Here is a 72,089-nt window from a genome sequence, read left to right as displayed (position 1 = left end):
GGCGAATCCATTCGCATCCTCGTTCGCTCTGCTAAACTGGACAGGGCCTAGGACTTCGTGGGAGTAGTTTGCTTTTCTTAACCGGCGGCAGAGTATGGTAAGCAGACTGAAAGCCCGACACATTCCATTTGAACAATTGTTGTTTCAATGACTGATCCGCCAACAAGAAATCTCCAAAATACTCCCACAATACCTGTAAAGTCCGATGAAATCCCGATTTTCTTCAGCACAAAGTAGGTACCAATTGTATAGGTGTGACCGAAGAAATGAGCTTATGACATCTTTGCGCTAGTAAGTATCTCCCGAGGGCAGGGACCATTCCTTCAGTCTTCAAATGTGGCAAGGTGAAGGCAATAATAACATACTAAGTGATTCCCAAGGTCACGGTAACACTACCTAAGTGTGCAAACAAGACAGCGGTTCAATGTGCCAGTGCAAATGGGACCTCTCAACATCACAATGCATGTTTTACAAAACCTTTTCTTTTCTCTTTTTTTAGAACATATTCGTTGACAGCCTAGTTGTGCAATCTTTTATTTGTGTATCAAATGTATTTCTTTCCTTTATAAACATTGTAGGAAAACTATTATACTTGTATTCTTAACGCGCGTGTCAATAAAAGATTCGTATTTTTGGAAAGAAGAAAATAATAAAAACGTCCAGAACACTGACGTCTTTATCAGTGCTTTGTCCTTTATACTATTCAATATTTCGTTTAACCCCTTAACTGCATTCGACAATCCTAGCTCGTCAACGTGGAGCCGTACCCAAGCCATTCAGGACGAGTTTAGCAAGTCTGCTTTTCTCGGTTCACGCACTCTACCGTTCTGGACGAACCACGCCCGCTCATGGCTTAGTTTGCGGTTCTACCAACAGATGGCAGCGCTGATTTTTTCTTCTGATTTTGTTGTTGGCTAGAAACTTGACTTTGAATGAAACAAATGTAATTTCGTAGACAACAGTTAAACAGTTGAGGGTCAAAAACTCTCCAACACTAGAAATGTTTAAGGGTTTAAACCATGAACTCATTCCGTTTTTTTTTCTGCCAACCTCTAGACCTTAGAGCAGTCATGCGTTGGTTAAAGCAGTAACAGTGCACGTTTCGAAAAAGGAAAGGAAGTTATACCTTTACGTTGAAGACACCCATGCAAACAAACAAAATTGTGTTCTTTGTTATTTTTTTTAAACACAGTTCATTAATTTCTTGTTTTAGACAAAATACACAGGTCTGAAATATAATAAAATAATAATAATAATTACAATCATACTGTTTATATTTCCATCAAACAAATGATGAAGGGAGACCGAGGAAAAAAGCTGCATCGAGCAGCTTGAAATCTCTTACACAATCAGCAGTGGAACAACAAAACATAAACAAGACATAATAGTATACGAAAAAAATAAAAACAAAGAAGGTATCAGAACTAAAACTAAAAAAGCCGAAACATTCGTTGATACGTCATTGTAATTTTTTTTTTTATATTCGGGGTAGCAAGAACAGTAAATAGACCGTCCCATAAATTAGAGACTTGACACAGTATCGCTAAGTATAATACTACACGAACACGTGTAATGGCGGCTAGATTGTTTGAGAAAAACACGAAAATTTGACTTCAAGAAACAAAATAAAATTTAGGCGAAATGGGCCGAGCATTTATATGAAGCCGGAGGTTAAAAAGAGCGTTCTTTCTAAAATTATACAAACGGTATACTGACTCATTTGTTTAGCAGATGGAACCACCATGTCACTTAACATGATTTTTTTCTTAGTTTGACAATCCACTTAACTAAAATCTCTGAACCCCACCTTTACAAAGACCACCTTTACAATCGATGTTTTCTTTTACTGCTTATTCACATCATAATATAGATTATTTTCACGCTTTTGTCGTCGTAAGTTACGCCTCGTAACTTTGCTTCACGATAAGAGCGTAGTCAAAGGTTTGAAGGCGTACAAAGCAAAGACATACGACAAGCCCAAGGTAACGGAGCGTTCGCTACGCATGATTAGCTCAGCCAACTATAGCGGACACACAGCAAGATGACAAACACTGTGACGTTGCACTTTTGGCGTTTTTCGATGAGCGATTGACCTCACTAGATCGGAGCTTCGGCTGAGCTCTGAGTTAAGGTGACAAGTACAGTCAACATCATGTGATCCGTACAAATTGCTACACGCTACTGCATCAAGGTGGTGCACTATAAAATGATTTTCTGCGTACTTCCCTCTCAAAATAGCGCGACTAATATCAGAAACTGATTAAATCTGGTTATAATACCAGAATTAAAACTTAAGTAACAATTTCTTCTCTTTTTTTTTTCTTTTTACAGGTGTAGTGTGATTGTTTGTGCCCGATTTCTCATTGCTTTTGCAACTGTCGCTTAGAATTTCTGCAACGGGTGGTAGCATTCATTGAACGTTAAAGTATTCTCACGAACAATGCAACCTATTTATGGTTTTGATTACCTAATATCCGACTCTTAGGTACCAAGACTGCCCTGTGCTCTACTGTTTCTTTGCTGTCGGAAGGAAGGACGGCCCGATCGTTTGAAGTAAGCAGTGCACAATATTCCTCTTGCTCGCTTTATAGAGATCTACAAGTAGCTATGTTTTTGTGCGCACTATATTAAGTACATAAAGACTTTATATTATCCCCAAATGAGAGGTGACAACACAACAATAGACTGAGGAAAGAAATTGTCTAATCTGGTGCTTCTGTACAAAAATATTATACAATATTTGGCGCTTGTAGAAGGGGATGTCTTAGTATGGCAATTTGGGCTAGTTGGTTCATTATCACGTTTAAAGCCCCGAAACTACACAAGGGCAATGAGAAAGAGGGCGAAAACAGGACGCAATTAACATTTATTGAAATACTATCTCTCATATACTCGCTATAGAATACATTGTCACTCCTGCATTTGGTGCAGTCCCTTTCGCAAAAAAGCGTACTCTATCTGAAAAAAGCGTACTTTATCTCTATCTGATAGGGAGTATACGTTCCTTCAAAATGAGCGTGTAACGTAGGAAAACGCGCTAGGCTTCGTTCTATCTTTATTTCTTACCCATGCGCACGTGTACATTGGGCATAGCTTGCGTTTCTGTGTTTTTCTAAATTAAAGTTCAGTTGAAAGTGCGGCTCGTCTTGTCTGCTTCTCTCCTTGTGTTCTCGTTGTTTTGGAGCCTCACTTCAAGCGTACTCTTTCTCCGATAATGATACAGATGTGTCGCTAATACAATCCATCCCTTTTTATTTTATTTCAAATGCCTCGTGTAGCTGCCGTTCAGAAACGTCATTTGATGACACAAACATTTTAGCTAGATATCCTGATCGGATATCTCCGTAGGGAGCTACACGAGGCATTCGAAATCAAAGAAAAAGGCATAGAGTGTATTAGCGACACATCTGTGTCATTATCAGCGAGAGTGTACGTTTCTTCTTTTTATTTTTGTGATAGGGACTGCACCAGATGTAGGAGTGACTGTGTGTATTACTGCGAGTATACAAGAGATGGGTCTTCAACAATTGTTAGGAGTGCGCCGTATTTTCGTCCCTTTCTTATTGTCCTTGTGTAGTTGCGGCGTTTAGAACATGATGGTAATGCCTGCATAACACCGGAATCGATTGCTACCGTAAAGGTTAGTTCACACAGAATCGGCTACTTACGTTTTCTTCCGTTGCATATAAATCACCGAAACAATCGTGTCTCGAATCTCGCGTGCCAGGCTATCTCTTCGAACTTGTAGCCGAACTTAACATGAAGCAGAGATGTCCCCGTGACTTGTACGTAAGCTTTCATAACGTAACGTAAGGAGGGGGTTCTGAGATTGTCTATTTATGATTATAATTCAACCTATGGGCTCTAAGCACCCTAAGAAACCCAAAAATACACTTATAAGAGGCCGATTTCCCCAGTAAAAGTGTAATCAAAGATCGTGACATGCCCCTCTTTCTGCGCCTTGGAATGTACATTAGGTGTCGCCGTCGCACGTCGTTTTCAAACGATAATGGATGCATTACCTCTCGCGCAACCAAGGATTGGATGTTATTGTCAAAATATAACGCGCAATGCGTTTAAAAAGTACAATATTAGTAACGTTATGAACCTTCACGCAATACTATCTTCATTGGCAAAATTTTATAGATGTGCCCCCCCCCGAGTGGAAATAGTGTCCATGCCCGTGCATTTCTATGACAGCGAGTTTGCCATCTCGAACTGGTAATTTTTATTGACTAAAGGCCGACAAACAATTTGCCATCAAAAACAAGCTTCTACGAAAAGCACTTGAATGCCCCCTTTAAGACTGATCGAATGCAGTGCTCTAGTGCTGCTTCTGTTCAAGTTCTATGTTCAGGAAGGCACTCAGTCAGAACACACAATACTGCCGAGAATGAACTGTAACTTTTTCTGAGGAGCAGCGAAATATAAGATGAAATCCTAGAAGTCCGAAAACCCGCTCATCCGCTTGAGAAACGCGCGTGGCCACGCACTTGGCAAATAATAAGAATCTGACTAACGTAATTTTCAAATTATGACTATAGTCGGTAGCAGGTCAAGAACGAAGTGGAAGCCCCGCTCTGCCAAAGCGGAAGGAGGTGGGAGGAGCTTAAATGAAGTGGAAGCTTCTCCCACCTCTTTCCACTTTAGCAGAGTGTACGCTGGAAAGCGGGCAACCCCCTTTTCAGTGTTCGCTCTGCTAAAGTGGAAATAAGTGGGAGGAGCTTCAACCTCGTTGTTGAACTGTCACCGAGTGTAGCGTCCCGCGTTTTTTAGGTGTAATATTCCTAATATTAAAAGTTATTTTTTTTTCTTTTTTCTGGAAGGGGGAGGGGGGCCGGAAAACGGGGGGGGGGGGGGGGGGGGGGCTTTTCTTTATTTTCGCGGATTTGGTATTTTTTGTATTAATTTGTTTTGTATAGAAAAATGAAAGATGGGTTTATAGTGGCTTATTTTGAAGAAAAAAGGACATGGGTTTGGATGCCCCAACTGCCGTGGTACATACGTGTGAACCCAATTTTCTTTGCCAAACATTCCTGTACCGGAAATTAAAAAAAAACAAAAACGCAGTAAGTTTCGAAGGAAAGAAACAGCCTCGCGGACGTTCATCGGGGCTAAGATCGGGGACAACACAAAATAAAGCTGAAGATTACGTTTTGTTTCTTTTCATTTTACAGTGAAGCTTGGGTTTTTGGGCATTCAAAAAGAGGTCCACTTCGACTTCTTTTCTGTTTCTCTTTTTTCTTTCTCCGATTGTGATGAAATAGCTTGGGTGCTAAATTTTAAGGTTTCTCGTTTTTTTACGGAAAACGCGGAACGCTAATCTTGATGTCACCGCAAGAAGAAAAAAAGAAGAAAGTTTTGCGGATAATTTATACGCCGTGCGGAGTAGTTCTCACAAGAATTGGATGCTGAAGGAAGAAACGAGGCTATTGGAGTTTGAAACGTGTACGTCTTAACAGGATAACATGCATCTAGTCTGAAATGCGCATGCATATGTATCTTAATTTTCCACATAACAAAGGAAATTAGTTACCTTCCGCGTGGAGCTGGAGTTGTTTACTACGGTTCTCGGGGTCGAAAACGAGCGTGATTATGGCGTACCGCTTAAGAGGGAAGTGGTAGTTTATATTACAGTTTAAATTTTTACTTTTAAATGCGCTTTTTTTTTAACGTGAGTGAGCCTTTTTTTTTTTTTTTTTAGACAACAGTGCTCGTGCGATCTCGTCATAAAGCGTTAGCGCGGCTGCATGTTGCAAGAGCGCGTTTAGGGCGAGCTAGCTCATCCACAGCGTTCATGACGGCCGCCGGGCTCTTTTGTGCTCGACGTTGCCTCAATCGGCAAAAAAAAAAGAAAGTTTATGGTTCCGCCAGCTGTGTCAACTTTCCTGATGGCGTACGTTTACTGCGTAAAAACGATTATTAAAACGCTAAAAAAAAAAAAAAGTAAATCCCCGCTACACTCCGAAACGGCAGAAAATATTGTTCAAAGTTTGGAGCGGCAAGTCGTCAGCCCAGTGTGTCGGAACTCGATACTCTCAGGTAATGTTTAATACGATTATTGCCCCGTTGGATCGAGTTAGTGACAACTTAAGAAACTGAGGGCGTGGCGAATCTTGGACATCTTAATATTTCTCGGAGGCCGATGAGCTAACGGCCTCAGCCTAGGAGAAGCACCAAAGCCAAATTACGATTCAAGAAGCCACAGCCTCTGTTTCTTGAGCTGTTGGTACCAATAATGAAAATTTTGAATTGGAGGCTCATATTCGACATAATTTGCCGTCGTCTCTAAAATATGCTCGTGTAGGATATGTATTGAGCACTAGATCGGGGCGACGTCTAAGCCGCGGTAGGACAAGGACCGGAGATGGGAGAGGGAGGAGTGCGGTCACCCGTTCTAACGATAGTCTAATCCGGCTTATGCTTTCGGCACGAACACTGCGGGAGTACTCGGCTGGAGCTAAAAATAACAGTTAACGAACTCTAACAACGTCGGGACTACAGCACGTGTCATGTGTATCAGCTAACGCAGCCCGTGGCTATTACAAACATTGAAAGCATCAAACCGGCATCGGATCAGGTGTGCTCTTTTTCTGATATGTGAGTTGATGTGAAAATAGGTGAACAAATAGGTGAACACGATCCTTGTTTTCCACTTTTTTGTTCCACAACTGCTGGTGCGCGAAAGAAAACAGTAACTCGCGTTTCGTCGGTTTTAAACGTTAGAGATAAATTCTTAACGGCATTTAGCGATACTGAGAATGTGCTTTCCTTTCCTTGCAAAATGAACACGTCCGCACCCATGTACGAAAGCCCGAAGGGTCGTACAAGTCCGTTTACGACAAAACACGAATGCCGGGGGTATATGCGGCCGTGTTTTTGCGCTCAGCGACCCAATTAATACCAAAATAACTTGTAGCACCTAGCATTAGTAAAACAACATGTACAAACATCACGTGCAGAAAGTACAGGCGGCAGAAAATGGGAAACGTGACGACCAGGAGAGTGATATCAATGTTTGGGGTCCTTGTGCCGTTTCTGCGTCGAGCAGGACGACCATGCAGAATATAGCGACGGCGTTGCTGCAAACGGCGAAGAACATGATCCAGCCTAAGTGACCGAACCAGTACGTGCAGTCGGATAGTCCCAGCAACCGCTGTAGTTCCTGCGAAGGCGGAATATGTTGCTTACCTCACGCGCCTCTACATGCAGTGCTGGCAAAGGGACGGGCGGGAGCGGGTGGTTTGCGAAAGTACCTTCGAGAGTCACTAAGTGAGTTACGCTTTAGAGCAACGACACCTCCGCCATTCTTGGTCCTTAAAATTATTCTTGACAGTTATATAAAGATTTTTGATTTCAATTACAGGGAACGGTTTTCGACACATCAGAAACGCTAGAACAGTTCGCGACAGAGCAAAACCATACCGCCTCTGCTTCCTGGCGTCGTATCTAAAATTTTGGAAGTCGCATTTTCGAACTGTAAAGATCACCAACGGCGCCCGTCCTGTACAGAGTACAAAAATGCCGGCACTTACAAGATAGGTGAATGGAAAATTGGGGAATGAGTTACTTATACTCTAAGCGAAGAGTATTTAGTTAACTGTAATACTGCAAAAGGGCGGATTGCTTGGCTAGTTGTTTGTTGAGCGATAATTAAAAGCTGTGCAACAGGACGGGGCAAAAGTAGGAGCACAAAGGACAAACACAGTCTGAGAACTAAACGTTTCTTGGAAATTACACACGTGTGCAGTTTCTTGCACATGCACGTGCTCATCTAATCACATATTTGTGCGGGGTCATACCACAGAGTAATATCAGCACTAGACTAACCCAGACTTTAAGATGAACCCGAAGGCAGACGTCTCAGAGATCTTCGCGGCCAAAACGGACAGGGTCGAGTGTCCATTTAGAGCTATCGTCACGGAGAGAGACGGCCGGCAAGCCCTGGTGAGCAGGTTTCTGCAAGTACATCTGAGAACCCTTGTTTCCGATGAACCTTACAAGATGAAAACCTCTAACTGTCTGGTAGAAGTGCTGGGGAAGGACGTCCTCCGAGCGAACAACGCCTTTCTCTTGACGTTGATGAACTTTTCTGCTCAGCATGGTGTTAAATACGCCGAAACAACACATTGACAGAGAAAGAAGTACACAGGACGAGACGTAACTTGCAACTGAACTTTGCTGAAGGAAACATTAAGAAAGAATTAATAAAACCGCACATCCGCAAAGATGATGGACTTTCATTGACCACCTGGAAAGCCTGCCGTCACTGTTGAGTGAGCATAGCTTGACCGATAAAAGCCTGCTCCTTGCCGGATAGAACAACAGAAGAATGAGGACCAGGCTTTTATCGGTCAAGCTACTCTCACTCAACAGTGACGGCAGGCTTTCCAGGTGGTCAATGAAAGTCCATCATCTTTGCGCATGTGAGCTTTTATTCTTCTTTCTATATGCTTCCTTCAGTAAAGTGAAGTTACGCCTCGTCCTATGTACTTCTTCCCCTGTCCCTGTGCTTTTTTGGCATATTTACCACCACGCATAAGTACAAACTAGCCCAACTCGCAGTGTTAATACAATTTTCTACTCAGTGCCACATGGCGATCTTCTGGTGAATGTTAGAAAACTAATGGAAGCGTCGGAAAGCGTCGCTTTTCAGAGCACTTGTGGCATAACTACTGACTCCTTTCTAGAAGTGTTACCATGCTATCTAAATTCTAGCCTCTCTGTTACAAAGATAGGGTATATTTGTAGAGGCGCAGTATCTGTACTGGGTCTGGTGTTGCCCCGGTGCAGTGTAAAATCTTTCCGCGAAGTTTGTCCGTACCGTTTCGCGTGCCTTAAATGACGTCCCGATTGTTAAGATTTGCAGATATGTAGAGGATTTTATCGCTTTTGTTTGCACACGCCAAAGACACGCTTGAACCTTGTTGCTCAGTCTTTATCACTAATTTTTATTCTCTGTTCAAACCATATATGATTTATGCTTAAATTGCCGGCAAAAGGTTGTTTTTGTTTCTTTTTAGTCTTTAGATTTACCGTTTGTTTTTTAACTCCACCATATATGCTGGATGTCCATGCCACGGACAAAAAAGGTCATTTTGCCCTATGACTCGGCCATATCCAACTTGGTTAAAAAGGGTGTCGCCTCACTGCGCCTCCGTTCGGCATTATTAGAGTCCTGTACACGTAATTTGCGACAGTTGTGACCGTCAGGTACTTCGCCTGAAACTGTCAGTTTTTACCCCTTTCCTTTTGGAAGGAGTGGCAGACTCCCTGCTAAAGAAGCTAAAAACACCTCGACAAGGCGCATAGGAAACGGTTAGAGAAGTTCGAAGTGCTGCCCTCTGTGCACAAGTTCTCGCACAAGTTGAAACGTATATATCAGCTGAGTTCAACGTTGATGTCGTTTTCACAGCCGCCTGCAAACTGCCAAAGGTGTGCGCGATGCTGAGCGTGAACAGGACTAAACCTAAGAGACAGAATTGGGAAAATAAGTACTCCAAGCACGTTGTACCGTGTGCCTCTGAAATTGTGTACAGTATTCCTCTGTGCTGCGGTCGAGTATATATAGGATAGACCGGTCGATGCTGAAATGACATACTGGGAGAGAGTTGTTTTGTGTGTGTGTGTGTGTTTATACAGCCTAGAACTTGGTCTGCCTCAACGGGCGACGAGTCTCCCACCTGTAGATAAGCAAATTCGCCAGTGCAGTACAACCGCTAGCCTGGGGTCTTTAACGTGCATCACGCAGTAGTAAAACAGGAACGTCTACTGGTACGATGCTCATCCAGATCGAAACGGGCAGGAGTGGGGATTGAGCACAGGATCTCTGGGTTCTGCAGCGCGAGCTTTCGCTCCAGGTGCTCCGAGCTGGTGTGGGCTAGCCCACTCGGCCACCGATCCCCCCTACTGCGAGAGGACGCGGCTTCGCTCAACACCGGCTACCTTCACTTTTACTGGACAATACGCAGGTGGCCGGACGCAGCAGAGTAAAGTTGGAGAGGGAGATGTTGGAGAGGGAGATGTAAAGTTGGAGAGGGAGGTGTTATACTCGCCAGCGAACAAGATCGCTGTATCAGTGAAGCATCTGTTCATTTGACGGGCAGGGAACTGCAATTCATCAAAAGTGATTAATCGTCTCTTTGTTATGCGTTTCCTCTCCCACCTGATTACATGTTTACGTGTGGCGCCGTAGGTTTACACGAGCTAACGTCCGGGTTAATCTAGCGCTGATGCTGGTATGACCCTGCAGAAATGTGTTATTAGATAAGCACGTGCATGAGCGAGATACTGTACGCGTGTACCCCTATAAACTTTTATTTGTCAGGCAGCGTCTGTCCGCTCCTACTTTGTCCCGTTCTTTTGCTCTGCTTTTAATCGTGTCGTGTTTAGTGACTCCAGTGTGTTCAATGCGCGAGTTCTCGTATGAAAGTGACTCTGTCTGCACTGTAGACATTTGTGAGATGGAGTATAGACCACTACACGCCTCGCCTTTTGAGTGTTGCCGTGTTTTTGTCTACCGAGCTAGCTCGGTAGACAAAAAAAAAAAAAAAAAAAACCACTGCGCCTGCTCAAAACTTGACACACAGCTATAGCTGTGTGTCAAGTTCTGGGCAAGCGCAGTAGTTTTCTTTTTGCGAAACCACCAACACCGTGCATGCGTCCACATCTAGCTCAATACCTCGGCATCTATCGCTTGAGTTACAATCGCTTCATTTGCAACAAGACTATTGGCAATAACTCTACACTGTAGTTAATGACAAATAAAATGCAGGCATGGCTTTTAACCCTTGGTGAAAACAGCAACAACGAACAGTTTATATATATATATATAATGTTTTTTACTTGGCGCGGGCAATTTGTTTTTAGCTAAAAAGGACTATTTTTATTTGAAGAGCTAGGTGTGGTTGAAATTGCGTCTTAACTTAATGAGATGTGCCGGGAAAATATATCAAACTATTTGTAGTCGAGCTATAAGTCGAGTGCTGATTTTTTTTCTTGATTCGTTCTCAAGGAATATGACGGTAATATTAGGGATACTTATCAAATTGTATTTTCTTAGAGCGATGATGGAATCGCGGCTCGCGCTTTCAGTTCAAAGTTTCTCTGAGGCACGCGCCCAAGTCGGGTATCGCACCTGGAAAAATGTTTCTGTTTTTTTTTTAATTAAAAGGGTTGTATGATCATTTGATTAAAAATACAATAAATACACACGCGATTTAATAACAAAAAAGGTAACAAATAGGACAAAGTGTACAAGCTGGGCCACACACCTCTCTGTGTATGGTGTACTTTTGTGTTCCTTAGTCTCCGGTTTTTGAATATACTGAAAGTTCACCAGCTCGTCTGTATGACCTTTGTCGTTTCTATCAATGGATACATTCTGGAATATTTAGAATTGACAGATTATTATGAAGCGCATTCAAAACTATATTTGTTGTGTGCGATGACTTGCCCTCAATCCTGTGACATTTTCATTGCCCATTGTGCTCAGACGCAGGCAGAAAGGAATAAAAAATCCAACCACGAGGGGAATTCCTATTTCGCCCCGGTACCTTCTCGCGGCAACGTAGGGTGAGGAAACTGCTTGAACTAGACCTTGAAGTAAAGCAAATGATGCAACCGTATAATAAAACCCAAAGCAAGGAAACAAATGCTAGATATATCGTAACATGAAGCCTGAAATCAGGCGTGTATATCGGGGCTTCCTGACGTTGGAGCCCATAATTCAGAAACTCAGTATCTTCCTGGTCACGAACAAGAAGAGCGGGCACCGACCACGCTTCTGGGGCGCAATTTGTCACGACAGACTGACAGCTCGACTTCCGTTGATAAACCGAGGGAGGAAGCAGACTAGTAGGTTTTGTAAAATTTAACGAAATTTAAAAAAAAAAAATAAACAATCCTGCTCTGGGTTACAACACTACAAATGTATAGAGGACACTACGTAGTAAAAGCTAGAAACCTATTGCATAGTACTTTTAAGGACATAGAACTGTGTTCTTCCTTGTTATTGTAGACTCCAATTCAGGCCAATGGCATCGTTATTGGAATGAAGGCCAATAACTGTGCAACTAAATTAATTTTCTGTGATGGCCGACATGTTTAATTTTGGCGTAGCTGGGTTGCGACAAAATTTAAAATCTCTGTATATAGCAATTTTAAAGCGCTATATGTCACGGGGTTTCGGCCATTAGCTCTATTTTCTGGTGTTATATATTTTTATTATATGTATGCTTTAGTGTTTTACTTTATTCTTCGTCACACAACCCAACTATATTCTACCGGGTGATTCAAGGAGACGGCAGGCTCTTTAAATCGACCGGAAAATTCGGTTTCTTAACCTATCGCGCTACGACTTTGTGCAGCGTTGCCCACAGATGGTGCTTTTTTTTGTGTGTGTGTGTAAAATTTGCAAAAAGTGAACTTACCCGACGAAAAAGTAAAGAAAGAAAAAGGCTGAGTTCCTATGGAAACTCAGCGACGCCACCGGTCTTCCAACAACACGGCGCCGTTTCGCACGGGAGACAAGAGATGGCGCAAGCGGTCGCGACGCCAACTGCCGCCAACGAACGAGCAGACGACGCCGAGAGCCGGCGTATTTAGCAGACAAGGAACTGCAGTTCCTTGTTGTTACCGCGCCTGTTTTTGTTTCTGCGACTGTCGCCACCCGCGGAATGCGCTCCGCTTTTGAGTCGAAAAGATTTTCTGCTAAAAACGCCGGCTCTCGGCGCTGTATGCTCGTTCGTTGGCGGCGTTCGTTGCGCCATCTCTTGTGTTCCGTGCGAAACGGCGCCGTGTTGTTTGAAGACCGGTGGCGTCGCTGCGTTTCCATAGGAGCTAAGCCTTTTTCTTTCTTTATTTTTTCCTCAGGTAAGTTCGCTCTTCGCAAATTTTACAAAAAAAATGCTCCATCTGTGGGCGACGCTGCACAAAGTCGTAGCGCGATAGGTTAGGAAACCGAATTTTCCGGTCGATTTCAAGAGCCTGCCGTCTCCTTGAATCACCCGGTAGTTGAACCAGCTATACCAACTACAAACGTCACACCAAAATGGCATATAGTATACACATTTTGGACTTAATCTCCATGGTACATCCATGCATCGTATCACCCTGAGACTGCCCCACGATAATGTTTAGCGCTTCAACGGCACCCAGATAGCGACCAGTCTTTCAACGTTTTCTTTCCACGCGTAAAAAGCCATTCATTTCACAGCAGGCCACTCGCTTCCCGATATTCAACAGTGATATGCTTAGCGTCTTGCGTAAACGTTTCCCGCTTATTTTCGCAAAAAAAAAATATATCTGCATATCTTTTTTTTTTAATATTATTATGGATTTTATTACATTATCCCCGAGGTCCTTCTCTCCATTGTTTCATTTTGAGAAGAATTATATCAGACCATTCTCTAAATAAAACAACACCTATTTCTGTCCTTCCACTTCTCGTTATTCAAATTCAGTGACTGGGCAACAGCGCTTGAGTGAACTCTGAGCAAAGAACATTCCATATTCAGTGCACACCCGTTCGAGCAACGTGCCTCGCGTGTCCCAGCAGTTACTGTCGTGTAAGCTATCTCGTCCATGTCGAAATTACCTTAATGTGATATTTGAACTAATGAGAATCGTATTCAACTAACCACTATGTTCAGGGCCTGCTATCAGCTATAGTTATTGAGCTGTGAACAAAAAATATTCTCTTACAAATTCACGTCATAAGGTGTCGAATTTTCACCCATGGTGAGTTCCTTTCTTTGTAGAGCGACATGGCCCTCGTTTACCAGGGACAGCGTTCAAAATAATTTATCTAAGTACAAAGCTTGCGTGACGCTTTAAGAATGATTAATTTCTAATGCCCATATAACTATAATAATACCAAAAGAAATTAAGAAGAAAAAATAAGAAAAAAGAGAAATAGGAAAAGAAAAAGGAAGACAACGAGAAGAAGAAAAAACAAACAAAGAAAAAAAAAAAAAGGAAATAGAAAGAAAAAGAAGAAAGAAGAAGCAGAATAAAAAGAAGAATTCATTCCTTATATTGCTCCAAAACAATCGTGAGGTTTTAGTGTGGTGGCACCACAGGATTTTATAAAAATAAAAAAATTAAATTTAGCAGTATCTCATCGAGAGACGCGTCCTAAACATGGTACTGCGGAGTCAAGATTGCACTTGAAAATAGTAAATTTCCTAAAAACATTCAAATATGGCACATCTAGATTGATGAGAGAGGCATGCATGTGTGTTAACGGCCACAATATTTTTTGAAACTGAGGGAAGAACAAGGAACGATGTCTACATGTTCGAGCAGGCGCGTGACTATTCACAGAGCCTAAAAGGTCAGCCTCGATATGGCAGTTAATCACTTTATGCAAAAATAAAATATCGCGAGAGAGTTCGCTTGAACAAATTCTGAAAACAGCCATTTCAAGATTACGTCGTAGTCATAATAGCGTCTTCTACCAAAGTACTTATCGTAGACGAGACGAATCAAACGTTTCTGCACATTTTCTGCCCGTGACGCATACAGTCAGCGAATTCTATATCACACCACCAAACTCCCGTTTTGCACGTACTAGACATAAAAACATTTGGACAACGCATAAAGGATTCCTAGAGTCACATGATAAGCGATCTCGCAGACCCATCATTCAAACAGAAGAGGCAGCAATCTGTGAAGCATGATAAGAAAAGAAAATTCTAGAGTCAAAATAGATCCCGATGTCCCGAACCTTGGTGACTCGAGAGATGGCAGCCGACTTAAAAAAATAGGGGCCAGATAAAGTACCGCGTTTGCGAGATGTTAATAGAACATTGTTTTCGCGAGTGTTAAACACTGTAAATGGACCTTTTCTGAGAAGCGTTATGCGCATGCGCGAGCGCCCGATGCCAAGTGGCGGAAGTCGGCACGAAAAATCGAGGAAATTCGGAAGGAGGCTGTGGATCAGCGAGCAGAACACGTAATTGCAGAATATATATAATTGTGCTACACAAAAAAGGAAAGTGGACGGAAGGAAAAACACGACGTATATGTGGACGCCACGGATGCCTCTCTTTAAACTCGCGTTGGGCACGCGCCGCAGCTCAGAGAGAGAAGAAAACTGGTAGTGGTAGCTCCCATTATCGATTGGTAGCGCAGGTACGTTAACTTCTCAATTTTGAGTTTGTGCAGCCACCGCCTGGTGCCGTCGGTATCTGGAAAAGGTCCAATGACGAAATGGTGATATCCTCCCCTTCAGCTTGACAGACTTAAACCGCTTTAAGAGGCATAATGGTCGTTTTGCTATTTACAGGAAAACTTTAATTATGGTTTGGCGAAGCATGTACACTACGCAATACATATAATTGAAGTAAAAAGCATGACGTTATACGTATTGCAAAGTACAGTTTTTTCCGTTCAAAAGGGCAAAAAACAAAGCCCAAACTAGTTCATTGAAGGCATTACTGGCAAATATCATAAGTTAAATATATTTCAATCTGAGAATAAACAACAGTAACTTTGAATGCTTCGCGGAAACCATTAAAGAATCATAACAAATCTCGTTTTTACCCATCGGGGAAACATTTCGTAAAACGTAAAAAGAGCTCACATAAGGCGTGCACGTGTCAAGGTCAACTGCAGCGTAGTATAGTCGCTTTACACTGTATCACCTTGAATTCCGTATGGCTCGGGAAGCGCACGGAACTCTTTGGGAGCTAGAAAAGTGACCTTTCCGATACCGTCCATCGTCTCGTCCAGGACGCATAGGGTGTAGTTCAAACTTGGGGCCTCGCTTCCCACGTCACCATGGAATCGCACGCAGGTCGCATCGGCTGACGCTGCGCTGGCGACGCGCTTGCAGAAAGCGAGCACCTTGCGTCAGTCGGTTGTGTTGTGTAATCGCGAATTTCTCGCATTTCTGTAAGCACCGTCAACGTAGCCTTGACCTGTGTCGTTAAAAAAGTTTGTGCTACAAAGATTTCAGAGAATTATACTGAACAGAAGAAAAGAAGCATGTCCCGAAGAGTAAAGTAGAGTCAAACGCTTCTATCAACGCTTCAAAATCTTGATCAACGGGAATATATTCAACATCATGGAAATAATATGAGGCTCAGGAACATAAGAGGGATGGCACAAAATTGCTCAAAGCGCCATGGAACGCTTAAGCTTGTGGTCGGTTTGCCTTTCTGCATACCTGACCCGGAGGAATAACACAGAGCCAGCGGTTTTGACAACAAGAAACTACATTTACAGGACATGAACAGGACGATTAACATTGTTACCAACGGCGGCTGAGTCCAGGCAGCGACTCTCTGTGCGCCGCCTCTGATGCGCCTTATCAAGGCGGCGCACGCGATGTGCGCGTGGCTGGCGTGACGTCGCCGCCACGCGGGAAAAGTTTGGCACCTGTGCCTCGCAGTCGGGCAACTGGGCTGTGGAGCCGCCAGGGTGCCCACAAGCTTAAGAAATGTCGTTCGTGTCCTAAGCCGTAAGTGACTATTCGAAGCGCAAGTTCCTCTGCTCCTTGCAGGGGGTTGCAGTGATGTCAGAACGCCGAGCTGTTATTAGCTGATTGAAAAACAAAATAGTGGGTAGACGTCAAGGCATCTAGCATCGAGGTCTACCCACTAACCTTTCAAATAAATATAATCAGAACTATGCGCTGTTCTGACGTCATTGCAACTCCTGCGACAGAAGCAGACGAACGTGCTCTCCTCAAAAGTGCATGTTCCCGGGCGCTTTCGGTATTCTCACGACGTGCACACTATTCCCTCTTTTCATGTTGGGGACGACACACATGCACACGTGCGCCTCAAACTTAGCCACTTTGTAGTAAACTCCTGCAATTTTGCATCCTAAGATTTAGAAAGTACTTGTTTTACTGGTTCCAGTAAATCACCATGGATCTCTGTTTGTTTCTCTTTGGAGTCATGCTTCTTAACATGCGTGCAATGGACTCTTGGAACCAATTTACAAACTATGGACTGTCCGTGCTTTGCACGTGCGTGCTTCAAGCGCAATTGTTTATGCTTTGTGATTTGATCGCGCATTTGTGCTGCGCGCAGCTGTTGCTGATCGGCAGCGGATGTAGGATTTCCGTGTTTTGTTCTTTCTCGTCTAGCTTATCTCGTCAAAGTTCGGTGACCTTGCTCCTGCACTTTACTTAAAAACATTACACCGCAGCAGCGGGGTACAGCAACTGGTAGAGGGATAAATTCGTCGTTCTTTGCTAATTGACAAACGCCAAATATTAGGACAAAATTTGTCCTTTTAATCAATTGTAGTATACCCTAATCTTGCATGGAAACACAAGTCACAAATTCATTAAAGATTAAGAGAATTTTAAGGTGGTGTAATAATTACTATTTTTGGAGCGCAGCTCTTAGGCGCCCGCTTCTAGCTTGAGTGGCGTCGCCGTTGACATAACCGCGCGCGTTGCATTATGGTACATTTCCCCGCTAAAGTTAGCAGGGAAATTTTCCCGTCAAATTTCGTGGAAATAATTTCCCGCTAAATTTAGCAGGTTAAGTTTCCCCACTAAATGTAGCGAGGATATTGACATCACGTGACATCAACACCAATTCAAATTCCCCGCTAAATTTAGCGGATTAAGTTTCCCCGCTCAATTGAGCGGAGTAGGGGAGGATGCGACAAAACGCCTGGATGTACAAGCTTCTTCACAGCACAATTCTGGTGTGGCGCAGACATAGTATCGCAAATGCGGTAGCTTGGTGTGTCTGCATTTTGGTAGAGGAGGTTGAATCTGACTTTCACCACTCGCGGACAATAGAAGCATCTACGAGAGCCTCGCCGTGGTCTGCTAGCAGAGCCGTTTTCTTTTATGCGTAGTGCGTCTGAAATGCCGAGGCCCGATCTAAAATGGCCGTAAAAATTGTCGCCTGCACGTATCGACTTAAACCTTTCGTCGAATGTGTATTTCACACGTGTGTCTTACCTTGTAAAATTACAAAACGTAGCTCCAATTTTGTAAAAAAAAGAGGGGGCCAGAAAATTCGGCAGAGACACTTAAGACTGCTTAGATGTAGGAATGCGAAAGCATTCCTACACGCAGGGCATTCCTACCAGCAGCGGGCTACGTCTTCATTTCGTACACGCCGCTCCGGCGGTAACATCACGCTCCCCCACAGCGCAGGCTCGCCGAACCCTGCCGGCTTCAACATGGTCAGGGGAGTACATCTTTGACGAAAAGTTTTGATTTGTACGTGCAGGCGCCGATTTTTAAGGCCTCTCTTAGGTCGAGTCTCGGCATTTCAGACGGCCTATGTACACGTTTGAGTGTATTAGTGTCCTCTTGCGTCTAAGATGTGGCAGACGCCCCCTGCGCAAATTGGTTGCTCCTGAGCATGCGCGCGTTGGCGCGCGGCGAGGAGGATAGCGGTCGCAGAGGCTGAGCAATACCGTGGCAACGACTGAAGATACCTGCAGACGACCGACGCGTTTGCTTCCTCCTCGCAGCTTGTCTTGCAAAGGTAGCTTCTAGATGACGGGACTCTAATCAAGTAGCTGAAAACACTCTAAAATCAAGGCACACCATCCTCTCGTGTTCCACCTTGAACCACCTGTCGGCAGCACATTCAAGTAAGCGAACACAGTCCGCCCTATCTGTGAAGTTACACCTATAGACGTTTTCTTTATACTGTCGTTCTCAGTCACGTGGCTTCCGTCTCTGGTATGCGGGACAAAAATATAATAACATATTTCAACCTGAAACGTGCGGGAAAATATAGGTGAGGCAAAACAAGAATGTGTGAAAATCACGCATTCTTCATGAACACCTTCCAGCGGCGCAGGGAGATCAAAATTATGTTCTAACGCATACCGGAAGTGACAACAATCGAGATGGCTGCGACCTTGTAGAAAAGCTGTATAGAAACTATTCACTGGACGCCGTATTTGTGGGTGCTGTTTAGCGCGCATGCTCAGAACGAGCTGACATTATTTAATAGGTTGCTAAGTCTGTCCATCTTGAGGGTGTGGAATGCACGGTGCAAAAGAACTCTGGAAGCTCGCCATCGGCACGTGCTCAGAAGTCACGCACACAGCTATGGACACCAGGGAATAGTCCCTATAACGCCTTTCATGCATAGCAAACAACGTCGGGACAATAAAATAAAGCCTGATTTGCACGCGCATTCGTGATAGTGGGACGATGGATATGGCCCCCCGCTCACGCGAGTAGCTTCGACAGCGCTGCTTGATGTACCTGCAACAAAATTTAGCTACGGGGATCTAGCTTTTGGCCACTTGCACGACTGAAAGCGTGGCTACGATCGGCCTCCCACTGAACCCCCTCCCTCCCACGATTGGCCAAGCGCCCACAGGGGTATTCACACGAGGGAGGAATCCCGGGGATTTCTCCCCGGCACGCGCGCATCCCGAGATGAAAACGCGAGGCTTTTGCACATCGCAAAGCCTGACGTTTTCGTCGTGGGATGCGCGTGCCTCCTGTGAATACCCCTTTCGTGGGTTGGATTATTTCTGCTTTCATCGACGGAAATAAGAGCAAATTCAGAGGCTCAACTATGATGATGTTGACTTAGGAACGTGATGACTATGCTTGCACCGCGCTTTTTTACGCACCATCAAACTTGTAGCTCGGTACTAATAATCTTGGTCGTGACTTGAGAGTAGGAACCACAAGAGGGCGTCACCGAAACATATCATCGCCCTATTGAGCGTCTGGGAAAATGGTGCGTGCTTCGCTCGCTTTCCTATACCCCTTCTGAGCAATGTCTGCGGTCAAGTCAAAGGCACAGGTCTAGTGCACTCCAGCACAGGCGCGTCAGCCTATAGCTCAGAAGAATGCTTTTGTTTGCATTAGAACTCGTGCATAGGAGGCCCTTTCTAACTTCACGCTCTCGTGCCCAAGCCTTTGTCTGCCATACAGATGTTTGTGAGATGTAGTATCGGCGAAGAACCTTCGCATGGAGGGATATGGAGCTCGGACGCTGGATTGTGATCTTGTAAACAATGAAACGGTGAATAGTAAACGGCAGAGAAGAAAAAAACACAAGGCGTCTCTTTCGAATATTCATCATTCATCACGCGCTCGTTACTTTCCGTCGTGATTTGGTTCCGCGTGCACGTGCAAAACTCAAGAGACGCTGAAGTGCTATCGGAGGTAGGGAGCTCGCGTTGTAGGCGGGACAACTGGAGGAGCCTTTGCTCCCCGAGCTGCGTATCACGTGGCAACAACATGACGCATTTGTGAGGAGCCGCGCTGACGTAGACAGCCCCGAGGGATCGGGGAGATATTGCTCGTCCTGCACGCTCCCAGCCTTGGCGGGGGATCTCTGAGCAGTTGGCAGCCTTTTGATCGTGTGTCTGGCAACTTTACAGCCCCTGCTGTGCGGGATACCGGCGGTATCATCGGGACTGCATAACTTGTTGTGGTTTGCGCATCTTGTCCGAGGCAACGGAAGGAGTCTTTGATATTCATCAATGCTGTCCTCAGGCAGCTACTCATACAAATGTCTGTGGATTCCAAGTGTCTTGTGTTTCATTCACCTTTTCAAAACACTTTTTTTTTTGTTAGCAGGAAGCAGTTTGTCGTCTTATGTACTTAACGTCGCTGGTGCCGTAATCGCGTACCCGCTTTTTATGTGCGCCTCCATCTTTCTAGTCTTGTCAGCACGCACCGATCCTTGTACAGAGTGGGACCGCTAATTTAGTCGGCTATAACTGACATCCCCCTCGGCTACCCCCCGTCCGTGTGAATGCTGGATACCGGGAGGGTGTCCCGCTGGTTTCGCTGATCGCTGACGTCACGCACGTCCCCACCCCAGGGCATCCCCCGTGCGAATAGTATTTAGAGTACGCGTATCTGGTAGCAACAAGTAAGCCGAACCCAAGATGCGTATCAAGTAGCGACAACGTCACGGCTTTGTGCGGAAGGGTGCTGACGTACGCATTCCTGAGGGATGGAGGAGCTTTTGCTCGGGCAGCCCAAACAGTCCCCGCCATGGCGGGGGATCTCTTCGCAATTGACGTGAGAGCGAGAAAATAACCATTTATTTGAAAAACAACGAGGTCGACCAGTTCTTCGTGGTGGCTTCCTACACTGAGAAAGAAAAAGAAAAAAAGGTGATAAGATAGAATAGTATAGACCAAGTTAACCGAAAGAACGCAGAGAGATAAAATGAGAGAGGTGGAGCAAAATATCAAAATGAAAACGCAACCTCCCGCACACACTCACATATTAATACACTCATAGAGAAGTGTTACATTGACAAGTCTCATCCCACTTTGTAGTGCACTGCAGTACCCTAAATTGTTCATTGAAGATGTATCGGCATTATGAAGTGTAAGAGAGTGTTTATGGCCTTGTAACCATCTGTGGCAGAATAAGAGGCTCCAAACAGAAGTTTCAGGTCCACCTGATCTTCCATTATCTTCAGGTGCAACTTTAGTGGGGTCATTTTAATGCTGTATTCCACGCAGCCACAGAGGACACGTTCGATGTTGTGAATTGTTCAACGTATTAAACATTCGGATGAGTCAAATTCGTCAATTTTATGTACATGATATTTAGTATATTCAATGTTGAGACGCAAACTATGTAACACCATTTCCAGTTTCCTTGATTATCATCGTGGTATCCAAATTGGGGGTTGAGCGTTAATACGCTGAATGTAGTAATAGTGATACTCTGCATTTTTTTCTCATAGGGACAGTGAAAATTCATTACCGATTGATTAGATCAAATGGTTGGCATCGGATCTTGAGAACAGAGTAAGTAAGAAAATCATTATCTCGTAAGCCTCGTTAACAGCTTACTCAGTGCAGATGTATCCAATAATCCCGGAGTGGCCAGAATTTCACTCCCAGATGAAATTATCTCCCCGACTTGATGCATACTGATAGTTTGTAAAATTTAATGTACTACTTGCTCCTTAGGGATGCTTTCTTATCGAAGGAAAAGCAGACAGCGGGGCTTATAGTTGACATTATCCAACATCGCGGGCTTCCAGCATCAACATATAGAACAGCTGTACGAATAGCTGCGAGTTATGTCGCTGTTGAGAAGGTAGCGTGACTTCGTGTAGTTTTTTTGTTTTTATATTTGGTTGTAGAATGTATATGTACCATCATAGCTGATGATACGGGCGTTGTAGTACCATAGGTCCAGATGTGAGTAAACAACGCGCAGGTTATGAAAATAGTCGAGAAAAATTGGTGTAATTTCAAGGCTGGAGTTGCTGTTTTTGTAGTGATTCCGAGTGTGCTTGTGTTTATCTGCAAATAAGGGTACTTCCATGGTGGACACTCTGTAATTTCAGCTGCCTTGAATTAACTTCGCAAATATTCTTCTTGAATAGTAATAACTTGTGCAAGACTTGATGACCTTCTATTTCTACAGTGTCAACCAGACAGTGTTTATCCGCTCTGGTTTTGTGTCGAAGATGGACTCGCAATGTTTCTTGCGTCCTTAAGATTGCGGAAGATATCGCTTGAGATTCTGCCGAAGTTGCAGGCAGAGGTACATTTTGGCAGTCCTTAGCAGGCACGAAGGTCTTGTGTTTCGGCGCTTTCAAGTTATTTAAAGCAAGACCGCGAGACATTCTGCATGAGAGGCAAACATTAGCGCATAAGACCAACTAATAGAGAGTTATACAGAGCCTCGAACGACGATGGAGATCATCCCCATCTGGGTCCACTGATCAAATTGATAGTATTTGTAAACGAGGTGGGCGTATTTTTGAGCCCGTTGATATTGGAATCCGACGTTATGTGCCGATCGATATGTTACGCTCAAAAGTGTATGTTCAAAGACGTAGGAAATTGGGGATTTTTCTAAGATGATGGGGTTCCTTCTAAGGTAATTGCGTGTCTGGCAACATTGCAGATCCTGCTTTGCGAAATACCGACGGTGGCGTCGGAATCGTCTAACTTGTGTCTCACGCATGTCGTCCGAGGCACCCGAAGGAATTTTCAATGTTCATCAATGTCGTCCTCGAGCAACTCTTCATGCAACTGGTTTAGAATTCCACGTTCCATGTGTTTGTTCTTTGGTCGTTTTTTGTATCTAACAGAGCCGCTGCCACAATCGCATACCGCCGTTTTATGTACGCGTCCATTTTTCTACCCTTGTCAGCGCGGACCGAGCCTTGTTGTCGAGAGTGCGACCAATAAATTCGTCTGCGAACACTGATATCACTCTCGTCCATCCCCCCGTCCGTTTAAATGCGGGAGCCTGGGATGGAGTCCCCCTGGTTCCGCTGACCGCTGACGTCTCCTTGCAATTTCGTGATGGCCTTCCCAGCGTTATGGAATTTTCTGCTAGTTGTGGACACAATGTATTTACGCCAGCTTGCATCGAAGCCTCTGAATTATCCGAGCATAAATTTCCCTTAAAATAACCAATATTAGCACGACCAAAATCCAATTGAAACAACGCTATAAACCCATCAAACGAATGTGTTAACCTCAGCGGGACCCTTGGTGTTTCCGATTATGTAAAATAAAGCTCTGCTGGAACCTATAGCTTTGATCAACAAATGCAGCTTTTCTAGTTTTCCTTAGGGATTTCCGTTCATTTGATAGACGTGGGGTTTTTCTTAGAAATAATATGTTACCGCAATCATACTCCAGAAACGGGCTTCTGGCCAGCGCCATTTTGAGGTTCGTGCGTATGGTCCGTGCTTTGCTCGTTTCCAAAATGATAATCAATCGTGGCCGGCGCTGTGGAGATAGTACCCTGTGTTGTGCATTCGTAAACATTGGAAGGTTATATGTTACACCAATTACACGGGCACGCTCAGCCGCAGTTAAAGTGCGACTAGGGTCAAACCTAACCTTGGTTCACGGTGTCCGACGGGCCTCCTATACAGCAGCTACGCTTAAGTTTGGTTAGCAGTCACTACCAAGTATCGGGCGCCGTTAATGGCGGTTAAGTAGGACCCCAATCACACTTAAGTGCGGTTAAGGGTGCCCGTGTAAGGTAATCATGCTCCGTTCACCCTTTTGCTGAGACTGCAGGCAAAGCTACAAGCGCGAGCTATAGCCCAGGCTCCTGGCTTTGAGACATGCACTTCTGGCTCGAGTGCTCGTTCTGCAGAAGAACGCTTCAAAGCAGCGAGCGCAGCGAAGTACAGTGATAGACACCACCAAGGCTCTGCAAGCACTCAGTCGCACGTTTAAATCACCTAACTGACGTCTCGCTTGCAACTCGTAGACGAATACATAACATTGTTTGGATGTAACGTCATCACATCATGCTGTTGATTATGCCCACTTATTATTTCCTCGAATAAAAAATGCATGCTTCATAAGGCATAGATGTTTGCATGCATGGCGTCCCAACAAGTGCCCCACGCCTGCAAGCTCGTGCCTCATTCGCGTGAAGGTAGCTTTGGCAGGCTTGCGATTGCGCGCTCGCTTACACGAGCAATAGCATGGCGGCGGCCACGTTCCTTGTTTGCACTCGTCTATGCTTCGCGTTAAGCAGTTATTCCACCAAAAGGGCAGCTGAGGTAGCGGTAATGCCAGCTACGTATCGTAAATCCTGGAGTATGCGTTACAGCCGTTTATCTACCGTTTTTTCAACATTGTGCGACGTTACTGGCAATTAGAGCACACCGGAAACGTCATGATTAGTTTTGCAGCCATACATATACCTTTCATTTAACTCGAGCCAAGTGGTAATAAACCATTTTGCACGTCTGTGGCCAGCATTTATTGTCTGTCGTAGTCAGCAAATGGGACCTGTCCAAATCGCTTTATTTGCGGATCGTAATTGTAAAAGTTCTAGGGAAAACGTCGAGTTTTCTGTGCGGTCAGCGGGCTGCCACACTTTCTAGCTGTGTGAACGATGCTTCCCCCGACCATTTTGTTTAGACTTTCTTCTACTGTTTTCACCTGCCGAGAGACCACAAGAGTCCTCCGCCGAGGCGCGTCTCTCTCAGAGGCATCTTTCTCCCCACCCATCAGGGTCCTACTTTCGCGCGCGTGTGTGTGTGTGTTTTCTTCTTGATGGCGGGCGGTTTTTGAGTCACGTAGTTTAGGGAGGCCTCTCAGGTTTCAACCTAAAAGCTTTGGTCCGGCGCCGCACTGGCGGCTACCGGTACCACTGTTTTAGCTACGCTGTCACGAAGAGTCCTTTTTAAACTTACCAAACGACCATGTGGACGCCCAGGCTACCGTTGGACGCGGACATCACGTAGCTTCGAAGGCTTTTATAGTAATTGGCTGGCTCTTCTTCGAGGGCGAGGAGGTCAGAGTACTCAAAAGCCAGCGAGAGTGTGAGAGGCACGAAATTTTTACTGCAAACTTTGACCGCGTAACGGGTCACCCAAGCTCCCGTACCTCGCGCATGATTTGTGCGCACTGTTTGTATCAAACGTTTTCGCGTATCATAGTGTAAATAAATAGTGCACAATGTAGCCTCTCAAGGCCTCCATCGCACTCCAACTCAGCACCGAAGAAGACCTCATCGACCACCGACCCGTGCAATGCCTCGGAGCTCATCAACACCATCAGCTCCAACAACCTTTACTGTTTTACTGTAATAATCGAGAAATTGTATACTCCCTCCCACAAATGTTAGTTTATGCGTAATGTTTTACTACTGCTCTTAGAATTATTATTTTATCCGCGTTTCCTCGGTCGTACAGATTTTATGTTTGAAACTGTAATTATAAATCCAATATGCGGGAGGATTACCTTAGAGAATGGTTCGTACATGTACATGGTAACATATATAGCTTTATTTCAATTACAGCCTCAACCATAAGATTATAATAACAATACTCAAAAAATATCTCTAAGTTTTCTTTCCTCTAAAACACTAAGATAGCCAATCACTTCAACCAACAGAAGGATACCAGGAACTACGGAGAACAGAATACGGTTAGATCCGAAATCTCCGGAGGCGCGGAAAGAGTGAGCAAGTTAAACATCACGATCATTTTCCATGTGCAAATTTCGAAAATTGGTTTTGTTTTTCTGATTGTATTATGAGCTTCGTAATTCTTTGGAACCTTTCTGTTGATCACCACGACCGGCTGTCTTTGTGTACAGCGTATAAGAAAAACTCACAAACTTTTTTTTTCACGCTGTGCTCTGTTTAATTATACGGGCATTATAAAATTCTAGCACTCTCAAAGATACTACTCACGCGACTTGAACGAAAAATGCTGGAGATAATATATCATCATGTGCCTTAGTTGTAGTCAACGAGGCGAACCTTTTGGTGGCCTTGCGGTGGAAATATGAAGCGGAAGAACGAGAATTCATGGCGCGCCATCGGCGTCACCGATACAGCCCAAGTGTCTAAGTCCGAAGCATTTAGATTTATGTAACACAGAAACGGGAAGCCGCTAGTGTTGAGGGTATTCCGTTCGTGAACCTCGAAAACGAATTTTATACTTAGTTTCACCTAAAGACAAAGCGCCGCTCACAGAGCAAGCCCGTGGAATCAATCAAAAACCGCCAGAAGTGCAACGTCGGGGCATTTGAAATCTCACAATGAGTCTGCCATAATCGGCTCCACCAATCAAGTCCAGCGAATACCCCGTGACCTCGAGCTTTTAGTATGTTGAAGACAAAGTAATAGGGCAGGCGAGTTGGTTAAAGTTAAACATTTCTGAAACCCAAGACGGAGGCCACAAGGAGGGGACAAACACAAGACGTCTCAAACACAGCTACTAAATTTTATTCAGGACACTTCCTTTATGCCCGTCATGGCCACACCGCCCTCCACTTGCACACTGTGTTTGTCCCCTCCCTGTAGCCTCCGTGTTGGGTTTTATAAATGTTTAACTTTCAGTGTTTTGTTTACGTGTTTACATCTTCGAGTCTCCGACCGCACTCTTACTTATGGCGAACCAAGTACAGAGACGTCTGCTTACCTTTCTCACAGTCCATGGAAATGCGGGACCAGCCGGCGGACGCGTCATTGGAAGAAGACTTACCACGCATCTTGCTGAACGCCACCGCCAAGTCCGACGAGCTTTTGTTACGGCTCTCAGGCCCCAGGGGGCTGCCACCACTCGCTGATAACGTCTCGAATCCAGCCGAGCTCCTGTGCTATGCGGAAAATCTCAACAGCAATGTTACAGGTAAGTTGATGGAGGCTTCAATATAAGTTGAGGCGGTGCGAGTAAGTTAGATACGATGAAGCGAGACCAACATGGAGGCTTCTGTAAGCCCCTAATAACTCGCTATAAGCTATAAAATGTAGGGGCGGACATCTCCATATAGTCACGGACATCTTAAGAAAGGCAGAGTGTGGCGAAGCCCGACCATTTTGTTATTTCGCAGCAGCCAATGAGGCTGCGGCGTTAGCCGATCTGAACGCGTAAGAAGGAATCACGAAGCAGAAAGTGCGGACATAGAGAAAACCGTGCCCTGCGTTTCTTTAACCTCTCTCTGACTCTAGTAACTATGGTTCCGTCTTTTCGCCTTTCGGGATTTATTTTTCTCCAAATTCGGAATTCGGGAAGGGGGGGGGGGGGGGGGGGGTATTTTTTCCCCGAGAAATCGGTGTTTATTTGTGTACATGTTTGACATCGTACAAACAGAATTGTTTTTTTTAGGGTTTTTGTTGAAGAAAACAAGGCACGGACATGGGGTTTCCCAAAGTCCAAGCAACATATGCGGGGCCAAATACGGGAAAACGCTTCGGTGCTGATAAGAGAAGAAAACTGGAAAATGGGCGTGGTTCCTAAAGAAAGTATAGCAGCCTCGCGAACAGATCTGTGTGGGCTGTGTTCTGCATGAACGCAGCAAAGAGGTGGGCATAAAGATTTCTTTTTGTGACGCTTGTGTTTTTTTGTTGTTGTTTTTTTTCATATTCTAGGAGAGTTTTAATTAGGGATTTTCGGTTTTCAGAGATTTTCCGTGGTTTACCGGTATTTATCCCGAAAAGCCGGATCCCTAACTACAAATCACTCACTGATAACGGCGAAGCCCGTCGATAGCTTTCCAATGCTTGAGAAACGCATGGGCATGTCGATCCCTATGCACCCTATGAGTGCTCCGCAGCAAATCAGAGTGCGCAATGGGCCGCTATCAATACCAAAGGACGAATCACGCACGAAAAAGCAACATCAGAACAAAGCACGCCCTGTTTTTTTTATTTTTTTTTCTTGTTTTTTTTTAAGATGTCAATGATTAAAACAAGAAAATAAAGTGTGGCAGACAAAATATATGCACAGGTTTGAAAGGGCGGGCGAAGCTTTAGGCTCATTGACGCTTTGGAGATGGAAGGTTTCAGGTCAAGCCACCTTGTCGGCCTCGTTCTTTGCTGACTGTGATTCGTACATTGTATTAAGTAGTACACCGTCGTTTCCGTAGAAAAACAAAGTGTCTTCTTTTTTTTTCGAGTGGTTGGGTTAAGTTATTGTTTCACGAGCTCTGCTCGTATTCAGGACAGAAGGCTGCTTAGTACTGATAATGTGGGGCTTCAGCAGTGCCGGCGTCTGAACAGCGCGTTTATCGTTTGCAGGTTGCTGAGATCGAGATATGAAATGAGCACTCGGAATTCAGTGTTTCATTGACCATAACAGAATTGGCGGTGACGCGTAAAATAATTAAAATTTAAAATTTCTTTTACAAAAAGAGTAATTTCTTTAACAGAGTTTTTCTAACATGATCAAATTACAGATGTTTTGCCTAAAAAATGTTATAACCAAATCTCGACGGATCCCACGCTCGCTAAAAAATTATACGACGATAGCTTAATGACGTAAGCAACAACGAACTTGAGAGGCTAACATGCTCGCAATATACTGTATGTTTATTTTATATTTTGCTCGAATCGTCTGGGGGAAAGTTTATAATATCACTCATTCGTTGGAAAAAAAATAGAAAAACTAATTTGCTTGATATGGAAAGTTATGTTTTCACTATTCGAATCCTAAAGCGGATATACTTTAGCAATATATCTGTACCTCTGTCACCTTTTCTCAGAAACCAGGTGGCTGACGTCATCAGATCCCTTCTGCCGGGTAATTTGGGACGGTGTGTCGTGTTGGCCTGCGACACGAGGATCATCCCAGGCCGTTATTCCATGCTTTGCGTCGTTCAACAGCGTCTTCTACGACACCAGCCGTAAGTTCACCGCGCAAAAAGATTAAAAAAAAAAAACAGTAATGTCGCAACTACGTCCGGTTTTTTTTTTTTTTTTTTTTTAATACGGTGATAGCCGTTGTTTTTCAGGTTTCATAACGTGTCCCATGAGTGGTTCGGGGACGTCGTGGCACGCTAAATCTAGCGGGAGAATTTATCCGCCACATTTAGCGGTAAACCAGGGTGTCATTCCGTCGCGAAGTCGGAATGTCTCGTGACGTAACACACTTCCCCTTAAGTATAGAGAAAACATTTTTACGCTAAATGTAGAAGGGAGCCACATTGTTATCGCATTTTTAGCGCAGTGTCACGTTACGGCACTCGTTTCCAGGTAAATTTAGCAGAAAAATTAGTTTGCCAAATTTAACGTAAAAAAAAAAAAAAAAACTTCGCTAAGTTTAGCGGGAATTTAGTGTCATATAACGTCATGATGCCACGTGAGGTAACAATGTCACTTGATATCATGTCGTCACCCGACGCCCCAGTGTGCCGTGAACACCATCCGCTAAATTCAGCGTGACGTAAGGACGATAAATTTAAACGCGACAGAGCAACTCTTTACAGCAGTGTGTAGTACCCCGACTGTCGGCGTAGTTCATTTCCAGGGCGGGGAAAGAATACAAAATTAATTAATCAATAAATATTTTTCCCCAGCGGTTCTCGTCCGGCCAGCTCTCGGAGCGGACTAAAATAAGTGGAAACCAAGTAATTAGTTCCAGTGTACGCATTACGTGGGCACGAAACTAAGATACAAAGGGTTCAAAATATACTACTTCCAACGCCCAAAATAAATACAAACACATTTTTTACGCAACTTCATTGATGAGATTTAAACAACAAAGTGCTGTAATTAATTCTACAAAATTTAAAGAAAAAGAATTCATACATATAACTTAGTAAGATGTCTTAACTTTGGAATTGCAATTTTCTAAAAAAAAGCAATCCGTATCTAAATACTGCCTCAAACATTGTTTTGTTCCTATTACTAGAGTATCCTGCCGCGATCCTCTTGGCAAATTATATTCTTCCGGTACTCTGTATGTAAGACATGACGGGTCTTTGCAAAAGCTTTACTATCAACTTTTAGTTTATTCGTGTAAGTGGCAGGATGGCTTTACTTTCGCCTCCGTCACGTCCCTGGCGCCGCAGTTACGGTACCTAACTTTGTTTCTTCCGGTAACTCTAAATAGAAATAATGGCAAACCAAGATACAAGAAAGAATGCAAAAAAAAAAACATAAACGTGGGGGTTCAAAAAAAAAAAAAACAAAGTTAAGACCATAAAGGTTGACCGGCACCCGGACAGCCGCGGTTTCCGATAGACCCTGGAAATAGCCGTCCATAGCCGTCCATTGCCGCAGCATGCAACTGCTCTTATTTCCTGCGTTCTGCTTTCGCCGTCCATCAGCGAAAGCAACCGACCGGCGCCAGCCGAGAGTGGATTAGTTGCAATCTAACGATGTTGATGGCAAAGCCTCGCTGGCTCGGCCGCTGGATTTGGTTTGTGCTAAGGCCGACGCTGTGTTTTTCCGCGTGACCTTGGTCGTTTCAGCCTACCGGTCCGCCGCCGGGGTCGACACAACCGTTTAGTGATATTGGACGGCATTATCGTGAGGAGCGCAGAAAATAGCCTCTTTTCATAAGGTCTCCTTTTTCCAATGACTTTCGCATAATTATATGTAGATGTTGAGTCTAAAACGGACTCTGGAGTGGTATTCAGACGACTGAAAACTTGTATACGCTTCTACGATCACAAAGGAACCAGATTAACTTCAAGAGATCGGCAACGAAAAAAAAAATTCCTGGTTTCTTGCAGTATCAGCTAAATTGCCCGCAGTGGTAGCCGAGACGCTGAACACCGCTGCTCACAGTTCCATGCTGCGTTTATAGCTACTACGCCCCACTAAATTCAGTGGGTGGTGAACATGTGAGACGTTGATGTTGTGTTACGCAATGGCATGACGAGATACTGTGATATTATGTGGATTCATTGATATATCAGTGATATGATAAACGAACGATCGCCGGTTCATACGGCACGTAACTTCATAGCGCGGATACACAAACGATGACGTCAAATTTTCTCACCAAGTTTAGTAAAAATATTTATTCTCAAAACCTAGCGGGAAAATTGTGAAGTCGTGTCGCATGACGTCACCTGACACCGTAATGTTAGAATGTAACGGCACTCTGATTCGCCGCTCAATTTAATGAAGAAATTTCCCAGGTAAATTCAACGGATGAATTTCTCGGCTGAGCTTAGCAGGGATATTGTGATGTCATGTTACATGACGTCACTTGAAACTATGATGTCTGAACGACACTGTTTCTCTAATAAATTTAACGTGAGAATTATACTACTAAACATAAAGGGATAATTTCCTTTCCGCTAAAGTTAGCAGGCCATGGCCTCTTTTTTACGCAAAACCTCATCACTAACGAGAATCGCCGTGAAACAAGGTACTGAAAGTACTTCTCGGGTGATAGTTTCACGAACGTATGCTTACCGTGTCGAATGTAGTAAACGATTCCGAGCTACGCGGGCAGAGACCGAGGGGACGGAGAAGACGAGAACGCGTGGAGACTTCAGAACTCCGATCTCTTGTTTGAATGATCAGTGGATAGACCTACAGCTAGCTGCCCTTGCTTTCCTTGCACCCGTTGAACCTGTTAGAACGCGAAGTGCAAGCGTCCGGCGTTTGCCTTTTGCATTCGAACGCCTTCGACGAGTGTGGTGGAGACAAAAGAAAGTTAGCTTTGAGGTCTGCCCACTAATCATTCCAATCAGAGCTCGGGGTTCTGACGTCTCCGCACTCTCTCGTCTCCTCGTCTCTCTCAGTTTCTCTCCGCGTATGAATCAGTGTCCGAAGTCTTAGCCCACGGCCATAAAAATGGGAAATAATAATCTCAAACGCAGGCTCTTGCGAAGAGAGGGGCTGTGCGTAAAAAAAGATTTTTGCTTTTAACGACACTCTTGGCATCGATGTATGTTCTTGTCGCTTCGTCATTATTCATTTTTGACGTTTTTGCACTACGATATGTGCGAAGGTTTCTGAAAAAAACGGAGTCTCGCAAAAAGCGCAGCCCTCCCCCCCCCCCCCCTCTACTGTGTCATGGCGGCAGCATAAAGAAACATGGCGGCGCCCATGGAACAGAGCAGACATTGGTCTATAGTCACCCAGAGCTTAAGAACCGCAGATCCGGGGGAGCCCCGGAAGCTTATTACTGATCCATTAGTAAATAAGGTTGCGCCATTAACTTACACGGACACCGAAGAACGAATCACGAGACGGTAGGCGTGAGCATAATAAGCCATACTCTGCCTTTCTCAAGATATCAGAGACTACAGAACGTGCTAAAACGTACCATATATATAGTAAAAAAAAATAGGAATGAACTTAGGCATGAACATAGTCTAACTGTGATCACATTATGAAAGCACGTTATATGCAAATTAAACAAATGTAAGAGGTTAGAGTGGTTCCGTTAAAAAAAAAAGTGAATTTATTAACATCATATTTTCCTACGTACGCTGCTTAACACTGTTAGCCTGAAAACGGCATTGGCGTTTTTTTTTTTTTTTGTGAATTTTATTCAAACAAAGTATCGACGAGCACCCAACTGTAGTGGTTCATTTACCGAATTGAGTTAGTATATGCCTTCCTTAACAAAATATGTTCTTGATGGCATCTGCCTAATTTTAAAAGAAAAACTGGAAGAAAAAAAATCTGGTGGATGCTTGTTCCCGCTGTGTATACCTAGAAGGGGAATCGACTCACTCTCAAACACATGATGCGAATTAATACTCAAAAACTACAGTAATGTCCCACGACTAATGACTGTCGACGTACGGACCGGGAGAGCGAAAATCAATCAGTGTCATAAGCCCTGCCCAACAATAGTCGCAGGGTCGTCGAGACAAAACAAAGTGGTCGCCTAATGGCCCTCGCGCTGCTAAACATGCAATACCATGGTCTTTTCTTAGGCCAATCGGTATTTCCCGGAGATTACATGGAACACGCATCAACGGCAGCGACAGAAAATAAATAACCACTTAATGGAGACTGCTTTCATTTCCGCACGAATTGCCCTGGCTCTACACCGGACTCCGAATGATCATGGGGTTTCTCATGATGTCGGGATACGCTCCTAAGTGTTTGTGACTGCAACAGATCGGACAATAATGGTCCTAAGTGAAATCTGCGCATTGCATCGTTTACTCAGGGGCAGAACGCTTTTTGTCGGGTCAATTGGAAGTTCGCGCTCTCTTTTGATAAGCCTCTAACTGTCTCTCTTCGAGTTTTATCAGCGATTAACCTTATGTTTTGAAAGGTCGACCACTGGAAGATTGCTCGACGTGATTTGCGTTATTTTATATATATAAGAAAAATAGCTCAGTTCACGTATAGTTTATGCTTAAAATGCATTTCACATATGAAAAGCATATCGCGATTTTGATAGCTGTCAGTAATAATATCAGAAGAATACTCAGTCTTTTTAAAGAGTAAAAACAGTGTTCGTAAAATTCATCAGAAACTTTACAAGAACATACTTCTTTGCAATTGTAACAGATAAGCCTAAAACGTTCTTTTTTCTGTTTTTTTTTTTTAACCGGAGACGACGAACGAAACGTTGGACAAGCACAAAACGCATTGAGACGTTTTGCGTATGTCCCCTTTATGGTCCTTCACCTCCATGTTTTCAAAAATTTGTTATATAAACCAGTACGCCTCTCTACTCACTCTATCTTCAAACGCTTGAAGGGTTTCATTTAAAATATATGGGTGTACACCTGATATGTTCCTTTTAAATGAAATGAAATTGTGTATTTGAATATTATTAACACATCCAATAGGAAAATAAATATAATTAGACAATTTTGTTCTCCAACCCGACTCTATTGATCATCTGTTTGTTGTATTCATTCCACAGAGAACGCCACGAGGGATTGCTGGCCCAATGGAACATGGGCTGATCGCTCCGACTACTCAAATTGCCGACCTCTTCTTAATGGCATTAATACAACAAAGGTTCGAACAAACTTATAATAAGTATATTATTCTAATCAGACGTCCAGGACTTACACAACCGGATACTTATGGAGGGTATCTTCTATTATCTGTACCCCTTCAAATAAATTGAGGCATTTGTTCTAGGTTCTTAAAATATATTTTATACCTTTAGCCCTATGCGTATAAATTGAAACACCCCTCTCTCTCTCTCTCTCTCTCTTTTTTGAGGCTCTTAGCTGGTACTGAAATGATTTCGACTCAAAAAGGTATATCGGAAGCTCATCTTATGCGTCTCATTAAAAATGAAGATCATGAAAAGATTTTTGAACATTCAACATTTGTTATAAGAAAAGATTGCATATTCAACTTTTTAAAGGCGAAATTGAAACAAAAATCAAGACATATTCGTTTTTTCAACTTTTAGTTTGAGGATAGGTGTATGTAGGGGGCAGAGTTGTGAGCAGGAGCGCGAAACCCGATGCATGGGCATGTCGACCTTTCCGTGGGAGTCTCATCTGTTCTCTAACAATTTTTTCTTTGTTAACTAAGAGTTGTCATTGGCCATCTTACTAAAAAAAGCTGGTTTGTCTGCACTATGAGTGTATATTGTTCATGGCATATTTTGGATTAACGTGAATTGAAATCGGTTTGTAGCTTACAGAAAACTTAATGTGATTGACTTATTTTCAGATTGATGAAACCATGTTGTGCTACATCGGATATTCTCTGTCTTTTGCTGCACTTACAGTGGCTATCTGGATATTTTCATTTTACAGGTAAACTCCAATTTTCTCCTGTCTTGGTAGTTTTATTCTGGTGGGTAATTTTTTTTTGAACATCTTGTAATCTGCACAAACACTCTTTGTCAACTTAGACACCAAACGTTTCTGCGTACGTTGATTAGGAAATGTCTCAATAAGTCTTCTTAGTCGTATATTTCAGTGTTATTGGTATCTTTAATCAGTATTTCCCACAGCTTAATAGCTCTTTTTCATTCATCCTTCGTCAGGAGGTAAAAGTAAAATTCATGAACTGAATAAATAAAAGTTTCAGATGTGCGACGACTAGTGACGAATTAATGTTCTTCAATTACTTTTCTTTAGTAACTTAGAAAATTAAATACATATCTAGTTAACTTATCCTAAATCTTCATGACACATATTGTAATGCTCACAATTTTGTTCATCGAAACTCTAGATAACGGAAATGCTTCGAAAATAAAAAAAATTCGATTCCTTGAAATTGTTTTTTGATTGAATGCATATTTATGTCCTCATTCCGCACTTCCCATTGCAGGGATCTCAGGTGCTCAAGAAATACGATTCACGTCAATCTGATGGTAACATATCTGCTCATCTCAATTACATGGATTATAACAGCAAGTTTGCAGTCTCAGCAATGGCCGAGTTTTCAAACGGTGAGCGCAAACCGAATCGCTATAAAATAATAAGTAACGGGCTTAAGCTGAGCAAATTGGTTAATTCCTTGCTCTAGTCTGTTCAGCTGGCCATTTTCGCACAAAAAAACAACACTACGCTGTTTTTCTAAGTTCCATGATAAACATCGTGAACTATGACTGGGAGAATTAATAGTAATTGCCTTTTTAAAGTGTTGCTTCGTTTATACTATATGACCAGATTTTTCTCTTTCCGAGCATAGAAAAGCCGCTGATAAGTTTGTCTGTGGAACCTTTTGCTCTTGTTTTTTTTTTTTAAACAGGGATGATGTAACGTTAATGTCTTGAATTTGATGCGGTTAATAAGGAAATGTTATCGCAATAAAAATTCTGGGTGACAGTTATGAACTAACTATGACCATATATTTATTGTTTATTGCCGCATCGAATGTTCAAAATTAGTGTGTGGTAGTACATTGTCCTATTGATCATGTAATAAAATGTACCGTAATTCGCAAAACAGAACAATAGTAAATGTATTGAATACACTTGGAAATGCTGACTCAAACAATGAAAAGCGCCACGTTTTGCAAATCCGCGTATGTTGTCGTATGTTTGTTTCAGACGACTTGTAGATGCCTCTTCTTTATCAAGAATGAACTTGTATAGACAGATATAAACATTATGACATTTTGCCATGAGACTTACAGTGCGTATCTATATAAGCATGGGGAAAAATTGCGGAGCATTATATTTTTTTCTGGGGAATAAAGCGTAGTTAAGAAAACAATAAAAGTTTAGTTCAGCTGCCTGCCAGGCGCCCGACGTTATTATAATTTTCTGAAATATTACATTTCTTCAATATCGGGGGCAGAATATCAAGATGTGGCATCGAGGGTCCATACAACCTTTTGCGAAAATATACAGTGAAATTTTGTTTTTAAGGTTTATAGCTTTGTTTTAAATAAGCCGTGAAAGTTGCATTTATGCGGTTTGTGCAGGTGAGTTATACGGTCAAGGGGAAATTATGTGGGTGGCTAAGCTTTGCGATAAGTCGGCTAATTCATTTAAATTTGTTAATTAACGTTTCAGTTAGTGAACATATACATATGGTTCCAATTAGAAACTTACTGAGCGTCATCGAAAAACCCTAAATCAAATCCTTTTAAAAAGACTTGAAGCTCGTGGAAAACTCAGTGGCGCACCAAAGTTACCACTGGTGAAGCAGGCACAAAGCTAGCAATGGAAGATCGCGAATGATTAGATCATTATCCCGTTCCGCCACTGCTAGCTTTGTGCCTGCTTCATGGGTGGTCAAAATTTGGGGGTTTTACGTGCCAAACCAACGACGGGCATCTGGCACGCCCCAGCGGAGGACTGAGGATTAATTTCGACCACCTGGGGATCTTTTGACGTGCAACCGAAAGCTCGGTTACACGGCGTCTTCTCCGCAATAAGCCTCCGCCAGATTGCGGGCACCTCGGCCGGGATTCGAACCCGCCACATGCGGATCCGTATGCCGACACTCTCGCCTCGGAGCCACCGAGGCGGCTGCTTCATGGGTGGTAACTTTGGCGCGCCCCCAAGTTTTCCACGAGCTTTAAATCGTTCTAAAAAGACTTGATTTAGTGGTTTTCGATGACGCTCACTTAGCTTTTAATTGATACCATATGTCTATTTTCACTAATTTAAAAGTTAATTAACAAATTTTAATTATTCATCCAACTTATCACAGAGATTAGCCACCTACATAATGTCCACTTAGGTGTATAACTCACCTGCACAAACCGCATAAGTGTAACATTCACACCTTCTTTAAACAAATTTGTAAAGCTTAAAAAAAAAAAAACTGTAAATGTCGGCACTAGGAATAAAACAAGTAAACATTTATCAGGTTGAAATAATATCAGTTAGAATTTATGCAAATTACATATATTTTAATTTTAGAAACATATTCTAAAAGGGCTTCAGCTTAGTTTGTTGAAATATATGTCAGTTATCGGTTTAAATTTAAAGCTTCAGCTAGATTGCGCAAGCTGTAGCTGATTGAACGAATTCAATCGCATTCATCCGTCTATTCATCCATCCATTCAGATCGTTATGAATGCGTAATTCACTGGAATTGAGAGAAACTATTTGCAGGCAGCGTGCTTCCTGTACATCGTGTTGACATACCTGATGGGAACAAACTTCTTTTGGATGTTCGTCGAGGGACTATATCTCTACATTCTTGTGGTCAAAACTTTCTCTGTGGATGCTGTGCGAATGCACGTCTATGTGTTCATTGGGTGGGGTAAGTGACCTAATATCCGTTCTTTTACACCATTATTCGGAGTCGTTTTAAGTTCTAAACTCAAGTGAACCAATATTTCACTAACACATATAAGCATACATTTATTACAGATAACATTCTTATGTTTACTAGAGCCCCTAACTATAAAACATAAAATAATTTTGTCAAAAATGTTCCCAAAAAATGGAAACACCACACCTATTTATTTATTTATTTATTAATTTTCAGAACTGGAGTAACATTTTTTCTAAGAACATTTTTAGCACTCCTCTTTTTTTATTCATTATTGGGAAGAGAGAACTCACACTTAGACTTTATTTTTTTTTTAGCCGGCTTAGTGTGTCGCATTGATAATAATATGAATTTTGTGCCGAAATATTAACAACAACCTTCTGTCAGAGTGAAAGTACAGGCCATTCAATGTTGTTGAATAGCACCGAACTAAACGTTCGTTATTTCCAACTTCGTCTAGTAGTCACACTAAATTGTTCCACAAGGGATATAAGTACAACAATAGAATTAAAGTTCGATCAATGAAGGACTAGGTAAAAACCTTCTATGTCTTCCTGAGAATTGTGTGACATGTAGTTAGTCGATTGTCAAAGAAACCCCTTAAATTATTTATTATTATGCTTTCTTTTGTCGTTTTTAGTATCGCATGTCTCGTAAGCGGATGACGGTAATCTGGCAAAATTATAGTTTCGTTAGTTTTCAGTTGCGTGTTCTGACCATGAGAGTATTCAAACTCTTACAAATTCTAACGACTCTTCTTTTTCTGAATTTGTTCGCAGGTATACCGGCTCTAATTGTTTGCGTTTGGGCATTAACAAAAGCCTACTTAAGCCCAAATCACAATGACCCAAACTTGGCTGAGGGAATGTGAGTAGACACAGTCATTGTACCACGTGTTAAAATTGAAGAAGATATTTAATGTAAACAAACAAAAATCACCTATAGCCCCGAAGAAGTAAACAAAAGACGACTTGGTTGGCTGCTAACCAGCGCACCTGGTGGCTAAACAAAAGGCAACGTTTGGGCAGTACATGCCAGCGATCAATTGGACGAGATCATTGAATCACAATTCGGCAGGGTACTCGGCAGGTCCAAGCTCGAGAACGGTTACAAAGATTGAGACCATGGTATGTCTCCGAGTTGCGAGAATAAACCATAAGATGGCGCCACCGTTCCAACCAACTTTTATTACCTGGTTGACGTAAGAAATTATGACTGCACACAGAACTTAAATGTCTGTTTCTAGGGCTTGTATGCCTATACCGTGCAACTAATTAAAAATAAACAACTTACAAAACAATTGCTGAAAATTATAGAAAGTAAAATAAATGCTGCATGAACCAATGAACCAAACCCGGTTCATTTTAAAACATTCTTATTCCCCCGGGTAGGCCGAGGCTTGCAGGTAAAAACATAGATGTGCAACAGTGTGGATTTAACAGGTGGCATGTATAAACACCAAAATTATCGCCAGATCTGCTTTGTTATAGTATAAGACGATTGTGGGTAAAATCAAGGAATACTCTCGTGTCTCTAAAATCAATGCTGAATAAAAATAACATTGAAGTGCGCTAACTAAATTCGAGTGAAAAAGGCACTGTCGCGTGTTCACCGTGTGGGGTGTACTCCTGAAGTGTTAGAGGCAAAGATAAATGTGAGTAACAATAGATACTTTAATATATGGACGCTTCAGAAAGAGTATTTTCCTTCTCACTATGTGCAACCGACGGTCAATTGTACACACTGAGCAATGACTCTTTCCGTAAAGTCTTCGTATTAGAACCTTTATTGTTGCTTATATTTATCTTAACTTCTTCACTATCTTGATGCAAAAATATTTTATGTCCGTTCATTTTATGTGTGAGGAAATATGATATTCGCTATATTTTTTTTTCTCGTCAACTACACAACGGGATCAGTTCTAAGGTATGATAATAAGAAGTTCACATGTACATGCAGTTTTTTGTTTGCAGGTGCATATGGCAGCTTCGGGATATTTATGACTGCATATTTATTGCACCTGTCATGTTAGTACTTCTGGTAAGAACGCGCACCTTTCTGAATACTCTCAATCCTATTATAGTAGTAATAACAAATCACCGGTATGTGATCCGTGGATGATACTTCCCGGAATTATTTTTGCAGAGTTATAACAAAAAATTAGTCGGGCACAAGATTATGTAAATAAAACAAAATGCTTCATTTGTAAGTATTGTCCCTAAATTAAAAATATGTCCTCTTGGCCCAACTTTTTTTTTTTTTGCTTTGAATGCATATCTCAGACTCCATTCAATGTCCGGTTTCTATCACAGTGCGGTAATTGCAAGCTACTCTTATATAAAATATTACACTTCCAGATGAACATCATATTCCTTGGGGGGATCATGTGGGTGCTCATAACAAAACTAAAAGCAGCTACTACGGCAGAATCGCAGCAGTACAGGTGAGGCTGTTATTTTTAGGACATTATGAAATGCAAGCTGCAATAAATTTTTTAAGCAAAAAGTGACTTTGTATTTCGGCACTTCACAAAACTTTGCGCTTAACCTCTAGTAGTTTGTATCTCTGTATGTAGCTCTTCTTTACCTCGTCCTGGCTATCAGAAGAGGTTATCAGTATTTTGTTATGAACGTGCTTAATTTTTTTTAGACAATCCAGTACAAGAATATTTTTTAATGCTAAATTATCTTCCTGCATGCGTTATCAAATAAACAAAATTCGCGTGTTTTTTCGCGTGGTGTTCAGAAATACATTAATATACTCAGGTGAGCAAGGAGTTCTAAGCGCGCGAGAGCGTATTAAGAAACAAAAATGACGTTAACATTTATGTTAATTCAAATGTCCAAACGTATAGTAAACGTACTTTATGATCGGGAAAACGTGACTAAATTATTCTGAACGATATTAAGTTCCCAACTATAGCTTTCAAATTATAAATATTTCCTTCCTGGTATATGGTTGTACAAATCAATAGTACATTTTTGTTCATAAATCTGCTGCGTAAACATCTTAACCGTGATTATCCCAGTTGTTCACATGACATCAAGGTGACAACTGCCTAATAGATATTGAGGGCAGTGTTGTTGTTCTTGTTGTTATTGTTGTTGTTGTTGTTGTTGTTGTTGTTGTTGTTTTCACAGCCATTCTAGTTAGAAACTGTGAACCTAAGAGTACCAAGCAGGTTCCACAATGATATAATATTCCCCTAAAAAAATTATCAACGACGCTTTGCGTTTTCCTTTTCTTTTATTATGTCTTATTTCGAAATGCCTGTTTGGTTGTCTGTCGAATATTTATTTGTCTTTGTGCGCATTCCGTGACATATCACTGCCAAGTTCCAACAATACACTAAGAAAGGAAACATCCTTGGAAGTAACCTAGGTATACTTAAATAAGTTCACAGGAACACCAGAACAAATAAATTATAATATTCACACAAGCATACAGTTACTAGATAACATAATTCGCTTACCCCGCGGATGTGAATAGAAACAAATTTGATCCCCGTATGGTTATTTTCGGTTACCGAGTATCGAGCAGCCTGCCTCAGTAGTTCATTCAAAAACCTGAACTTAGCGAAAATGTGCTTCACTAAAACAAAGCACGTCGTTCTTAGGAGATAAGCTGAAATGTGAAAGTTCAGTTCAAATGGGTTTTGCAACAATAAGCCCACATCATCTTAAGCGGTTTGGGCACGTGTACCCTTTTAACGACTTTCTGCATTCCTAGCGTAGCCACGCAGAAATCAAATTAGTGTAAACCTGAGGAAGTCAAAGCACTGCAAACTGCGGAAGGAGCTCAACCAAATGAAATGTTACGACTATTTCTGTCCAATTTTCTTTTAGAAAAGCTGCCAAGGCGCTGCTGGTCCTTATACCTCTCCTTGGAGTCACGTACATTTTGGTCATCTGGAAGCCCACTCAGAAAGAAGCTCGAGCGATTTTCACTTACCTTCAAGTTGCACTTCTTCCGACCCAGGTGAACAACCCTCTTCACCAAAAAATTTGTGTTTTTGTCTTCGTACCGGAGGCTTCGCGTTTCTCAACTTAAACAAGCCAGTGATATGTGTTGTGCGAGATGATTACTAAAGTCACTGACAGCCTAGGAAAAGCAGGGCATGGCCTAATGCATACACGCTTCCTGCCTCCTGATTGGCTCTGCGACATTCTCATCTGCTGATGCCGCTGTCCCACTGGCTGAGGAGATATAAGACCAGCGGCACTCGCTACTCCACCCGTTTCTTAAACTATGGGCGACTGTGCCAACATTCCACCCAACATAAATACACTGAAGTGGTCATCATGTAGCATGCACTGAAACAGCTGTTTTCATGTTTACATGTCACACTAAGGTTGGATTCTAGTGCCCTAATTTTATGAGATTCTCACCTTTTGGTCCATCTGTTCTTGCTCTGTGTAGTGACTAAAATCAAGCAACAGTCTTGAAACTTTGCGCGATTCATAAATATAACCCTTATTTTAGTCAGAGAAATGATTCCATTAAAATTAGTATTACGTCATCTAATGTACTCATTATTATGAAATATGTTTTTGATTTGTTGCTATTTATACTTAACGTTCTGTCTCTTCGCAGGGCTTCACAGTCGCTGTGCTATACTGCTTTATGAATGGAGACGTAAGTATATATGCAGTCATGTCTCGTTAACACAGACTCCGCTCTTATGTATATCCCGTTATATAGACAACATTTTTGAGACGAAATGGGTAAACACATGCATTTTTGTCACATTTTTATGAACAACACACATTATGGATGCGCTTTTGTCGGAAACGGAGGTGTCCATATTAACAAAACATCCCTGTACGAGTATATTTCTCCCAATTAAAAACATAATTTTCCTAATTGTTTGCCTGACAAATCTGGGATAAATATGTGACCCTGCAATAACAACTGCAAACTTTTTAGAGCGCAGCTCTTAGGCGCCCGTTTCCGGCTTAAGCGGCGTCGCCGTCGCCGTCGGCGTAACCGCGCGAAGCATTATGGAAGGTTTCTTATGATGACATCACACGTGACGTCACGTGTGACGTAGCGTGTGACGTCGCGAGGGTTACCAGTCACGTCATAGATGACGTCACCGCGCGTTGCGTTACGGGTAAATTTCCCCGCTAAATTTAGAGGAAAAAATTTCTCCGCTAAATTTAGCGGAAAATTTTCTCTGTTTAATTTAGCAGAAAGAATTTCCCCGCTAAATTTAGCGCAAAATTCCCCCGCTAAATTTAACTTAAAATTTTCCCCGCTAAATTTACCGGGAAAAGCTCTCCGCTAACTTTAGCGGAAACTATTCCCCGCTAAATTTAGCGAGAAAAGTTTCCCCTAAATGGGGGCGAGCAGGAGAGGAGGAGGGGAGAGTACGGATAAGGAGGAGGGGCATACCCTCCTCTCCGTACCTTCCCCTCCTCCTCCTCCAGAGCTGCGCTCTAATTCGGCGTTACAGGGGATTGTAAACGCCTTTGATATTTTTTTTAATGCTTATAAACAAGCTGTGCGCTACTTTTCACTATATCCCAACATATACAACGAGCATAAAGAGCGACAAATAGGAATAATGCTACGCTTGTGAGCCCAACTTAGAAATGCCTACACCAGGGCTGCTTCTCTTTTTGGTTAAGCGCAAGTGCGCTTTCGATGGCTCTTTATATGCTCATATTTCTAGGTCAAGATACTTGGTAGGCGCTTCAGACTAAAGTGTCCACCGAAAGCTATGGGCGCGGGAAAGGTCTCAGATCGTAATAACTCAGGCCTTCTTTTTTTTCCCCCTTTTATTTTTTTTTTGAGCGAGCGAGGTGTAGTAAATACACAAAGTAAGCGTAGCTCGTGGGGTGGTCTTTAAACTTGTGAGAAAAAGATTTAAATAGGTAACAGTATAGACTCGTATGGTGCATCGGCGAAGATTGGAAAACATACACAAGCCTCGGCCACAGTATAAAACAATAATTTAGACACGCCACAAAAAAATACGAGAAAGCATACCAGTTGTACTCCCGTTTCATGCGCTATAATTAGGATACTTGGTGGCTCTTGTGCACTGCAAGCATATTTGTGCATGGCAATTCCTCAAAAACTGTGCCAACATATTTCAATAAATACGGCACATGCATTACATTAAAACGACTTGATAGATTGAATGTATTAGAAATAAGAACAAATAAAAATTTTCTCTGAGACTGGTTTTTGCAGCTTGAACGTTTCCGTGACTTCTAAGTTTAAAGAAAAATTATTATTTTTTTTACGCCGGATTCTTAAAGTATAGGAAATGCTCGGGTGCATTGCTGCGTGTATGTGAACACTTGAGCCTGTTTTGGTTGTCCTACCCGGGTATATTTTCTATCCCGCCGGTGTACAGCTAATTAGCTAAGGATCACTGCACAATGTAGCCCAGCGTGTTGACCTTTTAATAGCTGGACACACCGAACAAAGTTTCACTCTCTTTGAGCCTTAAGGAAAACGCATTTCTAATCTTTCAATATGAAACCCTTCAGGTGTATTCTCACAACACACTTCGTAAGGCTCATCATTTGAACACAATGGGACTTTGCGTCCCGAATGCATCTAATCTCTTAGCCAAACCTTGGGATTTGTTGTTGAGTCTCCTGGAGGATTATTCTGTACTTCGTCCCGCCATCTTCAGCTAACTTTATGTTTAATGTCATATCTCTATATTTTTAGGTGCGCAAAGCTGTCCGGCATCACGTCGAGCAATGGCAGACTATGCGAGCCGTTAAGAAGAGCAACGGCCGCCGCCGGTCCAGCACGTATAAGTTCGGGGAACCCGTCTCCTCGCGCAAGCGAGGCAGCGCCGTCAGTTTTACGACGACCACCACGCTGCTCGGCAGCAACCGATTCTACTCCTCGTGGAAGAGGCACAGCACCTCGTCTTCTGGAACGGTCGGGCTCAAAGACGATATCGTGTGACGGCTCAAATGGTCAATGAAGATGGGATATAAGCTCTTGAGGAGTGCCGCTCCTCTCGTACCCGATCGAAGCATTGTTGGTGCTCCTTGAAGTATGTGTACCCAGGGATGGATTCATGGGTCAGACGCGAAGTCTGCAGAGAGATCTCAAGTCACGGACGGATGTGACGTCACGGGCGAAGCGTTGCCCAGATCCATTTTGTAAACCTCATGATTGCCATTGTAACAAACGTTTAAACAAAACCGAGACAATTGTTCCTAAAGAAAGGGTCTCCCTCTCCATCACGTCATTCCTCCTCATATCCGCCCCTGTTCGTACCTGTGATTTCGCTTAACAAATAGCAGCTGCGACGTTTGCTTTAGGATTACGTTATGCGAGCGAGGCTCAGGCTATGTTAATGGTTTTCACTTTTGCGAACAAATCACGGGACGCGTTTAAGATTGCTGGCCAAGTCAGCGGACGCAGCTGATTAAAAAAGGAATGAGTTGCCATAGCCTTTGAAATTTTCTTTTTTATAAGATCGGACACCTTACTTCTTCAAAAAAAGATGACGCTTCCTAGTCACATTTTGCGGGCGGTTTTTGGTCTCTTCTGCAGAATAATGTTATATATGCACAAGATTGATCAAGGTTTTCATTGATAAGATGAGCCCTTATTCAAGTGACATCTGTTTGTTTATATTTCGAGTAAAATAGAAAGATGCAATGGGTGTTTTTTTTTTTAAGACTAAAACATGCAAAACGTTGCAGCTGTTGAGTGTAGTATATATTTTTTTACTAATCAAGCGAATTGGGTGAGTTGACAAATGCTATGCATGATGCAAACAGCTCAAACGACGAAGAAAGAGTGAAAAAATAAGACACGACATCAACGAAACATGACTTTAGCGAAACACAAGTACGATGAAACACTGCTTCGTCCTGTTGTGTTGGTTTCGTCACTTCGTCATTGTCGTTGAGCTGCTTTGATCATGTATAGTGTACAATATTGCTTTAAGTTAACCTCTGGTGCCTGCCAGTGATGAGGGATACTATCGAGGACCAATGCACGAATGTAAAATTTAAATATTTAAATAGAAGGTTGCATGTTTCGCCAGGGCATTCAATCATTTTTTGAATATTTCTGCCTCCGTTCAGTTATAATTTCATTTCCTTAGACGCCGATGTACGCAGAAAGGTTTAAAAATAAAATGATTCGTGAGAGTTGAGGTACAGCAACATTTCCTCTTGAAACGAACATAGCAACATCAAGAATAGTTTGCTGTCTCACATTATGGTCTTATCACGTGAACTTCGCGAATGCAAATTATTGACTGGACGTTCCGCATTACGCATAAAATTAAACTTTCAGTGTTTTCGCAGTTACAATGCATTTAAACTACGACTTCTGTTTTGTAATACCGGCTTAACGCTAAAATACTGTAAAACCCTTTATTTTCGCGGCCCCTATTTTTTGCGAATCGGTCACAGATGACATGATCGTGACCACTAAATTTCGCGAATTCCAGACGCCTGCATTGAAAATCTTAAGGACTGAAATTTTCGCGCGCCCTTAAATTTCGCAAATTCTTCAATTCGCGAAATTCGCAAAAATTGAGGGCTCGCGAACATAAAGGGTTTTACAGTATACCTATTGACTGATTTAATAAACTAAAAATGCTTAGATGGTAATGCGCTCTTTGAACCCGAGACTACGATTTAGTAATAAAACCCACTAGCTACAACTAAACTGTAGCTTCGGTACCTAAGCCGAAGTCGCAATTTTGAACAGAGCTCTATTTCTTTTCTTGTCAGAGAGCAATTCTCGTATTACCTGAAACTTGAAGTGTCCCACTATTGTTGTTGTTAGCTACTTCTCTCCGCCTACAATGCTCAAATCATCCCGTGCTTACTTTGACTCTGAAACAAACAAACATTCAGAGCTTGGTCCAAAGATCCCAGGTGCTGGGTGAACAAATAATAAATATATATCGAAGTATCAGTTCGAGCCATGGAAACGAGGAGTTTTATTATCTTGAAACCAGCAAGAATTCAATATTATATCGAATGTCGGAAGTGATCAAATTAAACTGTACTACCAAGGACACAAGCTACAGCTCTAATTATTGCATATATGTTTTCGGAAAATTTCACCTCTGTTTCTTTATTTTATTTCATCCAGAAAAGACCACCCGGGCATTGATATGTACTTAAGATAAACGCTCAGAAAGTACTATTTTTTTCCACTGTTGACGTGAAGCACGAAGGAAGGTCCTTGAGAAAGTCTGTACTCCGTTTCACTCGTTACAACACGGTAGCCGAGGCGTCGGAAAACATCGGGACAAGCATTCTGAACCAAAGCAGCCTGACTGTAATTCAGCCTTCGCGTCCAGCGGAAAGCGGCCTTTGCCGAGTTTCTTTTTGTGGAGAAAGCCATCCTTGGTTTCCTCTTTAGGTCGTGTCTCGTGTGTGTTCTGATGAACTGCGAAACTTGCTCTGTGAAAGGAAGTCTCAGCTGATCAAAGAGCAGCCGAGCTCTTTTCGCAGGTTCCAAGGCAACATCCTCATAACGAACTTGAACGAATAGATCAGGGAAAACTTTCTTAAGATCTTCAAACTCATCTAAGTCCTCTCTCATCCTTCTGCAGAGCGTTTCTATGCGGCGACATCCGCTAGAGTACAGACACGCAGAGCGCCGTAACCTTGACGACCATATGCCTCTTGGGTCGCGAACCAGATGCACCACCTTTACAGTACCGCCAATATCAGTATTTGCGTTAATCCACTCGCGGACTTGACGAAGACTCGAGCGAATCACTTTCATGACTTGTATCGTGCACATCTGGCAAAACTGCGACATTACTGCTGCGTCGAAGCAGACGTCGATCTCTCCGCCGCAATACAACCAATATGCTCGGTTGGCGGCGAACGGATAAATGAACGATTTTCCTCTCTCGAGGTAGTCAGGGGCACCGTGAAAGTCGCAACGAAAAATGTCGCCTAAAACGTTCAGTCCCGCCGACATGTTTACAACGTGAGCACCCCTTGCTGACGCGTAGAAGTAGAGTGGCTCAAAGTGGTAAAATGTACGTGGTGCTTGTGATAAAATTTCCCCTAAAAACGAAGAGCCTGATCGAAAGTAAGCAACCACGATTATCCGTTTAATTTTAACAGGCGCTGTCTTGTTGGGGACGGGGTCGACATGTGGAACTGACTCGGATGTCTTCTGCCTTTCCCAAAGCACATTTTCTTTTTTAGTTGTTAGGTTTAAGTCTTTCTCGGGTTGGTCCCTGGTTGGCGTCGAAGTGCCTCCCAAACTTGTTTTTACTGATTCCCCAGGGAAGGGGTTTATGGTTATGCGTTTTGAAGCTTGGCGTTTATGCATGAATAACACGGTATTTACGCTGGCTCTGATATGAAATATCGGTGGCCACGACGAGAGGACAAAGATGAGTGCAACGAAACAAATTATTAGACAGGAAATGCTTCTCCAAGTTTTTCGGGTGAGGTTTGGGGTCATCCTTTGACTTCGGCACTTATCCTCATGAAGCTGACCTGAAAATGTTTTGCCTCGGTTTAATATAAATTCATATTCTACAACGTGAAAAATTGTTTAAATAAGCAAACTCTGAAGGATTATAAGTTGAGTTAGTTAAACGGTGTTCGTGTGTCCCCAGCGGACGAAAAAAGCAGCAGCAATATTTTGTGCATTTAATTTACGTTTTTATATGTTTTGAATCGTAAACGTATACAGCGCGCAACTTCGTCTGCTCTAAATAATACTTGGGGTTGTGTCGATATTTATACAGCGTGTAGCTCGTCAACCATTTAAAGTTGTGGCGAGTAACTCGCTGTAGATGAGCAATTTAGCCAGTGCAGTACAACCTCTAGCCTGCGCTCTAAAAAAAAGTCTGTGCGTCTACTTTCACGCACAACACTCGGAGAGCCAATCACCTCAACTTACAGAGTCAGCTCAGCGAATGACGATGCCGAAACATATTTTTAGACCAAAAAACGCAGTCTGAGTTGTGACATTAAAGGGAAGCTACGGAGCTTCTTGAAAAAAATGAGTTAGAAGTAAATTCCAGTGTATTTTTACCTCGTGAACCCGAATACCAAAACCATTTTCCGGACAAGTATTGTTAAACGCGAGAAAAACGCGAAAGACAGTCGCTGGCCGTGACGTCATCGACGGATTATTTGGCTTGCCAAGGCTAGGGAGGCGGGGCTTCAGCCCTATTTTCAAATTGCTCTTATGGCTCTCCGGCGCATCGCATTGAAATACAATTGTGATATTTGTCATTCTAAAGGCAAGATGAACGCAATTCAAACGTTTTTTCTCAAATGTAGAAGTGCCCCATCTTCCCTTTAAGCAATGCGAGCGTGACGTTTTGCATTGCTTAGTGTCACAACTCAGACTGCGTTTTTTGGTCTAAACATATGTTTTGGCATCTTCATTCGCTGAGCAAAGTTGAGGTGATTGGCTCTCCGAGTGTTGTGCGTGAAAGTAGACGCACAGACTTTTAAAGCGTGCACGCAGTAGTGATACACGACCGCACGCCGGTACGATGCTCATTCGTCTGCTCTTTGTGCACCTTGCGCCTTTGTTTACCCCTGTCCTCAACCAATGACAGCTCTCGTTTGGCTGCTTCTTCACCGCGCATTTTCTGCGCGTTCTCTTCTCTGCCCATTTGATTGGAGGTCCTCTCCTTGCTCTCCGATGCGCCAAAGACGTATTTTTGGAACACTTGCCAGCCGTATTAGTGCATGCGTGCGAATCGGTTTAGATCATAAATAACATGAATTAATGTTATTACATCAAGCTAAAAAAAATGCATAATTTAGAAACACCGTCAATTTTATTCCTTAGCTCTCACATGATGATTTGCATTTGAAACCTCGATGTCGAGAAATCACATTTCTGAAATTAGATGAGTGTAAGGATATTTCCATTGGGCCTTATTGGCCGGTTCGATCCCCACTCCGCACCGGTTGAGGGTTCAATCCCCGCTACTGGCCCAATTTTCGCCAGCTGTCTTTCTCTTTCCCTTTCCCTAACTTTGATATAATAAAACGTAATAATCGCTCCCACCGCTTTTCGTTTAGAATACATACATACATACATATATATATATATATATATATATATATATATATATATATATATCGGCAAAAGTGGGTGCACAGGCGCAGCGGAATCGCCAAAACCAGCAGGATTCATTTTGACATGTAGTAAACGCCACAACAGATGGGCTATACCCTATAGAGTACCGCCCTATGATCAAAAATAATCTTATATTCTAGTAATACAATTTAAATTTTACGTGAAAACTGCACTGGTAACAACCATCCGCGTCATCGTTCAGTAAACTAAACACTGATATAGTTCTTATAAGATATCAAGATATCATTCATTAAGTTAAATTTGGAGAATAGGTTACATAAAAAAACGCATGTGTATAAGGAGAGGAATCGTCCTAAGGTTCTTTGCCTCTGTTCGTGAAAGGCTGAAGCAACAGGTTTTAAACAGGGCTACTTTGCGCCCCTAATTTTACCGATAAATTTTATAATAAATTACTATCATGGAAATAAGCAAATAGCTCTCACCCTAAAAAGCTAGATGTTGCTCGAAAGATAATTAGACATTTATTTTTTATTAAATGAAAGCAATCCGGGGGTGATAAACTTAGTGTTAAACTTAGCTACATACCAAAAGTTTGTAGATGGCAAGTCCTGCACAAGCGCGGCAGCCATTAAATGCTGGAGAATCAGATAACCTTTCTCGGCACGCAAGATTCATGCGCGAAGGCGGAAGTATATTTTTGAGCGCCAGACCTTAGAGTCTTTCTATTGTCAGGATTACAGCTGGCTGCAGCGCAAGTTCCCGCATCTGGAAAGCTGTATTACAACAGGTCTCCATGTATGTGTTTGGATGCTCAAATATGTGTATTAACTTCACAGAAATAGCGACTATTTGTTCGAACATTCTATTGCCACTGGAAAATTGCGATTCTGAAAGACAGTGAATGTGGATATATGGGGTGTTCTCGAGCGCTATGCGAGAGTAAAACATATTCGTATAAATAAGCCAGTAAATATAGTGCCATGGAACTCTTTTCAAATCTGTTTTACGCAGTGCATTGATCACACTCAAATTTCGCGAGAGTAGGTTACTCGGAAAAGTACAAGAAAAGAAAATAGTTGTTACTTCCTATGCGCAGGAGAAAAACAGAAGCAAACCGTCGGGTTGACGCTGCTACTCACATATTATACCACACACTCTCGGCATCCGCTGGGTAAGCTTTAAGGCGTTAATCCCTAAGAAGCTTACAGATTTTTTTATCATGCGGTTCCATGAATCTGTAGCAGCGCCAACACGACGGCTTGCTACTGTTTTCTTTCTGCGTAAGAAGAAACACGTTTTTACTTTCTTAAATGTTTTTACCAGAAACCTACGCTCACGAAATTTGAATGGGATCAATGAACTACCTAAAAACACCTTTGTGAAAAGTTCCATAGCACTTTGTTGACTAGCTTATTATTACTAATCTTTTTATTCCCGACTAGCGCTCCAAAACAAGCTGTAGTGTGGACCGTTTTCAAACGCCGGACGGTTTTCAAAAATGCATACACCGAGCATCGGCAAGGAACGCGGTCGGTGTTTGTTTTGCTTCCCGTATATGCGAAGAAGGTATTCTTGAAAAGAGATTACACTGGAATAATACGGTAGCCGCTGTGATAAAATGCGAGCACTTCCGAACATACGGTATATGTTTCAATCGTTAGACTTCATTTTCAAGAACAAACATTCAAATTGTAAAAATTACGCAAGGCAAAACTCGCGAATAAATGGAGCTGAATTGTTTCTCCTACTAACGAAAGCTACGTTCCTACTAACTAAACGTGGAAATCGATGTTGTCGTTTTAATCGGACATATAACAATGCCATGTTTCCAAAGGCATCAGGCGAGGCTGTAAGCGCTACTCACACACCCTCAGAAAACCCGGCGAAATACTCAATATTAACGGCATGTTCAAGGATTCCTCAGAGGTCCCTCACCGCTCGCAGGTAAACTGCACATTGCAAAAACGTTTACCCTGTAAACATTAATATGTTTCACACGTTAGTGAAGAAAAAGATATCATAAATTTTGTGACTATAGTTTGAATGTAAAACCAGTATGCCCACCGGTAGCAGACGCGTGTGTACCACCACTAACGAATGACATAGCAGTGAAGCCACGCATAAAACAAACATTCTTGGAGAAAGCAGGGAATAATTACCATCAGCAGCGCATGAGACATCTAGTCTCTTGTATAACGTCATTAAAAAGGCTTTAAAAGAAGGAACGGCTATTTTCTGGACATGGTGCAACATAGAATATCACAAATGCTCACGAAGCAAAAAGTGCTTGTCTTTGGTATACGTCTACCTCGGTTGTCCAGCTCCTTTTGAACTGAAATATACCAAAGTTGCGGAAACCTTAAAAATGCGGGCCGTGGCTATTACCAATCATACCATTATATTTACATGGCCAATGATACTGCGGCCTTAGCCGATAGGAAACTAATCAAGCCCTGAGTTTCTTAGGCAGTCAGTTACTCTCAGATTTCAGGCCAGTGCCTTGTCGGCTCCGCTTACCGTATAAAGTCTCGGTTCTTGCGTGGAGTGCTTTTCTGACTCTGGGATCGCCACAGACAGCGAAAAACGATCGCCACGCTAATATTCGCGATGAACTACCAATGTTGGAACATCGTCGCTACCCTTTCAAGGCTCTCAACATGAAAGCGCCTGTCCACCCGTTCCCGTTCACGTCGTCGTCCAGTCCGGGCCACTTGTTCACGAATTTCCACCTGCAGTCCGTGAGGCCGGAACGCCTGACGGCTTCAAGCACGTCGTCCGTCGTCAGACTCAAGCACGGCAACTCGAGCCCTCCTGCGGCGTACGAGTCGCAACCGAGCACGCCCATCATCACGAGAGTGCCGCCCGTTCTGAGGTGGCCCACGACGCGACACACCGCGTCGGCGTAAGAGGTCACGTCTGTTGCCGCAGCTTCCAAGCAGAGTGACGTCACGATGCAGTCGAACGTGCCTTGCTTGGTGGAGAACATCGGATCCCGGAGGACGTCGCACGGAATGATGCGGCGAACTGCGCTCGCCGTGCGATCGGCGATTTCGGAGGCGCCTTCGGATATATTTCTGTAAAAGAAAAAAGAGGAAAAAAGAAACAGTGTAACACACTGGTTGTCTAAGCGCCATAATCGAGTGTTGGAATGACAAAACAATATTTCAACGCGTATACACCAACTCGACTCTCCGACGTCGCGCCGCGGCGGTGGCTCTGCTGTCGGCACTGCGCATGCGCAGAAGCTTCGCCTCACGCGAATCTGGTTTCCGCACACGCGCAATGCCCAATCCTAAAGCCTGCGAGCTTCATTTTGTTACGTCACCTACGTCACTGCTCCTAGGCCAAGCGTGGAGAGCAAGCAGAGGGTCTTCACCGCCAAACATCAGCGTCGATGCTTAAGAGATACTTTTGTCTTCATTGTGTTTTTTTCATGCGCTGTTATTTCCGGTGCGTTCCGCCTGAGCGTCAAGGATGGGAGTGTGTTATAAATTGTAATGACGAAATCTAACTTAAAAATATACAGGAGGACGCTTAAGAGGGGAACGCGAAAGCCGTGCAAGCGTTCATGCCTAGCGTAATGCTGAAGCTCGGTAAGCGTATGTGTGTTCCACCCTCTGTAAAGTTTTTTTTGTTTTTTTTTTCAAACTACGTGAGGATATTTTGCCCGTAAAAGCGTGGCTTAGAGAAAGAGGCGTAGATTCGCCATGGTCGACTGACTGTCTTTTATGCAAACAACCAAAAACCATCCAGCATGTATTCTTTTTTTTTTTTTTGCAAAAACGCAGTTGTTGTTTTTATTTTTTATTTATTTTTTTTTTGGGGGGGGGGGGGGCGCGCTCTAGCGCACTTTGAAAAAGCAATTTAGCAATTCCCCTTCAGGCATCCGTCTCTTGAACGTGACCAACGATGACTGTGTCAAATACAATAAGTCTTTTTTTTTTTTTTGGGGGGGGGGGGGGGGGAATTTTGTAGCATATGGCGATCGCGCATTGCAGTCAGGCACGCCCATGTCAATGCGAAAGAAGTGCGCTTTTATTTCTTTTGCCTACTTGAGCAAGTGGAAAGCGTTTTTTCCACCCTCGAGTCCAAGCCTGAGTGGCTCGGCATCCGTAAAGGGCTTCGTGAAGTTCGCGCTTTTTAATATGCCCTGTAAAAGTCTTGCAGTGCATTTTTATTGCTATGTGACTTCTGCTACTCACCTTTGCAATAAAGAAAAGAAAAGTGCATGCGTGGGGTAGTCAGTAGCGTGTCTGACACGCAATCGAATGGTCGTTGTTTTGAAACCCGCCTAAAATTCGTCAGTTTTTTGTTTGTTTGTTTGTTTTTTTCTTGAAAGCAAATGAATTACTTTATAAAGGGAAATGACTTGAGATATGCGGCGACCTTTAATTCGCATTACATGTCACGTTTTATCGCTTTCATTCAACGCGTGACGTCACGTTTCAAGTGAGCGTTGAGGGTTGTTTAAAATTCCTGCGCGAGGTCATGTGGCTGGCACGTCATGACTCTATCGACCAATCAGGATTTTTTCGTCCCACCGACGCCAGCTTTTCTGCGCGACACAAGCTCCTTAACGCTCTCGCGTTAAACTAAAAAAAAAAAGAAAGAAGATTACGGGGCGTGTCAACTCAACTTTATTAAACTGCAGGCGTCTCGCAAAGGATGGAAAGCAAGACATTAGGTGCGCCATCGGGCAACGTAGAAAGTCGTTCGAACTACCAAGACAACACGCCTGCGTGTTCACTGCATCCGTCGGCGACCAGAATCGTTAGAGCCCTCGTGTGAGCGAATGTGAGGATCAATGCCTTGCAAGTGTTGCAAGCCGTGGTGTCAGGAAACTAATGCCGGAAAACGGATGGTCCAAATATCTTCCTTTCCAACTGACGAGCAAAGGCACGCGGCAGTTCCGGAGAACAAAAGTCGAAGTTACGAGTTCTTCGAAGTTACGTTGGTTTGGCAACTTTAAACGCTTGTTTACATATTTGCGATGGCTTACGACAATGTATTTTAAAACGTCTTAAAATTTCAAGACGAGAAAACATACTGGCGCCACCTATCAAGTAGCCGTGGAACGCTTGGCTATTCCGTGTATTTCCTATTTGTTTCGTGCATCGTTCTCTCTTGGCTGAAAAAAAAAAAAATCTTTTCGCAATGCTATTATTTATAATAATCCCGAACGTTTTTCTTTTTTTTTTTCGTTTATAGCGTATAAATGCACAGAAAACAAACTGAGCTGATCCAGTAGGACGTTAAATCTTCTAAGTCCTGTAAAATCTTCGCTATAGTGAAATGCAGTTCCAGAGTCACGACAGAGATGGCGCCTTCGTAGCAGTGCATTCTCTCGTCGTCAGATGTCATAAGAGCTCGGTCCTAAGAAAGCGTAAGTGTGAGAACGCGGCTTTAGTTTTATCCTTGTACTTTTGCACTTCCGAATGGCCATTGTGCCCGGGAAAATGATGGTAGAGGAAAGAACTCCCTTATTTTCCGTTGTCTCAACGAGGCATAATAGGTATTTTTAGAACGACTTAGCATTTCTTAGCATTTCCAGAGTTTTTTTTATATATTTTGTTAGTTTTAGCATGACAGTCATCTGCGCATACTATTTCGCTTTCTGTTCTAGCTTTCGCATTCGACATCACCGTCTATGATTTACTGAGAAATTTGGTATGCGCAAGCACAGAGAACGAACACGAAGGAGCAAACAAGGACATGCGCTTGTCCTTGGCCAATCCTTCGTATTCGTCCTCTGTGTTTGCGCACACAAGTTGACTCAGTACCACGAACCAACTACCCTAACAACAAGTCGTGCTAGACTATGATTTAACAGCTCTTTCGTCCAAGTCTTCTATTCTGACCTACGTAGCTGGATACATTGCCTCTGGGGCTGTGAAGAAACTGAACACTCAATACTGCACAGAAAATTGGGTTTTGAAGGAGGCGCGTCCTCATAATGCAATGGTTCATCATCTGAGAGATGCTTTGAATCGAGGTGGACTGCACTTTCCAACGTAGCTGGTCAACAGGGTGGTGATGCACGCTGAAATTGTTGTGAATGAGCTTATGTCGTCCCACCATATTGCTGAGTTTTTGCGGTTACGTGATCAACGAAAGGTTGTAAGGGTCCTGGCGCTAACTACGCTGCCAGAGTTCAAAGAGTTGCACACTTGTGCAAGCAACCACACAGCTGAAGCAGTGTTTACACGCATCCTCACCTTGTCGACTAAAATTCTTTCCCAACGATACTTGCAAGGGGGAAAATAATGCCTTAGTACAGGATGCAAGGTCTGCTCCAGCCAAATAAAAAATCACTATCTTTGAAAAAAAAATGTGAAGGAACCTTGGCATCTCTGTAAACAGACATAGTAAAAACCGAGACGGAGGCAAAACGGAAAATGTCTCATGAGACAAACTACACATTTTGTCAGATTACACTGTAAGAACCAAAGACGTGGCTTTACATATTTATGTACATTATTTACAGGGTCCAACAGGATCCGCGATGAGACTGATTGTCGGAATTGTTGAGCGTGCTTTGCAGCCGCGCTCTTCAATCACAGCCATTTTTGTCGTCTTTGTTTTCACTCAAGTGGACGAGCAATCCGTCCAAGCCCACAACACGATGGCCTTCTGACACGTATTATATCAGTCAAATTTTATGTCGCATTTTCGTGTCTCGCTCTTTTAAACCTAATTTTTTTTTAATAAAACAAACGACTTCAGTAGCGCCCCGTCAATTATTTTCGAAGATTTTTTTTAATACAAAAGTGGCCGTCCCGCAGGTGGTAGGTGCTAAAGAGCGTGCGGTTAATTTTATTTTGTTTCAGGGAACCAACCGGCTACGCATTAAACACTATTTCACATATTTTCTACTTGTGAGGTAAGCCTGAACGTCAATAGTATGTTTTAAATTAAAATATATGTGATTGCAGAGCAGCCCTTCGGTTTTATAAAGGAGATCAAGTTACATAATTGTAGAAAGGGCGTCGTCGCTTATATTGTACCACAAGTGTTTTCCGTCGTCTTAAATAGTAAACCCTAAAAGTGCAAGTTTTATATGGACCTCTATTTATAAAAGTTGTCATTCCACTAATTACGTAGTCGTCATTCACGGGTAACTGACAACCGCGCAATATTTCCAATCGAAGCTACAAGCCGTCCCTCCAGCGCGCCGGCACAGCAGAGCCCAGCGCACAGCCGGCTGTCGCTTTTCCGCTCGCTGGCCTAGCTACAGTGACGTGACGAAGCGGGCGTGCAGGCCTTGATTTCTACATGTTGTCGTCACACCCAATGTGGGCAAACGCGGGATTGTTTGTAAACAGTGTATAGGTGTATAGACGTCGCCAGTTTAAGAAAGGCAGAGTTTGGCTTTTTGTGTTCGTGCTTCTCGCTGCCTGATTCGTACTTCGGCGTTCACAATGAGTAACGCCGCAATGTGATTGGCTGCGGAGTGATAATGGGAAGCGTGCGACAAGACAGTGGCGCCGTGCTGTGGCTCCCAACAGAGTTGTTTGGCGGGAACATCAGTTGGATCGGCGCGCCCTCTTTAGGTGTCGCAGGCTTCCTTTAGCATTTAGGTGGGCGAGCTCTCGTGGTTCTCGTGTCGGCGCCTGGGATGTATACAATCGATGGTGACGTCACACTAATGACGTCACGATGTTCACCACAGTTCGTGTCTGACCGTGGAGCTGGAACGGGGAACGAGTTGGGACATTAAACTTTCATGTCATCGTTTATACAAATTTTTTTCCTTCAAATTGTGACGTTGTGAAATTGTAACATTGCGAAGGAATAGACCAGAATTACGTTTACTCTTGGTTAAAAAGTATTCAGTAAGATTGCTTGAATACTTGAGAAGAAAAGAAAATTGGTCATTACTTGAAAAAGTAAGCGTTACTTTTTCGATAAGTTCAAATTTTAAAAAAATACATTTTTTTTTTTTTTGCGGGTTTTAAAACGAAGTTTTTGCACTGTTCGTTACTGGATTGGAATGACCAAACTAAAAACTACTTATCTTTTTATTTTATAAATTTTGACAAATCATCCTCTTGTTGGAGACTTATTGGTTCGACGATTACTTGTGATTGGAAACTTGTAGGAACAAAGCACCATTTGGAGGAAGAGGGGAAATATTAAATGTTAAATAAATTTTAGTGCTTCCAAAAGCAGTCAGATCACTCTTGCGATTACTTCCTAATAAATATATTCAAAAGATATAATTAAAAAATTAACTAATTACAAGTAATTTGATTTCTTTTAACGAGTGCCGCACAAGTCTGCTTGACACCATGACTGAAGGTGCCATATTAGCCTTCGGATTGAACGTGGTCTGCTCAATGAATTATTTACTACTTTTAGCTGAATTCGTAAAGAGTTTTATATGACTTTACTTATTTTTAATTTGCTCGAATGTCACTCTCCTTGTCGAGCAAACAGGCCTACTACGTCGACAACTAAAGGAACATTTCCATGTTGTGGGAATGTACTCGGTTAGTGAGAGCGCGTGATGGATGCAGACAACAAAAAGTAGTGTTCACCACATTAACCGAAACGTTCACCACATTCACCACACGTCTTATATACCAGCCCAATCGCGCGTAAAACACAAAAGCGTTGTGAATTTGAAGGGGCTATCTCTACCTTAGTGTAAAACTATTTTGGGAAAAAACCCAAAGTTAGCTATTTTCGCACGTGATTACCCCAGTAAAACCGATGAGTTCATGGTAACGGTTGAACGTACTAAATTACAAATAGCGCTAGGACGAGGACTAGCACTATTTGTCCTAGCGCTATTTGTAATTTAGTATGTACAACCAACTGGCCCACCAGAATATTTTGAATCAGTTGAACGGTAAGAATACTTCTCTGTTTATCTGAACTTGAAAACTGATACAACTCCATCACAAGTGAATAAAAGAAAACACGACTAAATCATACTGAAAGGGACGGCGACACAGAAATAACAATTGCTCTCAGAGAAGCCCCCATGAGCTGCCCACTATACTCGCTTACAACGTAAAAAACATAGGGTGTGTCCAATCTGACCGTCTTATTATCGCTCTACAATCAGTTGGATTAGGGAATTGGCCGACAAGAACCCAGATGAACGGCTCGCAACGCAGGAAACGTCAACATAATAAGCCATTCCCGGCATTTTTATGCTGTCTATGACATCAGTAGTTTATTTTATATCCCTTACCATTCGAGTTTAGTTTTCGTGTAATATCAATATATATGGTGACCCAAGTCACCAAGCTCGATCTAAAATGGGCCGCGAAAATTGTCACCTGCATGTAGCAATCTAAATTTTTCGTCAATAGTGTATTTCACGGGTCGGTTTTATCCTGTAAAATTACAAAGTGTAGCTCCCTTTTCATAAATAACAGGGCCAAAACCCTTGCGAGGGTCAACGGCGGATGGCGACGCAACGACCGAGTCGAGTGGCGGAGCGCGTTTGGCGCACGTATTGATAGATGGCGCTACCTCTTTATTGAAACTGCTCGCGATGACTGTGGTCTATTAAAATGAATACAATATTTTACGTTACGTACCTTTGGTTCAAAAATAAAAGCAAAAAGAAAAGCAAAACTTGAAGTAAAAAAAAAGTTCCAACACCGCGGTTGCATAACGAGCGCGTTCTTGCAGCCTGCAGATTTCGTCTGCGTGTCGTCTGCTTTCTTTCGCTTCTCGGCTACACCTTCCGACGCTGCTCCCGACGCCATCTATCAATACGTGCACCAAACGCGCCCCGCCACCCGACTCGATCGTCTGCGTCGCCGTTCGCCGTTGACCCTGGCAAGCTTTTTGGCCTTATTTTGTTACAAAAACGGAGCTCCGCTTTGTAATTTTACCGATACAACCGACCTGTGAAATACATATTTTACGAAAAGTATAGATTGCTACGTGCAGGCGGTCGCTTTTACGGTCCATTTTAGATCAAGCATGTTGACTTCATACGCCTTATATTTCTATTTTTGTTCAAGTTTTCGTTGTGCATGAAAATGGTCAATTATCCAAATCTTTTTACTGACACGATGAGTAAGACAAAGCGGCGGACTCACTCGAAGCCTTCCAGCCGAGCCACGTGCTCCAGCACGTTCCTCCATTCTTGCATTCGGGTGTCTCCTCCACGCAGCCACTTCCTGAGCACATCCAGGCAATGCGGCGACACGTCCGCCAGAGTCACACACTGAAAGCAGCGGCTCGCCGACAGCACGCAGTGAACCGTTGGTCCACATCCCAGGTCGAGGAAGTCCACGCCGCCGAGGCTGAACAGACAAATCGTACAGATAATTCTAAATTTGTAAATATTAAAACTGAGAGCAATCAATCTCGCAGTCAGCTTAAAATCCAGCGGGCCAAACCAGCCTAGTGAACGTAATTGAGACTTCACAACCTATCAAATTGCAGCGTCAAGGGGCGAGATTCGTGACGCTGCAATTTTATAGGTTTTATAGGTCAAGGGGCGAGATCCGTGACAAACGAAGCCTGGATCTTCGAGCAAGGACATTACTTCAACATGAAGACAGCATAGAAAAGGACAGAACGAAGTGCGTGAAGCATTAACTTTCAGCGTAGTGAAAAGCACCCGAGATTTTGTTTATTCGTGACAACCTTCAAATATGTTAAATCTGCATAGGAAGTGTACATCTCCAAGGCCTCACTGCGAGCTGGAAGAAAACAAGATTCATTTGGAGACTAGAGTTTGTCGTATGTTGCTCCGTCTTTACGCACAATGCTGTGAACGCTTAATTGCCGACAAATAATATTTTGCGCGTTACAGTTTCAACGTTACATCAGCTTTTTCAGCCCACAAACACAGCCACCTTCACCGACAGTTTCTTTTCGCTGAACCGTCGCAGAGCTTATCATCGTTACTACCCGCTCAAAGGTGCCTCTCGTACGCGCGGAAGACCTTATCCGTATCTTTCTTATCATAACGTTATTTAGGTCCTTAGCTTCGCAGGCTTGTGACGGAGAAAACAGAACGGGACCTAGACTCTGTCATTTCATGATTAAAGATTAAAACAGCGCAAGGACACGGACAAGAACAAGAAGGTAGACAAACAGCGCCTTGTTTGTCTACCTTCTTGTTCTTGTCTGTGTCCTTGCGCTGTTTTAATCTTTAATTATGAAATACCAACTAGCCCAAACTTCTACTTTAGTCTGTCATTTCGTCTGCAGTATATTGTACCTAGATAGCGCGTAAGTAGATAGGACGGTCTAATCGTAATAGAAGAGTCGAATGATTTTGTTCGCCTTGACACCCATGCACCTCCTTCTTTGGTATAGCCATGGCAGATTAAGAAACGCCGTGCGTGATTTATTGCGTTCGCTCGTTCGGCGTCGCGATACGTCCCTCGGCGTCGTTATCGGCAAATGTCGCTAACATTTTGGGTACGGAACAATAATGAGACGCATCAGACTCGACACGCCCTGTGTTTCTTAGATTATCAGTGACTATAGTTATTGTAATCGCTCGTATTTAAACGCCTAATATTGCGATCGTCTATATTTACTTTGACAAAATCTTTGATCCATACTTCTTGATAACGGGGCAGTAGTTATATCCGGAGCACGCAAAATGTCAAAGGTCTTTCGACGTTCCATTTTTTACACACAAAAGAAAAAGAAATGGACGCTGCGCGATAACAGCCCGCGTGGTGCAGTTTTCCGTCCAGTTTCTTCCGGAAAAGAAAAGGAGCTCCCGTACTTTCACAGCCACCGTCCAGATCGGTATCTGCGCCGCCTAGCAATTCTTATTCCGAACGCGTTGGCGGTTTCACTACGTGTAATCGCCAAAAGAAAGCGAGAACGCGAACCTGTTCCTATGAAACGAGGCAGGACCATTGCTCGGGCGAAACCCGTTCGTACGTGCGACATCTTTTTTTCAGGTTTTATTTTTAATGGTGCTCTCTTATTTTACAACGTGGAAGCAATGCAATGCCACTTACACGTGTTTCACTTTAAAAAAAAAAAAAAAGAAGTGTTAGCTACTTGTATACTTTGTTCAGCTTTCAGCCCGACTGAAAAAAAGGCATATATTAGTGTTAGATACTTGTATACTTTGTTTAGCTTTAAGCCCGACTGAAAAAAAGACGCATACATTAGTGTTAGCTACTTGAACACTTTGTTTAGCTTTAAGCCCGACTGAAGAAAAAACGCATATATTAGTGTTAGCTACTTGTACACTTTGTTTAGCTTTAAGCCCGACTGAAAAAAAGAGGCATATATTAGTGTTAGCTACTTGTATACTTTGTTTAGTTTTAAGCCCGACTGAAAAAAGAGGCCTATATTAGTGTTAGCTACTTGTACACTTTGTTTAGCTTTAAGCCCGACTGAAAAAAAGAGGCATATATTAGTGTTAGCTACTTGTATACTTTGTTTAGCTTTAAGCCCGACTGAAAAAAGAGGCATATATTAGTGTTAGCTACTTGTACACTTTGTTTAGCTTTAAGCCCGACTGAAAAAAGAGGCATATATTAGTGTTAGCTACTTGTATACTTTGTTTAGCTTTAAGCCCGACTGAAAAAAAAAACAGGCATATATTAGTGTTAGCTACTTGTATACTTTGTTTAGCTTTAAGCCCGACTGCAACCTACACGACAATCCGAAGGAGCGAATCAAGCAGCACCAAAAGTTTATCGTCAAGGAACTCATCATGTTTGCCCGCATTTGTTGACACCGACTAGACCAATAAAGAGGATCGTGTAAGCGATATTTGCGGAATACGGCACCTCACGCACACTTGCGTGTTTGACCGAACGTCAATTAGGCGGATAATTCGGCGCCGTTACACCTCCCATCAAGGTTACTCGCGGTACTAATCTTTCGTGTTAGTCATAAAATACTTTCGGCTACAACATATTTCGTACGCACAGCCGTAGGGTGCTCGCGTGGTATAAGTGCATAATGTGAACGACACGAATTGTTTCGTCCCATTGTACATCCAAAAAGCTGCATAGGTTCATATTTGTCTAAATAAATAAATATATTCTGAATAATCAAAATAATACCAATACCGTTTCAATAAATAAAACTTATAAATCGTCGAAAATGGCGGTTCTTATTTTTAGAGGCAACACCTTCAACCAACCAAGATCTCTACAACCAGTACTATATTTTTTTATTCCAAGTAATGATGTATCTTATGTGCAAAAACAGCTATTTGCATGTACGTATAGGCAGATTACTTACGGTATGCTGCACGCCGTAAAGATTTATTTTTCTTTCTTTTCTTTTTCACTGAGGCAGAAAATATCCTCGTTGTCTGCATACACCGCATGCAATTACACATCTCTCATTTTCCCAAGCCTGTCGCAGCTGTTTGCTGAAGGCCGCGAACTGCGCGGTGCATTTGGTATATAGCTTAGGTGAAGGTCCCCGCCTACGGCGTCATTAGCGCACCAGCGTACTAAGTGTGTCATTAGTCCTTTTCGGAGGTCCAAATATATTCCAAGGATCAAGAGTCACGCATCTTTTTAAGTCGCAACGTTCTTCGTTTGTACACTTGTGAACCCTCCTCAGGAATACTATAGAGTAACATATCTACTCTGTGCTTTCTGGCAATAGTAAAAACTTCGGTGTCACTTGGACTCTTTCAAATGAAGTACTATCAAATTGATAATAAAATACTGGGAAGACACGCACCCTTGACAAAACGTATTTTTGTTTTTTTAATTGGGGAGGATTTTTTTCACTTTTTTTAGTCCATGGGAAGCTGAGGGTTTATGATAATGACGTTTTTGTTAACTCTGTGCAGACTAATTATTACTTGGTTTATTGGGATCGCAAAACAATGCCCGATTTATCGTCACCCCTTATTCGATTAAGTAATCGATTAATCGCACGACACGCATATCTCGCGTAATCTCGGGTAATGAAAAGTAGAACGATATTTGCACTTCGGATGAGTGCTGTAATCACGACAATTCTGCGAAAGATATCGCCAGGACAGTCACGAAACTTTATTAATATAAGTAAGAAATGGCGCCATATCTAAGTATTGATAAGCGCCAACCACCTTTCCCTGAAGCGTACAATCCTATTTTTGCTTTCACTGAATTCGAAGGTGAGATTATCTTTATAGCGCACGGAAAGCAAACAAAGGAAAATCATGTGTAACGGGAATCCTGGTATTAACAGAGGAAATAAACCAAAAGATTGCAAATAACACCCTTGCTTTGCACTTAAAATACCTACTGATAGTAACGTTATTGGTAAAAAGTACTTAATAAAACACTGCTATCCTTGAAGGAACACGACAAGCAAGCACGTAAACGTGGCACTTCCATGACCACAGTGTACTGACCCATCCTTCTCGAAACCAACTCATCAATGCGTACTCGAACAAAAAAAAAATAAAAAAACAGAGCTCACCTTCCTTTAGAAAATGTTTCGTGCAGGTAATCCAGAGTGATCTTCACCCACTTGTAATGAAAAGTCAGCAGGTCCGACAGGTATGCCTTGGGCTCAAACAGACGCACGTACTTCTCACGCAACGCGACAGCGTCCCGCGGCAGCGTCTCGTCCTTCGACATGATGCGCAGCCACGAGTGAAGCATCAGATCCAGCGATAATTTCGAGTGGCCGAACTAGCACGACCCACCAGACCGACACGCAGCCGCGAGCATTCGTCGGCCGCCGTCACCAAGACCACAGAAAGCACATCCTCTGCACGGACCGTCGGCATCGCGCGCTTCCACTAGACCGTGACAGCGCGCGTCGTCTGCTTCGTTTTTTCGCGCCTCCATCTTGGATTCTTGACGCTTGTGTATCCGGTTCCCTCTCTCTCTCGCTCAGGATGCGAACTGGCTCACATGCTTGTTGGTACCAACCCGACCGTAGCGAGCATAGCAAAACAAAAAGAAGAGCGGAGGCACTTGCGGTACAAAGTGGGGCCCTCTAAAACGCAGCGTGAGCGAAAACTTCCTGCTGCTCGAGCCGCCACGAAGGTCGACCGGACGATCTAGCTCGACGTCGAGAGGCACACGACGACGAGCAACCGAGCGAGCGGCCACGAAAACACATCAGGGCGAGGGAAAGTTGGCTACAGGGGCCGTCCTACAACTCGCCCGAAGTGCGGAGTTCCCCCCCAGCGCCGTGACTTTCTCTTTCTTTATTATCTTGCCGGACGACGAGGTCTGTGACGTCTGTGAGAACGTTGCGGTTGTCCTTCGCGCAACGTGCGGGTGGCCAGAGGTTGCGCTCGCCGGTGCACTGGAAGCCGTGGTTAGCGGGCCGGACCTCATCATATATTGAAATTAAGGCCAATCTACTCCACAAATTTATACTTTTTTCTATGACAATATTTTTTTCGCAATATATCGCTCTGCATTGCGTTCTATTCCACTATATTTCATTTTATTGCAATGTGTTTTCCTCTGATGCATTACATTCCGGTATGATGCAAAATATGCTAGTCTCACCGAAGCAATGAATGTTGGGCAGTGGACCGAATTTCGTTAAATATTAAAATTATGTTTTACATCTCTACTGCATTGCACCATTATATTACATTATACAATTTTTAGGGCTGGGCGTTGATTAAAAGCTTTAACCCGATTTATCGTCACCCCTTATTCGATTAAGAAATCGATTAATCGGTCTCGGTAATTTGCATGCATTATATTTTTCAAAACTCAAAATTAATATTTGTTTAACATTTTGGACAAAACCTGAAACTGGAGGGGAAAAGGACAACACAACACAAAGTCTCAAACACAGCTAAAGTTTATTGGACAGAAGATCGTGGTTTTATAGGGCACAGGTACCCGGAACCAAAAAGTAATGAAAGAGGGAGAAGATGAACTTCTTTTTCCCGAACACACAAGAGATGGACATTGACCAACGGAAAAAACCGGTACTGTTCTAGCTCAAACAAAAAAAGGGGGGGGGGGGGAGGGGGGAGGGGAAGATCTCTTAACCCACCTCGGTGAGGTCCTGATAACAACACTAAAAAAGAAGAAAGAAATCTTTCCCATTAGGGGAAAGATCGAACATGGACAAACACGAAGAAACCCTGACATTCGTCACACCCGAAACAAAGGGGCAGGGGTAAAACTTAAACCCGAACAAACAACATCCTACACAGATATAAAGGTGACCTCCAAACAATCAAATCTGTAAAAATCTTTTCAACTCCGTGTCCAAATTAAAGGATGGCCTATTCACTGCATTTCCGTGGCTAATAATAGTGAGGGACTCTCTTACCAAGCGTTTTTGATCCTCTCTTGGTCAACATAACCGATGTGGAATTCCAAAGAGGTACACGATTATTATATTCTAACGCAAGTTTTGACATTTCTGAATACTGATCTTTGCTTCTAATACAACGTTTGTGTTCATTTAAACGATCATTCAAACACCGCCCCTGCCTTTCAAAAGTTGTCACACAAAGAATATTAAGGCTGGCATAGTCAGGAATCTAGTAGATAGTGCACTTAGGAAATCTTGTTCGCACTCCCCGTTTCAGCGTGGCAGGTTTTCCCGAGGATTATGTGTTCAGACAGCTGCTGTACCGGGTTAATATGAGGAAGATATGTTCAAAGGTTCGTAAATCTGGCTGGCGCGTTGTTCTCCCATTCTTCCATCGTATCTCTCATAATCTAAAATCAGCCGGAAACCCCTACGGCATTAGCACTGTGTTCAGAAATGATTTCAAACTAAGTCGGTTGACCCCGTTTAACTCGGCCAAAACCGGATGTACCAAAAAACATAGACAAAAAGATGTAGACTGTGTGTCAGGCGTAGTTTACAAGATTCCTTTTACCTGTGGGTTATGTTACATTGGACAAACGAAGCGGTGTTTGAATGATCGTTTAAATGAACACAAACGTTGTATTAGAAACAAAGATCAGTATTCAGAAATGTCAAAACATGTGTTAGAATGTAATAATTGTGTACCTCTCTGGAATTCCACATCGGTTATGTTGACCGAGAGAGAGGATCATAAACGCTTGGTAAAAGCGTCCCTCACTATTATTAGCCACGGAAATGCAGTAAATAGGCCATCCTTTAATTTGGACACGGAGTTGAAAAGATTTATACAAATTTGATTGTTTGGAGGTCACCTTTATATCTGTGTAGGATGTTGTTTGTTCGGGTTTAAGTTTCACCCCTGCCCCTTTGTTTCGGGTGTGACGAATGTCAGGGTTTCTTCGTTTTTGTCCATGTTCGATCTTTCCCCTAATGGGAAAGATTTCTTTCTTCTTTTTTTGTGTTGTTATCAGGACCTCACCGAGGTGGGTTAAGAGATCTTCCCCCTCCCCCCCCCCCCCCCCCTTTTTTTTTGTTTGAGCTAGAACAGTACCGGTTTTTTCTGTTGGTCAATGTTCCTCTCTTGTGTGTTCGGGAAAAAGAAGTTCATCCTCTCCCTTTTTCATTACTTTTTGGTTCCGGGTACCTGTGCCCTATAAAACCACGATCTTCTGTCCAATAAACTTCAGCTGTGTTTGAGACTTTGTGTTGTGTTGTCCTCCCCCCCCCCCCCCCCCCCCCCCCCAGTCTCGGGGTTTTGTCTAAAATGTTAAACCTTCACCAGCTTGTTTGCGCCCTAACTTTTTGTTTGTTAATATTTGGGTTGTCTTTTGTATTTTCTGAATATGAGGTAAAGGGAGGAATATGCCATTTTTATTGTGAATCAACCTTGACGTGTTGCTAAAACAATTCAAAGGCACTATACACTCATATTTTATCGCTTCAGCTGCATGAGGTAAAGAGGCTCGTTGATATTATCCGGCAAGAGCGAGCTCTTTTGAATGTTCACACTAGTTTATGCTGCGCTAAACGGACACTCGACCGGTGTATAAGTGGCCGGGACGCGTGTAACCTTCAGCACGTTCGCAGGAGTTTCAAATGTTTCCCCTACAGTTTTTTTTTAGGCTGCATTTTGACCTAAAGTTTGTCCTTCATACAGGTACTCTCCTCCACCTCTGCAGGGTGAAACCGTGTACTTATATATCGCCATTAAAGCATTAATCGATTAATCGGTAGGTTAAGCGATCAATTGCCGAGCCCTAATACTTTTATATTACAGTATATACCTTACTGCTACGCAATATTTCAATATATCAGACTATAGTCCATCCTAATATGTTATATTGTATTGTAGGAGCGCAACACTAAATTATATATTCTATTACATTATATTTAATTGCTTCGCCCCTATTTTGCTTTTTGAGTCCAGCGCACCAAAATCTTGGTCAGACTCGGTCAATTACAACACCTTACCAAGAATTCGAACCCTCCAACTTAAAATCGCATACCAGCGCTTTATTTTTATTTTTTTTAAGACCGAGGCGGTTAGAATATGCATGGAAAAAAAGTGTGTAGGTATATCAACATAGAGAAGTTTAATTTTTTTTGCAGCTTTCCAGGGAAAGTCATCGAGCTCGGTTAATGCGTCATGTCGTAATACAAAAGGTGTTTACCTATATAATCTTTGTCCACCTTAAAGGTATTAAATAAATCCTAAATAGGCCACACGGAAGAGCTGGCCCTACTTGGCCAGGTATCAAAAGGACATAGTTGGACATTTCTATTGTAGATGCTCCGCCTTTAGCGCGCACTTGTTGTGTTACTCTAAAAATTGACTGCGCGTGCGGCGAAGGGCTATCGAATGCAGAAAGCTCGCCTTCAAGGAGAAGTATTTACTGTGTTCTTAACCTGTGACTCACTACAGCTACAATTTTATAAAAACAAACATAGCAAACGTCTGAATATAATTCACCATAATGAAATCAACTCTGAAAGTGCTGCAGAAAATCCTACTTCAAGATTTTAAAAATTGAGGATAGAAAATGGGGTGTAACATACGACCTTTGATAGGAAGGGTACACAACGATTTTCACCTGGGTTGCTTTAACCTTCAGTACATTCGGAACGCGACGTTCTCCTAACTTCCGGTTTGCGTCTTCCGTGATTGTTATAAATATTATTTCAGAACATGGGCTTTTATCAGAAACCTAAATTAAAACCCTGAAATCTGGCTTTAGCTGTGATAAAAACAGACTTCTCAATGAGAGAAGCGTGACCGCGTACTCAATGAAGGCACTATAATAACTTCATGTATAAGGAAGTCTTTCAAGAGCCAAAATTTATTTCCCTCAAAGGTTACGCAGAGTAAGTGTTCCGCGTGTACAAGAAAAATATGAGCCTAAAAGATTCATAATGTCTTCTTTGAAAACAAAATGAGACAGAATTTTGTTGGTTTTGAATGCTGGCCCTTTAGGGTGTTACTAATTTTATAAAAGTAAAAATGCTCCTAAAGATGTACGAGGATGCTGCTATCGACCGCAATCCTGAAGCTTTTGATCGACAGCTAATAAAATAAAAAATTGAACAAAGAATTTACTTGTCCAAGTTAAATTAAGAAGAAAAAATATTAGTTTGTTAAGAAATTAACACGCATTACACAGGGTAAGCTAGTTTCGCCCATGGTTCGAATCATTCCTGCCAGTCAGTTGTATTGTATACTCACTCACTCCTTACGACAGGCAGGGCGTGGCCAATCCCGAGCATCTTATTAGCGCTCTCCAGCCAATGAAATTGCGGCATTACACAATACGAACAAAGAAGAACGAATCTTTAAGCAGGAAGCGTAATCGTGATAAGCGACGCCCTGCATTTCTTGAGCTATCAGTGATCATGCAGAGCGCAAGTTCGTATTGCTTCTTTCACAGGGGTTTTGATGATGTCAGAACGCCAAGCTCTTATTGGCTGATCAAAAAAAAAACAATAGTAGGTAGACCTCGAGGTATCTAGCACTGAGGTCTACCCACTATCCTTCCAATCCAAGCCAATCAAAGCTCGTCGTCTTTCTAACTTCACCGCAACATTAGGGCAAGAAGCAGACGACTTGCTCGCCGCATAGATGCGTAATTATCTATTTATACGGGAGCGGTATCCCTATGTAGTACGGAATCCGTGGCTACCCATACCACATTCACCGCTGCGCTGACAGGCTGGTGGAAACTCCGTCCGTGTTCGATAGACCGATCAGTCACCTGCCATTAATCGAAGGACATTGCTCTCTGCTAGAGAGAATGCGCCAAAACCGTGATCGGATGGAGCCAGACCGGCAGCTCCAACCAGCAAGATCAATCCGAAATCTCGCCGTTAGCACGCTGCTACCATTGGTCCGGGCTGTGCAACGCTGTCTGACCGTGCACTGTGACCCTCTTACGCAAAATATCAGAAAACGCTTGTGTTCACAGCCTATAGTGACTTGGAATTTTTTTTTCGTGGATGGTAAGCGCTAAACAAGAGCTTGGACTTTAGGATTACACTTGAACACGCCATGGAAAAGAACTTCATTCAAGTGTAAGCAAAAAGAAGCAAAAAAGATATACAGGCAGTACTATTTTTTTTTTTTTTTGATAATGACAACCTGAACAGTCTCTGCACAAAAATAAGAAAAACAAAAAAGGACCACTACAAGTCGTTTCTCGCTGAAAACCCATAAAGATGGCAAGCCGATTCGAGCCATTGTGCCGTAGAGAGAAATCTGAAATATCCACCTGTCGACGTTTCTGGCCATTCGCCTGTACTGGGTACAATCAGATGATACATCCAAAATCAAAAATTCGGAACAATTGATTACATATTTTCAAGAAAATGGAGCTGGTGTCACATCTGGATTTTCACCAGATATTCAAGATTAGTACTATTCAATTCTAGACACAAACCTTATGGCTATCTTCCGATCTACCATCGAGAAGTAATTTCAGAACGACTCAGGAATAAAAGTAGACACCATTTTAGAACTATTATGTGTGTATCTAACCGCGACTGTGGTAGAACATCAAGACCAACAATTTATGCAACAGTGTATAGTGTGTATTGGATCTTGGCTGGCGCCACAATTATGTGCTTTGTACCTGGCGGCATGCGTCAAGCTCATCGAAAACAAACTGAAAGATATGTGGACGATTTCTTAGCACTTAGTGCCAGAGGTAGAAAAAATTGTGAGCAGCAGCAGACGCTTTAATAACGACGTTTTGAGTAGAGCCCGCTCTTCTTCAAGAGCAGGTTCTGCTCGAAACGTCAAAGTTAAAGCATCTGCTGTTGCTCACAATTTTTCCTATGTCTGTTACTTTCTTGGTGAAGAATTTCTCATCAACACATTGGATCTTACTTAGTGCCACGGAGGCAGATGACCAGAATAACGGAAGCAGAAGTACAGTTCTGCAATATTTTCAAGAAAGTTGCCCTGATCATGTTTTCACACATGAATCACCTGTGGACAAAAATTTAAAATTCCTAGACCTCACGCTGATTTTCAATCAAGGGCATGTGTGCTACAGGTATGAACCCCGGTCAGCAAAATGATTTCTGCCGCTGACATGTGGACAATCAAGAACCATTAAGAGTAGTGTTGCCAGCCCAACACAAATCGTGTAAAGATAAAAAAGGGCGAACCTTCAGAAAGCGGATTTCCTGACTACCAGAATCAGGGCATCAGAGTCTCATACTACCCGTGTGCAAACATATGCATAGGCGTGAAGCGTACAACATCCGGCAGCGAAAACGCAGATGAAACTCGAAGAAAGATCGCGGTGCTACCCTTGATTCACGGGGTTACGCACAAATTGAAAAAGATTGCCGCAAGAAATGACGTTTAACTATAGTATGCTCCGCACCCAACAAAGCCATGTGTCGAGAAGTTAATCGAAGAAAAAAAAAGAAAAAAACCTGCGACACGGCTCAAAGAACGCGGTATGATCAATGCACAACAGGGGTGGTATACCACATTCCTCTTTCATGCGGGAAATGCTAAATCGGCCAAACGGGCCGATATATCAACGACAGAGCCCGCGAGCATGCAGCGTCTCTTAAGGAGACAGCGGCAGGACATCTGGCAGCTCACTGCAGGATATGACAGTGCAGTGCAGATTCAACTCCACAACCATTCTTGTTAGTAACAGCAATTTTCATGCACGCCAGGTGCTCGAGGCGCTCGCTATCGAGGAACACGCGGAAAATTATGTCAGCACCCCACTACCAACTTGCACAAAAAAGAAAGGCATTACCTACTAAATGTCACGCCCCGAACAACATCACGAGCTTGTGGTGGGTTACTTCAAAAACAATAATTGTTATGTAGTTCTGTAACTGTTCAGTATAATTTCGTATAAGTGTAATTATTGCGATTGTGTTTAGGAGCTCGTGTAGCGGAAAATCGGGCCTCGGCGTCGGTTGGACAAAAAAATCCCATACTGCAACGCGCGCCGCCAGCCACGTGTGACGTTACACGTGAGGTCACGGATGTGACG

The 72,089-nt window shown here is 42.8% G+C and overlaps 3 protein-coding genes across 3 annotated transcripts; 1 reads left to right on the top strand and 2 right to left on the bottom strand.

Annotated features, from left to right (window-relative positions):
• The first annotated feature begins 34,022 nt into the window (after positions 1-34,022).
• Positions 34,023-44,768, top strand: LOC120843402 (diuretic hormone receptor-like). Its single transcript, XM_042293820.1, has 10 exons — positions 34,023-34,096; positions 34,769-34,854; positions 35,375-35,501; positions 37,617-37,767; positions 38,559-38,646; positions 39,753-39,819; positions 40,137-40,222; positions 41,625-41,757; positions 42,373-42,414; positions 44,467-44,768. Exons 2-10 carry the CDS (start codon positions 34,781-34,783, stop codon positions 44,710-44,712), a joined length of 1,014 nt encoding a protein of 337 aa, XP_042149754.1. The 5' UTR covers positions 34,023-34,096; positions 34,769-34,780; the 3' UTR covers positions 44,713-44,768.
• A 1,927-nt stretch (positions 44,769-46,695) lies between these two features.
• On the bottom strand, positions 46,696-48,601 carry LOC8030951 (carbohydrate sulfotransferase 1-like). The gene has a single exon (XM_040208759.3). It carries the CDS (start codon positions 48,208-48,210, stop codon positions 46,924-46,926), a length of 1,287 nt encoding a protein of 428 aa, XP_040064693.1. The 5' UTR covers positions 48,211-48,601; the 3' UTR covers positions 46,696-46,923.
• Positions 48,602-52,450: 3,849 nt separating this feature from the next.
• On the bottom strand, positions 52,451-64,355 carry LOC120838718 (nicotinamide N-methyltransferase-like). The gene is made up of 2 exons (XM_040208758.1): positions 64,195-64,355; positions 52,451-52,889 (listed from the first exon to the last, which is right to left on the bottom strand). The coding sequence occupies exons 1-2, from the start codon at positions 64,353-64,355 to the stop codon at positions 52,451-52,453; spliced, it is 600 nt and encodes a 199-aa protein (XP_040064692.1).
• Between the last annotated feature and the right edge of the window lie 7,734 nt (positions 64,356-72,089).

Source organism: Ixodes scapularis, unplaced genomic scaffold, assembly GCF_016920785.2.
Source record: "Ixodes scapularis isolate PalLabHiFi unplaced genomic scaffold, ASM1692078v2 PGA_scaffold5__190_contigs__length_132052651, whole genome shotgun sequence".
Classification (NCBI taxonomy): Eukaryota; Metazoa; Arthropoda; class Arachnida; order Ixodida; family Ixodidae; genus Ixodes; species Ixodes scapularis.
This window is presented reverse-complemented; position numbering and strand designations above follow the sequence as displayed.

Coding starts and splice junctions, on each gene's coding strand:
- LOC120843402 (XM_042293820.1), top strand. CDS start 34,781: ATGTTGTGCTACATCGGATATTCTCTGTCTTTTGCTGCACTTACAGTG. Junction 34,855..35,374: donor TGGATATTTTCATTTTACAG/GTAAACTCCAAT, acceptor TTCCCATTGCAG/GGATCTCAGGTGCTCAAGAA. Junction 40,223..41,624: donor GCAGAATCGCAGCAGTACAG/GTGAGGCTGTTA, acceptor ATTTTCTTTTAG/AAAAGCTGCCAAGGCGCTGC.
- LOC8030951 (XM_040208759.3), bottom strand. CDS start 48,210: ATGACCCCAAACCTCACCCGAAAAACTTGGAGAAGCATTTCCTGTCTA.
- LOC120838718 (XM_040208758.1), bottom strand. CDS start 64,355: ATGTCGAAGGACGAGACGCTGCCGCGGGACGCTGTCGCGTTGCGTGAG. Junction 52,890..64,194: donor GAAACATTTTCTAAAGGAAG/GTGAGCTCTGTT, acceptor TTTCTTTTACAG/AAATATATCCGAAGGCGCCT.